Source organism: Oryza brachyantha, chromosome 4 (genome assembly GCF_000231095.2).
Source record: "Oryza brachyantha chromosome 4, ObraRS2, whole genome shotgun sequence".
NCBI lineage: Eukaryota > Viridiplantae > Streptophyta > Magnoliopsida > Poales > Poaceae > Oryza > Oryza brachyantha.
This window is the reverse complement of record NC_023166.2, coordinates 8,643,866-8,714,797: the sequence shown is the minus strand read 5'-3', so window position 1 is coordinate 8,714,797 and position 70,932 is coordinate 8,643,866. Positions and strand designations below refer to the sequence as shown.

At 38.8% G+C, this 70,932-nt stretch overlaps 6 protein-coding genes and 1 long non-coding RNA gene across 7 annotated transcripts; 3 read left to right on the top strand and 4 right to left on the bottom strand.

The window, feature by feature from the left end:
• Positions 1–23,494: 23,494 nt before the first annotated feature.
• On the bottom strand, positions 23,495–26,036 carry LOC107304111. Its single transcript, XR_001550106.2, has 4 exons — positions 25,862–26,036; positions 24,461–24,554; positions 23,935–23,990; positions 23,495–23,862 (listed from the first exon to the last, which is right to left on the bottom strand). It is a non-coding gene; the product is annotated as an uncharacterized LOC107304111 (long non-coding RNA).
• A 262-nt stretch (positions 26,037–26,298) lies between these two features.
• LOC102715852 (B3 domain-containing protein Os04g0386900-like) lies at positions 26,299–27,556 on the top strand. The gene is made up of 2 exons (XM_040523101.1): positions 26,299–26,568; positions 26,655–27,556. Exons 1-2 carry the CDS (start codon positions 26,299–26,301, stop codon positions 26,958–26,960), a joined length of 576 nt encoding a protein of 191 aa, XP_040379035.1. The 3' UTR covers positions 26,961–27,556.
• A 2,064-nt stretch (positions 27,557–29,620) lies between these two features.
• LOC102715576 lies at positions 29,621–30,574 on the bottom strand. The gene is made up of 2 exons (XM_006653266.2): positions 30,239–30,574; positions 29,621–30,137 (listed from the first exon to the last, which is right to left on the bottom strand). Exons 1-2 carry the CDS (start codon positions 30,544–30,546, stop codon positions 29,621–29,623), a joined length of 825 nt encoding a protein of 274 aa, XP_006653329.2. The 5' UTR covers positions 30,547–30,574.
• A 2,839-nt stretch (positions 30,575–33,413) lies between these two features.
• On the top strand, positions 33,414–37,530 carry LOC102710686 (2,3-dimethylmalate lyase-like). The gene is made up of 7 exons (XM_006652148.3): positions 33,414–33,698; positions 34,226–34,437; positions 34,903–35,184; positions 35,639–35,761; positions 36,624–36,836; positions 37,057–37,093; positions 37,187–37,530. Exons 1-7 carry the CDS (start codon positions 33,518–33,520, stop codon positions 37,303–37,305), a joined length of 1,167 nt encoding a protein of 388 aa, XP_006652211.3. The 5' UTR covers positions 33,414–33,517; the 3' UTR covers positions 37,306–37,530.
• A 433-nt stretch (positions 37,531–37,963) lies between these two features.
• Positions 37,964–41,318, bottom strand: LOC102715299. Its single transcript, XM_015835938.2, has 6 exons — positions 40,893–41,318; positions 40,209–40,312; positions 39,151–39,264; positions 38,669–38,752; positions 38,395–38,532; positions 37,964–38,287 (listed from the first exon to the last, which is right to left on the bottom strand). Exons 1-5 carry the CDS (start codon positions 41,080–41,082, stop codon positions 38,476–38,478), a joined length of 549 nt encoding a protein of 182 aa, XP_015691424.2. The 5' UTR covers positions 41,083–41,318; the 3' UTR covers positions 37,964–38,287; positions 38,395–38,475.
• An 11,800-nt stretch (positions 41,319–53,118) lies between these two features.
• LOC121054280 lies at positions 53,119–53,901 on the top strand. Its single transcript, XM_040523635.1, has one exon. The coding sequence runs from the start codon at positions 53,156–53,158 to the stop codon at positions 53,777–53,779; it is 624 nt and encodes a 207-aa protein (XP_040379569.1). The 5' UTR covers positions 53,119–53,155; the 3' UTR covers positions 53,780–53,901.
• A 10,945-nt stretch (positions 53,902–64,846) lies between these two features.
• Positions 64,847–65,864, bottom strand: LOC121054253. Its single transcript, XM_040523506.1, has one exon. The coding sequence runs from the start codon at positions 65,709–65,711 to the stop codon at positions 65,328–65,330; it is 384 nt and encodes a 127-aa protein (XP_040379440.1). The 5' UTR covers positions 65,712–65,864; the 3' UTR covers positions 64,847–65,327.
• Positions 65,865–70,932: the final 5,068 nt, after the last annotated feature.

The following is a 70,932-nucleotide window of genomic DNA, read 5'->3' as shown; positions in this document are numbered from 1 at the left end:
TACCCTCACATTATTTATTAAGGGGCATTCTAATGTTTTATTTTCAACCTTAATCTCTAATAAACAATCTTATACTAAGGGGGTGTTTGTTTCTAGAGACTAAAGTTTAGTCCCTAGTCACATTAGATGTTTGGACACTTATTATAAATAGTAAACAAAGTTTATAAATAAAACTCATGCATAATCTTAGACTAATTTGCGAGATGAATCTAATAAGCCTAATTAATCTATGATTAGCCTATGTGATGCTACAGTAAATATTTGCTAATTATGGATTAATTAGGCTCAAAAAATTCGTCTCGTGGATTAGCTCTTATTTATGAACTTAGTTTTTTGATTAGTCTATATTTAATACTTTAAATTAGTTCCAAACATCCGATATGACATGGACTAAAAAGTTTAGCCCCATCTAAACAACCCTTAAAACATATTTAAGCAACATACTGCAAATCATAAAAGCAGGTGTCGCATCGAGCCTGTTTTTTCTTTCTTCTTAAGGTAGTCCTCTTCTTCTGGGAGTGTGTTTTTTTATAGAAAAAATGATTACTGTTATTGTTTAATGTCAGTTAGTGGAACAAGTCTGCATCAACGGAGAAAATACGGGTCACTTTGACGCGGCATGGCCGTACGAGCGGACAATTTCTTTTGGTCTATTTTAATTTTTTTTCATTGTTTTTTTCTTTGGTCAAAATATTGTTTCTTTATTTATTTTTTAAAAACACATTATAATGCAGACACTCGTAACACACGAACACTCGTTTCTATAGACACAAGCACACAACCTAACTTTTATAAGGGCATCCATAATATGGTTCAAAAGTGGTTCATAAGCAATATAACATGTGATTCAGCCACCTACCAGTATTGTGAAACTAGTTCATAGCAAAGAAATAGCAAAAGCTACTCATAAGCATATGGGCTGCCTATAGAGAATAAAATATATGATTTATGTCTATCTCTTCTCTACTACTAATGCTATTTGCTATCTACATACATTGTGAATGTTATAATAGTTAAAATTTATATATGTGGATCCTATCTATATAGACTAATTTTGCCATATACATTGTCGTGCTCTAAGCATATTCAAAGATTGGGCCGATCACATCTTGGAATTGGACAAAGTTATCACATATGTCGCTCTATATACACGCCTACAATTAAAAGAATAATGAGTTTCTAAACTATTTTCCTTGATATAGTAAATTTCTTGTGTGCTTTCCAACTTTTTCTCTAAAATATGTCGATTATATTTTCCCTTTCTTTTTTTTTTACATTTTTCACCATTTCATTTTTGTCTTTTTTTTTCTGAGCTTTGAACCGTGGCAGTTGTCAAGGACTCAAGGTTCAGAAGCACGTGCCAGTGTGCAGCTGCAATTGCCAGTGTGATCGTTCTTCTTCTTCGTCTTATCACATGAAAAATGCACATTGTACACCAACCACGGTACACGCGCACCACACACTTTGTACACGTCTATGGATCCGTAAGTGCATCCTATTTTAATACACAGTAATGAAGAGACAGTCCATCGATGAATCTCCAAATCTTACTGAATTTCTCCTGAGTGGGGAGTCATTAGTCAAAGAAAACAGATAATTAATTCATCGCCATTTAATACTAAATTCCATACTCACATAGAATCTCCAATCATTTACACCTTTTGTATCCAAATACTTTGATGTTGTTAACTTTTATAAATCTATTTCGACATAGTCAAAATATTTATACAAATATGCAAAGTAATAAGTCACGCTTAAAGTATATTTACTAATAAATCAAATCATAAAAAAATAATTAATAATTATGTAAATTTTTATATAAGACAATTGTCAAATATAGTCCCAAAAGTAAACGGCGTTAAATAAAAAGCAGGTGAAGTATATGACACGGTTAACTTTATTTCAAACTTTTGAAACTTTGATCATATCAACAGCTCTCAAAATATTTAGTTCGAAAAATACAAAACTCACATCCATAGATTCTTTTTATGAGTACATTCACAATATTATTTTTTTATATATTATTGTTATATTATAGCTATGAAAGGTGGTCAACGTTATTCACAAAAGAGGGAATAAAGTCAACAACATCATTGTATAGTCTCACCATTACATATTTTTTTAGATATTATTGTTATATTATAGTAAAAATAGTTGTTAAATTATGTATGAAACATCAAATAAAAGTCAACAGTGTCCTCATGTAGTTTTTTCAATTCTGAGGTGTGTATTTGGCCCGTCTAATATTAACCACTCCGTTTTGACATCCAATGCTTAATTAGTCAACATACTGATCGAGAACTTGATTAGAATATTGCCTGTACTTATTTGTCAGTAGGGCGGCGTTCGGGCAGAGAACTAGTTAACTTCACAGACTACTAAACGTATATTTTGTTATAAAAATTTTCTATAAAAATATTGTTTTAAAAAAATCATATTAATCTATTTATATTTTTTATAATTAATAATTAATTAATCATGTAATAATCTATTACTAAGTTTTTTACGTCGGATAACTTTAACTTATCGTCTCCCACCAGCGAACGCGGCCTAGGATCCAATAATACTGGTAACAGTGCTACCGAAAATGAGAGGCGAATATTTCTTCGAGCTTGAGCGAATGTCATACTGTCGTATGGACCATGGTTGATGGGACTGGGCGTGTCGTCAATCTCTCTTGTACTGCAGCTAATCTGAATGCAAGTGTTTTTGTTAGATGTGGACAATATAGGGTTGTTTCGTGGTGTTTGTTTTATGGACGAACAATGGATATAGTTACCTACCATTAGATTATATCCAATGATTAATATATTTTGTTATTGGGTAATAATTTACCCTTTTTTTCATAAAAAAGTAGTTCCTCACATCGAGATAACCAAACAACCAACATAAATAATCATACTCTATCCAACCTTGCTATTGAACCAAATGCACCCAAGCCACTTGCTTTCCATCTTGTCGATGATTAGATGAGATCGATGGAAACTCCTCCAAAATTTCAGTGAAATTTCTTCAAACCAAATAGGCTCTAACACACGTAACACGTGGTAGTCTACGATGTACAAACGAACATTAGCCCTCCAATGGGTGGTGCAGAGTTTCATATTAACTAGATGATACATGTGCATTGCTGTGGGAATATGTACGAACATAACATAAGCAAATTACTTGTTTCTATAAATAGCACATTGATTGATGTTAATCGAATACAATTGTTATCAAATGTAAAAACATATGTACTTTTGAAACGCACGCATATTCAATAATGACTACAACAATTCCCTAGCTGACGTTTTGGAGCAGGTGCTACAATTAGTACGAGATAGGGAAAGTGCTTAAACCTTGTAACATTTTGTTGTATGGTCCTTAGGCTCGCGCTAAGGGGCCGGTGTAATAAACTCTCTTCTCTCTTTAATTGAATGGCAGAGCTCCTGTCGATTGCCTAAAAAAACACATGTACTTTTTATATTTTTATATGTATATAAAATTGAATTGGATGAACACAATGATAATTCTCATCAAGAATTAGGAGCAGTATTAACTAATTAACTATTAGATTAACTATACTAAGTAGATTCTTCGTGTATATGATATATGGATGATTATAATCAAAGCATGAGGACTATCTAAAAACTATTATTGTAGATGAAGTGGCTCACTACATGTTGAGCTTTTAGTGACAACTATATATGATATATAGGTAAAGCAGTAAAAAATTACGATCACAAGAATACATTAGTAGTAGCTTGCAATCAGGAGGAATTAATAATAATAATAATAATAATAATAATAATAATAATAATAATAATAATAATAATAATAATAATAATAATAATAATAACAACAACAACAATAACAACAACATACTATAGATGTCTCCAAATGCTTAAGTTGTAATCACACCGGCCAAAGACACTTTATAAGCGTAGAGTTAGTGTGTGTATACATCGAGAGACTCTTCCATTCATGTGTTTAAGTAATGTGCGTCTTCTTCTGATATGTCCCCAACAACAAACCTAGATACCACATGCAAATCAAAGAAAGAGATAAGAGACTTTAAGAAAAATAGCATGGCCAAAACGTGCTCATCTTCTTAGAGCCCCACCAAACCGGCTAATTTGGTCAAAAGAGCTTTTGTTTGGGCTAAAGTAGCAAAGTAGATGGATGATGGACCACATGAGGAATGCATGCACTGAGGTTTTTATGACATGGCTTCTTATTTCCTCTTTGCTGCTTTTTTTTTGTTATGTGGAACTAATTCATAAGGAAATCTTAAAAAGCCCACCTTATAGCGTATGAACATTAGTTTTACCTTGCTTATTCTATAACATGAGAACCTTCTTAAAAAGTATTATGCTCTTTTATCCATTTGAGTGATGGTATGAGATAGCTACATAAACATGTGCACGCTTTGCCTTGCTTGCCTTGGATAGGCTGGTGGGTTTTTTTGTGTTGGGGGGATGACATGTGCATGTAAGTGATTCTCATGCTTCCGATTTTGTTTTGGTGTAAATCTTATTGGATTTATCTAAGTTTAATTTTGGAATACTCGTTTATCCAGTCTGTGTGAAGTTTGAATAGGATACGCGTGACTTATCTAATTGTTACGAGTTACATAAATAACACAGGCTTCCTAATCACGCATCATGATATCTTTATAAATACTGAGTCACCGCCTCCACACAACACACGTGAAAAACAATGTAGGGTTTGCCTACTCCTTTTTACTACACCATCTCACATCATCTACTATGCCCCACTCACTAGCATGCACCAGCGGATCTAAAGAGCAGGTTTCCAGATCTGTCACCTTTGACATCCTAAAACAGGAGATGGTGAATAAGGTTTTTAAGAAGTGTTACATGCGCTACTCGTTGTTCGTCCACCATGACACGTCTTTTGTCTTTGGTTGCGACACGACATCGTCAACGTGTGCTGCTACACAATGCTCGTACGGTTATGCACTCTTGCTAACTCTTCGATTCAGAATCCGATATAGAACCATCCATGCATTGCAAGCATGTTTCATATTTTCAATCTGTTCATGTGCAATACTTTTATATACATGTCTAGATCATATTCATATGGGATGGTTTTCTTAGTTTATGTATTGAATGCCATTGTTTATTTATGGAATAAATTAAATCTATGTATGCTTATATTTCAATAGAGAAAAGGAGTTTTTTTCTGTAAGAACTAAAGTGTCATCATAATATAAAAAATTAAGAAGAACAAATAATACTTTTGCCACTAAACTATATCCGCCCCCAAATAAATTATGATACCAACACTACCATCGACAAGTTTGAGAATATTTTTGAAGGATAGGGTTCTCAGCGCACCTACCGGAAATTAAAACACACCTAGGCATTCCTTATAATGAAGGAATTTCAAAATGATTTGTACAAGATCAGCTAAATTCTGCGAAATTCTTGGACAGTTCATGCCTGGTAGGTTACAGACTTGATGACACCAAACGGCATAATGCATCCGTTGCCAAAAAAAAAACTCTTTCCCACATTTTACACATCACAATACAAAGCTAGAAAGATCATAATATCCTTCATATTTACAAAATCTAATGAACATATCCTACACTTTCATAAAACTCTAATGTATTTATTCTCCATTTTCACAAAATCTTTATGCGAAAGAGGGTAAAAACGAAGTCTTTGCATGATAGATGGACTCCTTGTTCTTCAAAAGAATGAATATCATGACTGATACTTGCTCACACACTTGCATGTGACAGGACCAATCAATGTTGGGACTTGTGAGGATGTCCAAGATCTGGAGTTTGTTCGTTCCACATTTTTTAGGTCAATAGCACGAGCTTGTTCGTTCCACGTTGATAGGTCCTTACATATGAATATCTTTGTCCAAACAGTACTCTTATAATTAATTTTCTTATTTAAATCTTTTCGAATGGATTAGTTTTCGAGGATTTTCATATGATTTGAACTATATCCTATAAAACCCTATCATATTTCTTGGTTGTAAAGAAGCACACCTGCTTTCATGAGAGGCTTTCATGAGAGTAGTAGAGTACCGGAATGCGTCTATGGAGTCTCAACCAGAGCCCAAAGGCTAGAGCCTTACAGAAGAGAGAAATGACATGTTTACTTATTATTGGATAAGGGCATATATTCTCATCCAAAAGTAACGTATTCTAGTATCACAGACATATCCTAATATTATAAATTAGATTTATAATATTATAATGTATCACACTCAGTACTAGTTTCTTTTATTTGGAACATAGGGAGTATTGGTTATAGGAGTTTTATAAATTTAAGGGTGGTGTGTATAACTTTTTTTATTCAAAATTTAAGAGCCGAGTTTAGAAAAGGACGTGCTAATTTTTATAAATTTTTAAGTTAAAAATATATAAGTGCTAAGTTATGTTGTGAAAGGACACGTGGGTCAAGGCTCATTACAACCCTTGTTTGTAAGGCCACCTCCAATGTAGAATAGAGATAGCCTCTTACACATATTTTAATGTCAAGTGAGAATGAATTGTAGGGTCATTTGTATTATGAGCTATTGGCTAAGAGTTAGACCATTGAAAAAGTTATTTTTTATAATGCTTAGAGATAATATGTTATCTCTATTATTGGAGATGACCTAACATATGACTTTTGGGAGCAGAAGGTTTATTTGATTTTTGTGATAGTTGTTTATAAACAACTAAATTAGCTAAAAATCTTACTTTAGAAAGGACGTACAAGAAATACTTATTTATACATACATACGTACGTGTATATATATATATATATATATATATATATATATATATATATATATATATATTATATAATGCCATTTAAAATGTTGAAAAACATGTCCAACAAAGAAATCCATGATTACTCATTGGCAAAGAACACAACCTAAATGAATTTGAAAGGTCGTAAGATTTGGTGGTTTATTCGTATCACACGTTTTGGTTACTAGCTTTCTAATTGACATAAGTATATTGTGGGGACATCTGCACGTCTTTTGATTTCTGAAGCGAAAAAAAATATTTGTGCTGAAACAGAGGCATACTATCGTTGGAGTAGGAAACTAGAAAACACAAAAACAATTACCGATGGTTAGAACAAAGGGAGGCAAAGAAGAGAGACATAATCTAACAAAAAGAACAGAAGGACGGTTTGTTACACAATAGACGTTCAGATACCAGATCACCTATACAACAGGTCTAAACAAACTTGCAGCATATATATACACACACAATGAGAGCATGTATAGTTTACAATTTTTTAATTGATACCATTAACTTTTAAACCTACGTATAAATTTATGTAAATATATAAAATTATAAATTTATTTAATTTTTTTAATAATAATTATATAAATTTTGAATAAGACGAACTTAGTTAACAGCACCGGTGTAGATGTGGAGCTTGCAGGCGACGACGACGATGGCGAAGAGGAGGAAGAAGAGGAGGGTGTGGATGAAGGCCGCCCTGCCGGTGACGCGGAGGCTGCCGAAGTCGACCCACCGGTGCGTCCCCGGCAGCTCGACGAGCAGCCCCGGCGAGAGCAGCACGAACAGCACCACCCCCACCACCACCGGCGCCCAGTCCTGCATCTCGATCGGCTAGATTATTCAATTCCCTGCAGCTCGCTTAGCTAGCTAGCCTTGGTAATGCCGGCCGGGAGAAGCTAGGGAAGATGAAAGGATCGATATTACGGAGGGAAAATTATGAGGAGAATGAGACGTGGGGTAGCTAGCTGCTCTGCTTTCATGGCCTGACGCTGAAAGAGATGAAAGGAGATCGATCATGAGGGGGAATAAAGATGGAGGAAGGTTGAAGACGATGGAATTTGCCGTCAGAGAGAAGAAAAAGAGAAAAAAATGTGTGATTGTTTGGTTTTTTTTTGCTAAACCGTATATTTGCAAACTATAAAATGATTTATAAATAAAAATTTTATATACGTATTATTATCGATCTAAAAGTTACGGCTGAAAAATAAATTTTGGTTAAAAAAAATCTGAAAATCAAGACGAAAAATTTAAATTTTAGCTTATAAGCATGGTTTAAGTACGCCGATAGAGGTTACTGTCGGATGAGGGCATTTGATTCATTGATGGTAAACTGTTCGATTACTTATTTGGAAGACAAAAGGGGGCATCTAGATAGTGCTTTCTTGTTAGCTGGACTAGATTATTTTGGGTTACTGTTAGGATTGTAGGGATGATCTCAGGTAAGAACTGCTAATCAAGTAATCAACTGTCAGCTGGTAACATAGAACTAATTACCTGAACAATATTACCTCACTGTAGTCTGCAGAGACTGTAATACGCAGTAGGCAGTACTTTTTCCTTACGCGACATTAAAATGTAATTAATGGATAGCCCTCCATTTGGACCAGACTAATAAGTTATAGCGAGTAAATTTCACAAGAACTATACATATTTTGATTAAACTATTAGAAAACTATAGATTTATAGTATTGTATCATAAAACCATAGACTTGACATCAAATTTATCATAAAAATTTAAAATTAAGTTGAATTATCACATAATTTTGCAATTACAAAATTATGCAATCAAACTATCAAAACTACCGCATCCTATCTATCCCATAATTTAAGAGATTATGTCTCTTTTTGCAAAAAATAAGAAGGTAGCATAAGTCATGTCATAAAAAACGGTAGGTCTGGAAATAAAATTATACAAAAATTGAATGATGTGAGATAAAGTGGTAAAAAAAATTAGTAGATAGATAATACAATAGTATAAAAATTGAATCATGAGTAATAAAATATTGTCTTAGGATCACAAAATCCATTATATTGTGAGACATGTTTAAATGATAAAATATCTTACATCATGAGACATATTTTTTTTTGAGAACACACTGCACGCACGCAAACCCTATCCTAGAGAAATGGACTGACCTTAAGTGTTACTAAGACCTTTGTAACCAGTAGACTACAGGCCCTTTAGTTATTCTTAACGCCAATTTAATCATAAAACTACAGTACTTATAACCTAACAAAAACAATGTTCGTAGGGATTTAAGCTGTAAAATATATAGTTTCTGGTAACATAATATTAAATCTGTAGGTTTAATATTTAAATCTATTGTTTCGTGCTACTTTGTCTTAGACTTGTAGTCTTGTGATATCAAGTTATCTATAGTTTTGCAAAATTTACTCTATAATAAAAGTTAAAATGGTAAAAAATAAGCACGATGGGTACTCTCCTTCCGTCATAAAACAGAGCTACTACCTAAGATTGTATTTGACGCTAGACGCATAACATAATTCCACTGATTCCCTTCTCTAAACCTTCGTTATTCACTCCCTTCCAATTTCAGCCAAGCTTAGGTAGCGTGTTTAAGATGGATTAGTAACCAATACGGAAAACATGGTAGCATATTAGCATAGCTATAACAAACTCAAAAATGTATTGATATAAACTTTTAAACAATTTTTTTATAAATATTTTTATAAAAAAATTCGCTGTTTAGCAGCTTGTAAAGTATATCGGTGCAAAAGAAGACAATATGGGCCAGTAAACATATCTAAAGAACGCGGCCTAATTAGGGGGTGTTTAGTTGGTGAAATGAAAATTTTTGCATGTCACATCAGACGTTTGACCGAACGTCAGAAGGAGTTTTTGGACAAGAATGAAAAAACGAATTTTACGGGACGAGACGAATCTTCTGAGCCTAATTAATCTGTCATTAGCGCATGTGGTTACTGTAGCATTTATGGCTAATCACGTACTAATTAGATTCAAAAGATTCGTTTCACTATTTCTCATATAACTGTGCAATTATTTTTTCGGTTTATCTATGTTTAATGCTCTATTTATGTGTCCAAAGATTTGATATGATGTTTTTGGATGAAAATTTTTGGAACTAAACTGGGCCTTAATTATCGACCCAGGCCCATGTTAAAATGGGCTGTCGGCCCACAACATCAGCCCAAAAGCAGCGGCCCCACCTGTCAGACGGTTCGTCCCCTCTCCCCGCGCCGCCGGACGGGAACGGGATGCTTCCAGGCTCCAGCGCATTTCCAGCCTCGCACACACGCAACGGAAAGGTAGAGACGCGCCGACCCCCCTACTCCCCAACGCCACTGGAACGTGGGCCCGCACACGCCGTGCGGCGGCGGATGGCCCACCTGTCATATGCACCGCGGGCGGAGCTGGTCTGACGTTGGTGGGCCCCACCTCCTTCGTCGTCACCCGTCAGTGGGGCAGTACTAGTAGTAGTACCGCTACCGCTGCTCCACTGCGGCCGCACGAACGCAAGCAGATTCGAATTCGAAGCGTGGAGAGAGAGAGAGAGAGAGAGAGAGAGGGGAATGGCGGACTGGGGGCCGGTGGTGGTGGCGACGGTGCTGTTCGTGCTGCTCACGCCGGGGCTGCTGTGCACGCTGCCCGGGAGGGGGCGGGTGGCGGAGTTCGGGAGCATGCACACCAGCGGCCTCGCCGTCCTCGTCCACGCCGTCCTCTACTTCGCCCTCCTCACCATCTTCCTCATCGCCGTCGGCGTCCACATCTACGCCGGCTAACTGGCTGGCTGGCTACGTCCTCCCCTCTACCTGCCGCACTCACTCTAGCGAGGCAGGCCGGCCGCCTCTCCTCGATGTAGTACGTACGCCGGCCCTCCTCCTCCCAGCCGATTTGCTTTTCAATTTGATGGATTGGGGATCTGTCAGCTCGCTCGCTCGCTTCTGCGTATGGCCACCGCGGATTCTCCTCGTTCTGTCAACTCATCAAGCCGTGTAATTGCTTCCTCTGCTAGCAATTACAACTAATTAGTGTTAATTTGGTGCTGCTACTGCTGTTGTTGTTGTGAGTGTGTCTCGGTGTTTGGCGGGGCTGATTTCTGCATCCATTTTGTGATCGATTGCCTTCCGTTTCTCTGGTTGCTTGATTCGTTCGCGTTTGATGCTTTGGATACGATCTGTTCGGCGCGCTTTTTTTATTCGGCACCGTTTTTTAATCTATACTTAACCATTTAAGATTTACTTTAGAAGTAAATTAAATCATAATAAAAATAGGTAATAATTATATAAATTTTACCAGGCAAATTATTTAACGCTATTGGCATTTAATCTATGTTTAATTGTGCCTTTTGAATCTAACCTTTTAGCTCCAAAATTTTACTCAGATAATAAATTAAATCATAGCAAAATAATTAATAATTATATATATTTTTACCAAGATAAACATTACATGTAAACACTTTCTGGTCTTTTGTAGATAAAGACCAGAAAGTGTTTATGTGTACTGTTTATCTTGGTAAATATATATATATATATATATATATATATATATATATATAATAAGACACAGATGAATCTAGGTAAATTTAGATTATCTAGAAAGTGTTATAACCAGAAACGGATGGAATACGTTAGATAAAAAAAAACAATAGAAGCAGCTCTAAAAATTAACCCCCTCTATTTATGCTTATCGCGTTTATGGTTATGTAGAGTAAAGAAAAAAATATGAATTATAGATATCTGGCTACATGGTTTGTATAACAGATTATGTGCGTGTTAAAGTGGATTATATATTAACAATGTATTGTATACGTTTACATGTATTGTATAAGGTTTATATTAGTTTTTTTGATGATGATCAAAAAACTGTGCTTAGCGTCCGCGGAATCGATTCACAAATCACAATGATGGCCGTCATCTGTGTTCCTAGCAAGCAAAGTGTGCTGCTATACCAAGTTGTTTGACTTTCGTATAACCAAAAAGCGTACAACTATCGATCAATTAAAAAAAGTAACCATTAATCAATTTAATCGTATAATCGTATGCAAGTAGTACCACTAGATCGTATGCATAGCAATTTTACAAAGGAAAAGCCTTTCTTTTGGCGTGTGTGTCGGTGGCACACTAGCACGGATGTAACATTAATCCAGCTTTGGCTACTCTCAAGTATCATGCCTAGCTAGCTGGTGCAATTTGTAGTTTATCACGGCTCGCACGATTAATTTGCTTAGCTTGTCTTTTTATTTTTCTCCTGCAGTCGTACTCCAGTTTCAAATTACATGACACAGCCCCATCGTTTACTTATGTGTATCTGTTTTGTTATCAAATACAGTAACAATAACAATTATTATTATTATTTATGATTTCGTAAGCAAAATATTGTGAAATAAACCATGATAAAAACATACAAACAACTTAAAAATTATACTTTGAAATTTAAGTTTCGTTAGTAAGCATGGGAAAAGATGGGATGACGGCCTAAAATAACTTTATTACTTTGCAGTTTCAGAAAGCTCTCGTGGGTTGTGGCAGAGCCCAGTGTTTCTGACCTTGGGCTGGAAGCCTGGAACCACCTTATATCCTGGGCCATATCATTTTTATCAGACCCAGAACTTTATCATCAAATGTCAGACAAACCAGACACTGACAGTTTTGTCTGTCTTTCTTTTTTTTCTTTCGAAAACGAGCCTTAAGACTCGTGTTCCTTTCGTTTATACTAAGACTCGTATAATTCATGATGCACTATACGAGCTTATAGAGAAAATAAACAATTTATTTAACTGCCCGCTTGATTTTCTTCTTGGTGCTTGTGGGAGAAATGATTTTTGCATAACCGAGGAGAATGTATAACTCCTGTTTTTGGTTTCAAAAGTACAACACAGAGATAAGAAAAGACATTTGAAAATACAAATGTTGATTACCGTGGGAGCAATGATTTTTTGGTTTCATAACCAATGATTCTTGGTGCTTGTGGGAGCAATGATTTTTTTTTTTTTTGATGAGAGTGGGAGCAATGATTTTTGGTTTCATAAGCAACAGAGATAAGAAAAGACATTTGAAAATACAAATGTTGATTACCGTTTTGGTTTCAAAAGTACAACACACAACTTGAATTGTGGGGGGGGGGGGCACCTGGAAATTTTGAAAAGTTTATAGTATGTATTTGTATGTTCAGCTTACAATATTAGAATCTACTGCTGAACAGAACGTACAATGTGAATATGACCAGGTTAAACCATTATAGACTTATACCCTCGTCTTTTCGCTTCTGATTATAAGTTAAAGTTTAAATTTTTAATTTTAACCTTGGATTTGTAATGGCCCGTTCTTCAAAACCGCGTAACCCAGCCTAACCAATGGACGGACTCGCTTACACTTTTATCATCGCTTCGTGTAAAAGGGTTAATGCGGGAGTGATATGGTTGGAGGGATGAGGTCTTAGTTGGTTCTACCCTAACTAAACTAGTAAGGTCATACTAAACATGCGTACATAACTCGCATGAGCCTTATAGGCCATACTGGCCAGAATGTCACAGCATCTATTTTTAAGAGTTTTTAATCATAGGTTGTTTTCTATCATTTACTTTTATATCACTATATATATATTAATTTATTTATAAATTATTTTTATTTATAAATACGTCATTTGTCTTTTTTTTATTTAACGATCACCCCTTGGCCACGCCGCAGCCTGCAGCCATTGGGTCACCACGTCAGCGACTACAAGGAGAAGCATCTGAGCCTGGATGTGGCGAAAAGACCAGATGCATAGCAGCTCACCAAGTAGTCTTTCACCCGTTTACAATTATACTGCCTTCGAAACTGTGATACTTTCTTTTAATAGTATTTTAAATTGAACCAATCAACTTAAAGCATTCCCAACAGCTCATTTATCCCATCCTCTATCATGAAAATAGAGGATGAAGACTATAAATTAAACTCCAATAGAACGACTATCCTATCATCTATTTTTAGAGGTCATCCATATTAGGATTTATGAGAGAGAACCTTCATATTTAGATGATATCTCTTCATCCTCCAATGAGATATAGAGGATGTTATATATGGATGATCTAGTGAAATACAAAGAGATATGAAGGATGAAACTAATTTAGATGATCATCCAAATGAAGATATGGATGACCAAATTTAGATGAGCTGTTGGGGATGCTCTTAGAACTTACAAGTATAGAGGAACATGGGCATCATTTCTTTCTTTTATCATGGCATCAAAGAATTCTGGTTCTCCATCACCTATGCAATATACAGTGTAACACCTAAGCTCCCATATCCGCACACTCTATACGGTGAGTGAATTCATATTCATATCTCACTCCACCTATATTTTTATTCTCGCTTCAAATAAAATATTTAGAGTATAAAGGTATATAAGCCAAATCTATCTACACTTTTTATATGAGACTAAATCCACTAACTAAACACTTGGACCTAACAGGCGAAACCGAAAGAAGAATATACCGGGCGAAACACTATCAATAAACTAGCGTATTACATCCAGTGATTCAAATTTCTATTGCACCGGGAAAATTCTAAAACGGGAGAGTAGAATGAGTTATTGTTGTATTGATGGTATTTTGCATTACATTTTGATAAATTATGACCTTAATTGTATTTATTAGACTTTGCTTTGCCTCTTGAAGTTTGCATGAGCGCACGGAGGATGGAAATATTAGGTCTGCCACTACGGTAGACTGCGATGCCGTTGATCAAATGAGACATTGTTGGAGAGTAAAAGAGTGGTTGATGATGAAATTAGATAAAAATTAAACCAGGGATAATTGCTGGTGTGGGAAAAGTAGTGGATGATTGTTTACATATTTACAAATAAAAAATAATTTATGGATAAAACTTTTTAATACAACAAAAAATAATTTATGGATAGAACTTTTTAATACATATGTTTAAAGTTAAAGCTGAAAAATAAGCTATAGGTTGAAAACTACGAAATCAACTTTAAATTGAAGGATGAAAATTAAAATTTTAGCTTATTAGCATAAAAAAGGTCCATAAATACTTATATCGTATAATAAATTTTAAACGCCTAATGTTAATATATTTTTAGACGGAGAGAACATGGAGAGACTAGCGCAGAGAAAGGAAAGTAACATTCAAAGCTATATGTCGTAGTTCGTGCAATCAGATGGGAGCTATTTTCTTAGAGCAAGTATAATAGCAGGCTAAGCCAGCTAAATGCTGATGTGGAGGAGAGGCAGTAGAAGTGGACTATAAGCTTATAGCCAATTCAAACGAAAGAACCAAGAAACTCTGTGAGAGAAACATGTGGATCATGTATTAATGATGAAGAGCTAACTAATATATGTCTGAGCTAAGAGAAGAGGACTCTTATAGCTAACTTATTATTAGCCTTGCTCTTGGTAAAATAGTTAATAAGATACGAGGAAATCAATACTCATTTATAGTTTGTAATAGTGATCAACATTAGCTGGGTCTTGGCTTTCTGAATAGTAATCGATACGAAGGAATAAAGGGGTATCTCAATGTTTTATCTTTTTCTTCATGCCACTGTCGTCTACTTGTCGTCTTGTCCACTGTTTTGCTCCCTTTTTTTATATGTTTGGACATGAAACAAGTGTGCCGTCCAAGGTGTTGCAAAATGGTGTGCGACATGCCAGGAAAGGCCAGACAGGTACTCAACCTTTTCTTTTATTTTGCTTATAAGTTAAAATTTAAATTTTAACCTTAAATATAGAGTTAATTTTAGAATTTTTTAATTATAGTTTATTTTTTATTATTGTCTTTTAAATTAAAAAACACACGTACATAAAAAATTTTATTCATAAATTATTTTTTAAAATATGCCCCTGTAAAAGGGTGGAATCAAAGCTCTTTCTTGGATCATGATACGTGCACCTTGTCATAAAGAGGAGATAGATAAGGAAGAAAGGGACCAGAAAGACGAACAAAGGACAATGAAACGAAGGGAAAAAATGAATGGCAAGTCGGACGACATGATGGGATTAGAATGACCCATTTACTTTTGACAACAAAGGAAGCATGTCCTTTGGAGTGGAAAATGGTCAATATCTGAAGACCTGATCGATCAGCTGTTGTAAATCCGAGTGACTCTCACAGTGCATCTAAACATGGCTATTCCTCGATGGCAATCGGTAGTGCATACCTGCAGCCATGGCCATGCCATGAGATAATTTTGTACCCATGGATATACTTATTACCTGTTACCTGTGATGGTATGAAATCTTACACACACCCATTACTGTTAGGTGCCACATACCATGGGTTTACCTATTTACATATTACTATATATACATGATCCAAACAATAGAAAATTTATAATAAATAATTTTTCTCATGTATTAACTATCAGCTATAATGTTTTTAAGCAACTTAAAATATCCATATTATAGTGCAAGATAGTAAATTAAAGTTTAACCATACCTTAAAATATTTACGTACTAATAAAACTCATATACCAATTAGATTTGACAGATAAATAGATGAACCATGCATGGGTAGTGGGCACCCATTTACCCATCGGACATAGGTTTTTGACCCAATAGCGTACCCATGGGTATAAAACAAAAAATATACTTGACTCTAGGACTCTTATAGGTTTTTACCCATGGCTAAATGGGCAATTGGTATATATTCCATACCTATTCCCATCATCAAGGAGGCCGAGCATATGTAAAAATCCAGTGTCTATACTCTTACTGTAGTCTGGGACATATCTTAGCACCAGCTGAATCTTATCTATTGACAAATTAAGCAACGGTATAGAAAAACAAGAGAAATGCATGCACCCCCACAGTGGGGAGAGGATGAATAAGCGTTTTAGGAAGCTCGTTATTCGTTCACCACTGTGTGCCTTTCTTGTCGCTCGGCTATGACAACATGGTTAGTAGCTTTCAAGTCTATTTGTTTTATTTACACGTTTGTAGGCCATATCCATATTAAATGATTATGTTAGTTTACATGTTTAATATTATGATTTATTTATAAATTATACTATAATTCACATTTCGAACAGGCACGGATACAAGAATAATCAAACTATTCCTTGCAGCAGTTTGGAGCATGCTCCCCATTTTCTTTAATGAGTTGATATTAATTGAATATGTTTTTTAAGATTTTTGCAGAGGTTTCATTTACCGCCTAATCCATATCGAGTAGACTCGACATAGTCTGTTCTGTTCGTCCTGAACTGATTTTGCAGTTATCTTCATATCTATATGTGTTTATATTTACAACAAAACTTATAACTACAATCTTTTGACTATATAATTCTCAATTTTCTCCTCAAGGAATTTCAAGACGTGGTTTTGACAGTTTCTTTCTATTCTTATAACAGGGCATAATACATTTATACTTAAAGTATCACAAAATAAAGTTATTTATAGGATTATCATTTGTCTTGAAATATAACTACTTCTATCTCTACCTTTTTTTATCCTAACCGATTACGACCATCTTATTTAATTTCTGGACCTACCTTTTCAATTGAATCAATCATAACTATCTCTTAACATATTACATACTCTCTGTATGCAAATGCATAAGGGCCTATATTTTTAGACAGATGGAATATTGCTCATTTAATATAATCTATCCTATTTTATGATCTCTTCGTCCCAAAATAAACGATGACTTTACGAAACAAGACAAATTATATATAGAGATAATTACCAAAATACCCATTACTAAATGGGTTACGACTATAAGTGCATGGTAGGGTGCCTAGCTGTATTTGGGCTAAGATTTGTGAAGCACTATTCTAAAGTACTAGGTTATTTTGTGATAAATTTTAAATATAAAGTATTCACTTATTTTAGGACGGTGGGAGTAAAAAAACCATCATTTTGTTAGGAATATTCTTAGAACACTAGCTGGGTAGGATATGCAACAGTTGCTTGCTCGTTCTTATTTTCAGATTCTGTGCTTTTTGCACACGAGGAAATGAAAGAGATCGAAACGATGTAGATGCTACGCTTGGTTGCGAATGATACTGTAGGTATATATATTGCTAGCTTTTTGCCAACCTTCCTTTAGGCAGAACGATAATCTACTCGAGGGCTTGTTCCTATCCATCTCCTCACTTTATTCTCTACAAGGACATCAATCCTATCCTCATGTTCCAGTTGATTAGCTCCCTGATTGTTTGGTTTTTTTATAAAAAAGCTAAACGAAATATTCGTAAATGAAAAATATTTTGTGAATAACATTTTTATTTACATATTTTTAGCGATCTAAAAGTTAAGGCTAAAAAATAAATTTTGGTGAAAAACTTCAAAGTCAACTCCAAATTTAAGGTTGAAAATTTAAATTTTGGTTGATAAGTAGAAGTAGAAGAAAAAGATGGAAGTGATAAACTATGGGATGCCTATAATTAAGCAGATAAGTTGGTTAGGATGCATTTATATGGATTATCACCTGAAGATAACACTTGTTTTGATTAGACAAATTAAACTCGCACCAAATCATCAGAATGGGGGTATATATGAAAAGGAGATTGTCAATCATGGAGGAATAAAGACGTGTATTGGAAACATTATTTTAGCTTTTCTAGCATTTCCTTAATATTTGGGCATGCACGGAAACATTATTAATTTTAGCTTGGCCTTCTCAGTCCTCAGAAGTGGAACTAAAAACTAGGGTTTAGTTTTAATTGTACTCTCAAAGATTCATATGCAATATCTCTCTATCTCTGGTGTCATATTAAGTTACGTGCACCAGAGTCTTCCACCAAAAAAACCCTGTGAGTGGGCAATTCAATTGTACTTCAGCTTTAACTCGGGCTAGACAAGAGTAGAATTGGATTTCGTATTTAACTCTTAAATTTTGACTCCATAAATATGACTACAATTTAGATACAATAGATTTCAAAAGTGAAGTGGATTTGATATACAACCTATTAGCATATATTTCTATAAATACAACTATATTTTCGGTACCACCAACAAAATACATGTGCGTTGGCCACAGAGTTAAAAAAGAGAGGCACATTGGCACATTGCAAAGATAAAATATAATTTAAATTTTATGGCTCATGTTTAGAATTGATTAGAGGTTTTTGATTGTCAAGTTATCACTCTTTCAAAAAAAAAAAGCTCTAGTTATCGTTAGCGTGCAGGGATAATCATGTTCGAGAACTCTACGATCTGTTTGTGATTTCTTTGGTGTACATCTAGGTGCAGGTAGATATCTGTGTCATCTATATGATTAGATTGAAATGGTACTTTAGACGCAATTATTAGGCAAAAAGGGATTATTTATGAAGAAATTACCTCCATGGTGTCCGTCCACTTCACAGTGCATGTGGTATATATGGATAGATATCGAAAACAACATGCACGTCTCTGTAAAGTAGATATTTCGTCCCAACCTAGATAGATGTACGAGATCTTGATGCAATAGCATTATTGCGATGCCAAGATATTTTCGAGTGTCACATAATTGCAATAAATATCCAACATGAAAGATCGAATGTAATTAAGAATTAATTCAAATATTTGTCCAGAAGAATAACTGTACCAGGAAATGTACCTTACACTTGCAATATCAGATCATGCAAGTGACCAATATATCATTATCTCAAAAATAAAAAGAGAAACAAACAAGTGGGCAATATGAAATAAACAAAACTGTATGTAAAAACACAATTAATTAGATAGTCATATATATAGAAATAAAAGAAAATCGCACATAATTAAGTTATATTACAGTATAATATATTTTGCAAATTTATGTGCCTAAAAATTTCATCATTGGCAAACATTCCCACCGGTCATAATTATACCCCTTCCGGTTATAAATATTTGATGGTGTTAACTTTGGACATAACATCTGAAAAATTATATTATTAAAATTTTTTTATCTCAAATATAAAGAATATAAGTCATATCTAAAGCACCTTTGATAATAAAAAAGTCAAAGCAAAATAAATGAATTTTCCCTAATTTTCTTAGATAAGACATGATCCAATATCGTGTCAACAACAATTTTTCTCGTTTTTGCGAAACAGGAAATATCATGTCAAACAAAAGTACTCCATCCATTCCATATAATAGAATATTTTAGTTATATCTATATTTATCCATGAATCAATAAATAATATGAATATGTGTCTAGATTTATAAGCATTCATATAAATATGGAGATGATCGAAATATCTTGTAATATAAAATTTTGGTAATAACGAGCCATGAAACAAACATATAAGAGCTACTAAAACAAAACGAAGATGCTCCAAATCTTAGAATGCTGCGTGTGAGAAGACTAGCGCAGTGCCGCAGCCACACTTGTTGTCACATTTTTATGACCGGATCGAGGAACTGTGATGCGTAGAAAAACATTTGATCAAATATTTGTAAAGTTGGACATCACCAATTTTTCTAACCCTAGTTTAAAAGGAAAAAACGTTATGCATAGTTTTTTTTTTACTATCAGTATCCTAAAAAAGATTTGACCGTAAACAGGTATAAAGCCGATCCCGTGTGTGCGTAATCTAGCAACAATAGGAAATTATATTTTATTTCACACCACACTATATTAGGTTCGAAAAGACAATAAGCTTTAAGGCAATCCATATTAGCACTACCATATTAGGACATCCAGTCATCTATCATGTCTAGACTAGCTGTAGCTATTCCCTTTATTTCCATGATACAGAAATAACTCCATAATTGTTTCTGCTCTCACCCAATAAAAAATATAGACATGGTTGAATCTCATATGAATAATACAAGATCTGAAGGCGGTAACTACACCTGATAGCAGGATAGAAGCTTTCTACGCACATATATATGGAATTTCAAACGATATTTGAATAATTTAAATTAAGTTATACAAAATTAATCTTAAATAGTTTCTACGTCCTTAAAAAAACCCATTTCAATTGTTCCTACATATGACAACCTCTAGCATTTAAAATAGGGAAATTTGCAAGGATGCTATTATAATTTTACAAAATTGGAGATATGCCATCCTGACCCATATGTCATTGACTGATGTGGGTCCTAGATATCAATGACATATCTCTAACTTTACAAAATTATAATGGCACGTTTAAAGATTTCTCTTTAAAATATGTCGTACAATATAATTAACTTATCAATATATTCTCTTATATCAACCAATCACGCACAACAACGCTTTATTTAACCTCTCTACCCATATACGTATTATTTTCGTACTAATCACAACATATTTCCTTATTTAGCTTCGTCTTTTTCTCCATAGATACACCAAACTCAGAACTTGTTATATTTTGGAAATTTGGAGTGCAATGAGTACACGTCATGGTGCAGGTGGCAACCATCGCACAAAAGCCATTTCTAAAACTGCAAATATGTATTATGCATATAATACAAAATAAACTACCCTCCATAAACAAAATAAAAACAACGAGCATTCACGAATACTGTAAAATTGCATAAACTAGTTTTAACTTTATATATTAAATTCAACATAAATTCAATATAATCTATCCATTGTAATCATCAATACTGTAATGTTTTTCAACTCAACTCACATCAACGATTTCAGGGTTCTAGTACTAGGGCTAGAGTTCTAGCGTTCATGTTCTAGGATTTAACCACATACAAATTGAACTAACTTTTTGTTTGTAGTCTTCATATGCATCTAAGTATTCCACCAGGGTACCACATCTAATTCAAATTTAAAGGAAAATAGACAAAAAAAAACTAGGGTTCGTTCTCCATATTTCATACACATACATCCAAAATCACAGCCAAAAAAACAAAAATAAAATACCTTGGCGAGGCCCTTGTGATTAATGGACTATTTCAAGGTTTTTAAGTTGGGAGGAGAAATAGAAAGGAGGCGGCCAGTTGAGGAAGAAAAGACCAGGTGCAGGGAGGTGCAGGGATAGAGCCGAGTGCAACCACTTGTCTCTCAAGCTCAGTGCTAGCAGCCAGTCCTGCTGGCGCTGAATTAGTAAACCTTAGCGCCGGACGATCTGCCGTTGACTTTGCCAGGTCAGCAACTCACGTCGCACCGCTCATCCATGGTGGCAGCATGTCAGCGTCACGTTCTTTAGCACTGAGCTACACACCTCCAGCACGCCAGATGGCCTGGCGCCGATATTTCGGTTCATTTTTAAAAATAGCTTTGGGTACGGTCCAGTTTTAAAATAACTATAAAAAAAGAGTCCGTTTATCAAATTTTCGAGGTAAGCCTATATATAGGATTAAGATCCCCTGCCGTTATTGCATCCTCCCTTTGTCATTGACATATAGGCCCAACGAATCCCGGGCTTACATATCAGTGGCAAAAGTACGATGACTTTAATTGCAGGAAAACCCGATCCGTATGTATATATGAGAGAAACCTGACCCGTATGTATATATGAGACCGATGCAAGGTAGAGAAACTACTATAAATAGTGGAGATCATTTCCTATACATCTCAAGCCTACAAACCCAAGAAGAGCAGCTCCCTCGATCGATCGCTCACCGGTGCAATATCAAATCATCATGGACATCGGTGTCTACAGCTACAGCTACAACTACAAGCAGCGGGGCAGCAGGCCGGCGGTGATCAAGCACCACCAGGCGGCGATGCCGGCCTTCTACGGCGCCGGTCGGCCGCCGGCGGCGGCGGTCATCCCGACCGTCGTCGTCGTCGCGCCTCCTGCCGCCGCCTCCGCATCGTGGCCGCCGGCGCCCGCCCCGCCTCCGTCGGCGGTCACCGTGGAGGTCGCCAGCGGCATGCGCGGCGGGCACGGGCACGGCGGCGGGGGCGCCGTCGACGGCGACGTGGACCGCCGCGCGGCCATGTACATATCGAGGGTGCAGGAGCGGCTCCGGCGCGAGCGCGTGGCGAGCGAGGAGTACTGGAGGAAGCGCTACTGATCGACGTCCACGCGCTAGCTACTGACCGGTGATTAAAAAGAGGTTGTAGTAATAAATTAGTACTACTAATTAGCCAGTAGTACGAGTTAAGATGGTGTTAATCTGTATAGTTCTGTGATTAGTTTATCACCAAAATATATGTGTGTGTGGTGAGTTAGCAAGAAATATGCAGAATGCTTGGAGAATAAAAATACAGATAAGCTGAATATATGTATATATCATCGATATGATCTTATCCGGGCATTGGGTGCATATATATCAAGGTTGTGTTATTTTTCTCGTAGTTTTCTTCAACTTTTACGCGCACGATTTTGAAATTGCTAAACAAGTTCTTTTTTTTAAAAAAAAAATGAAGTTCATCGTCTCACTTTTAAAGTAAAATTTTAAGTTTGCATCAGTTAATTTTATTGTTTATACTGTTAAATAGCTACCACAAATATCTAAAAGGTCTTTTATCTTGCATCTTTCTGTAAGAAAGAACGCAGGCTAACTCTCCAATTCTCTTTAAGAGCTGTAAAATTTCTCCAAACAAATTTAAGGAGTTAACTCTATATAACAAGCCCTATTATGATGGCGGGGAATTTGCAGAAATTTTATAGTAAAGATGTTAATCGATATGGAACTCTCGCTATTCTTTGATCGAGCCTTGCACCGGACTTTGTTCAGGAATGTTACTACTGAAAACTACAAACTTATTCCAAACTACATGTAAATTTATACTCGATTGCTTCAATATTCACTCTGTCTGCAAATTATTCGGATGCATAGAAGTTTGATGCCTGGGGCAGAACTTTTTCTAAAAGATAAACAATCATGCAGAGATCGAATATGATTTCATATATTCTTTTGATTTTTCAGCATAGAAACCCTGTTTTGATCATTCATGGTGTGCTAATGTTTGCAGGGGTTTTGGCATTTTCTGAGTGTGCAGCAGCCTGCAGCAAGTGGATACAAAAAAAAAAGGATATTCCTATCTTTCATTTACTTGGTAATTATTCCCTTTTGAACGAGAACGACTACATTCTTATCCTTGAGAAAAGACAACAGCAGAGAAAGGAGTACCTGGTAATTATTTTTCCAAATGGAACATTATTATTGTCAAGTAGTGTCAATGTCAGGTGTTTTCACCTTTGGGGAATCTGAAATGGATAAGTTCAATCGTGTGAAATTATCCAACTCGACTGGACAACCTTAGCAGCTGGAAATTTTGGAACTCCAGCAGCATCAGTGCCTCTGGGATCTCTGCAATATCCAGTTCTTTTAGCGGTAACCAGACACCCAGAATGATCAACAAAATACAGCTTGAATAATGACCTGTCAAATAAGTTCGCAATTATAGAAGCATTCCAGCAACTGATGGACCAGCATACCTGCAAAGATAATCACCGAACCAGAGTATTTATTTTCTGTCACATAAGTTCACAACTATAGAAACATTCCAGCAACTGATCTGTGGCTGCTCACAACTCACAGCTCCCAGCTGGCTACATTAACAAGTCAACAGGAAAAATAAATTAGGCTTGAGAATCACAGTTTCCTTTGGATTTGTCAAGTACTCTACATACTGAAACAGAATTCCCTCTAGGCATCAGAGTAAAGATTAGCATTTGTTGTTTTTTTTGTCCATTATCATTAGTAGTAAGGTTGAATCTTGATACTACTCCAAGTTCTGTACAGACATGAAATAAGACGGTACGAAGTAGTTGTCGTAGATGAAAAAAAATTGAACTTCTATGCTCAATATATGTGCAAGCTAGGTGTGCATTTCATATCTCAGATGATTGTAGTAGTCAAAGTTTAGAGGATTGCTTATAAAAGAAAGAACTGTGAGGGGTACTACCTGGTAGTGCCTGTTCTTCACTCTATCCATTATCTGTTACGATGGATGTCCACTGATTCCCATTTTATTGAGAGCTGTTCTCAATATCTCTTCTCTAGAAATAATGCACACAAGATCAAATAGACAACATATGCTAATCCTTAAACAGGTTACCTTTCTAGAGTTTACATAGGTTTCTTACAACACCACAACAAATACAGCAATTTCAAAGAGTTAGTGGAATATCAAAATGCATTATTAGCTGACAAGACTGTCCTTTTGATTACTTCACCTCCAGTATAAAATTAAACTCAGGTAAACTGGGTCAGTTTTTTGCCATCAGAAAATTGCAAATGGAAAACAATTGTTCGTGTTCCACCTGCATTTCTGGGCTTCAAGACTTCAAGTAGAATCAGATCCAGTCCTCAATGTTCACTTTGATATAGAATTTCCTAGTTTTCCTTGTATTCAACAGGTAGTTGTTATGGTCAGACCAATAGCTCAGCATATACAGTACCTTCATACCATCACAGGGATGCTCAATAAATTTCATCCCAACATTCTAGGTTTTACGACATGGAATCCAATGTATCCTGTGATATGCAGATCATGTGCATTTGCCGACAAAACAAAAGGGGCATGGCACCACATCCTAAAACTTGATGAACAGCATACCCATATTTTATAAACAGCAAACTGCAAACAAAAAATATATATATACTGTTTTGTTTTTCTTAAATTTATATAAATACTAATGATTCTGAACACAGATATATATATATATAGTCTATATACTCTTTTTCATGTTTAAGATGCAGAAACACATTCGTACATGTTTCTGCACTTATTCAGCGGAAAGAACATACTTCATATATAATTGCATTCAATCATATGAGATTTAATAGTTTATTAGATAAATTTAGATAAAAACAAAATGTTTTATAACCTGAATCTGTCAAATAGTTCCATATTGATTATGGAATAGTAAATGACCTAAAATATAAGTAGGGCAACCTCTCACCTAAATGGTTACCTTTTGGGGTAATAAAAACCTTTACTATCTTACAATTAGTATCATATTCTAGCTAGTTTAACATCTCTAGTTCAATGGATACAGAGTGTAAAAATCTGATAGACCATGGGTGCCTACAGGGTCTATATACCTGATAGACCATAGGCATATGAGGCCCGTACATGATGGAGTAGTGAATGGTCGAGCGATATTAATGTGTAAAGGGGAATAATCGCATATTGATTATGAAATGATAAAAGACTTCACCGTAATAGGTAATGGCTAGCTTTTAGGTAGAAAAGACCCTCACGATATCTGCTCTTCTAACGTGAACACGGAGCGCAAGGAGCGAGAGTGATGTTAACTCCATTTTGCGTACACGTAACAGAGAACAGAACAGGGGGGCTTACTGTTTGATTTTTCTTCTTCTCCACACTTCACCTCAACGGCATTCCCCGCGCCGCCGGTGGGTGACCTCACAGTCTCCAATGGCGGCTTAAGGCCTTTTTGGCCTCGAATCGCCCGCGGACCGACGCATTCCGCAACCTCTCTCCCCGCCCGCCTGGCCGGCCGGCCACTCTCGCGCGCGCGGGAGGGAGGGGATGGCGCGAAATCGGGTGGGGGATACTGGCGTTTTGGCGGGAAACGGCTGCGCTTTTCCCGCCCTCTTGTGGGGGGGACGGAGGAAGGCTGAACTGGGAAAAGGCAACCCGTACAGGTGGCGAACAGCTGCCACGTGGCGGCTTCGTCCCGCCCCGCGCAAAGCTAGCTGCCACTGCTCTTCCACCCTCCTCGTCGTCGTCGTCTTCGCCGCCGCGGTCTCGAGGCGGGCCGGCAGGGTTAGCCGATGGCGAGCGATCCCGCCGATCCGCGGCGCTGTTCCTCTCCGGAATCATGCCGCGTCGGCGGTGCTGGCGCCGAGGATCGTGCGGCGGCGGCGGTCGACGCTGCAGAGAAGAGCGGCGGCGACGGCGACATTGCTGCTGGCCCTGAGCCGTCGCCGGCGCCGGCGACGGCGACGGAGGAGGCACCCCGCCCCGGCGTGCTCCCGCTCCTCGGGAAGCCCTACTTCACCTGCATCATGTGCAAGTCCCATGTCCAGCCTCCCTTCCAAGTGGTAAAGAAGATAACCAGATCGAAGGCCACATCTTGCTCTTGATGGGTTTCGATTTGAGCTCAGAAAAAAAACTTTACGGCGAGCAGGTGGTTCCGCGGTCGTTCGCGCCGTTCCTCCCGTCCAAGACGGCGCCGGCGACGGTGACCTGGCGTGGCCGGTCGTGGGGGATGCGGTTCACCGGCGGCCGGCTGATCCAGCGCCTGGAGGCCGGGTGGCGGGGCTTCGCCGTCGACAACGACCTCAGGCTCGGCGACGGGTGCGTGTTCGAGCTGGTGGACGGCGGCGGCGACCGCGTCGAGTTCAGGGTGCAGGTGCTCCGCGCCGAGATCCCGGCGAGGATCACGGGCCGCGCCGGCGGCTGCACCTCGGCCACCCCCATCGTCATAGACTAGGGGCAATGCCACCGCCGGTGCCCCTCGCCGTTGACGCCATTTCGAGCAGCTCGTTAATCTGAATTTGGGGATATTTTCAGGTAATGCAACTGTTGGAAACAATTCAATCCCAGCATGCATGAATGGATTCTGAAATAACCACAAAATTCGGCACAACTCAGCTGCATTCATTGTGAATTTTGGAATGTGGATTACTTTACAAAAAGTAGATTCAGAGAATTTTATAGAATTAGAAAATATCAAATTTAAGACATAAGACATCCGTAACATTCTACATATATTGGAAGTCAATGCTATCCAAGTTCATTTTTGTGTTAGAGAAGGGTAATTTTATCCAACCTTTATATCCAACTAGATATATAAATACTTAGGCTCTCAAATAACTCAATCTAAAATTCATGTTTTTATGGAGATTTTAACCCAGAACCTTGGGTGCTTCTTAGATCACTGCAACCACTAATTCATATCGAAAAAAAGACATCACGAGATGAACTCAGATTTGGTTATATAAAGGCCCTAAAAAATTTCATGCTGACTTCAGCTTATAACGTGCCCTGTAGATAAATATCAAGAAAACAAGGAGCTCATATTTTATCTCTGTGAATTCTTCTAATTATGCATTGCAACGTAACTTGTGATTCTGAACATTCCTTTGTGAACATCACAACTGGTGTTCTCCAATTTCCTGTTCTTCATGCATATACACCGTAGCCATTTCGCTTTGTTCAATGCAAAAGGCCACAAGTTTGACTATGTTGAACGTTCGAGAAGAATGTTGATTCATTTTTGAATAGCTAATGCTCACTCAGGCAGTTTTGTCACCTTGACCTGAAACTGAAACCGAGTCTTTCGATAGTTAACATGGTTCATGGTTGTCATGAAGTCTCCCCAGAAAAAGGCATGTGTGTGCATGTAAGTTAAAATCAGACTATTGGAGATAAAAACTTCAGAAGATTATAATCTGCTTTGATGAACCAAAAATTTCAGACAGAGTGGAAATGTATGATTGTTAGAATCCCTCTGTTTTGTTTGGATCACAATGTTTTCTCCAACAGGGTATATATAGTTGTTCTCCGAAACAATCAAGCTGTTTTCTGCAAAGTATATAATCAGCTATATCTTGCATTGCATAAAATGGCGAAGGTGCTTTGTTCCAATTGTCCATCAAATACAGACTTGCAGTATTTGTAGCAGGCACCAGCTGGTAAAAACAACAACAAAAAAAAAAGAGCTTCCCAGTGTAAGAGAACATGGTCACACACACATAAAAACAGAGAGAAAGAGAAGGGTTTAGCTTGCGCATTGGATTCACAGAGCCAAATAAAAATCATGCAAACAATCAAACTACCAGTTAAATCATTACAATTTTTTTAATCAGTTTGTACCATATAGTAAGCAATTAGGTTCTGCGTGTTCAAATTGATCCATTTCTTGATATCAACACCACTTAACCAATGGGGGCTAATTGGGTGGGGTTCATAAACAAATCAACAAAAGCACGAAGCTGAATCGATCACGAACAACGTTGATAGGATTGATTAACTACGGATACAAACAGCTAGCATTGCCATCGCGCATTCATGTGGGCACTAGGAATTCGGCTTGGCCGTCGTCCATGGCGAGCTCCAGGATAGCCGTGGTCATGGCAGCGACGAGCACCACCACCACCACCACCGCAGCAATGGCGACGAACCGTCCAACGCTATCCGTCGCCGCCCACCTCGGTTCCTGTGTTTTGCTCGGCTTTCCACCCATGGCCTCCTCGTCCCCTAGCCAGAACAGGGGCGTGGCGCCGCCGGCGGAGGAGCAAGAGGAGTTGGACGAGTGGCCGCAGCCGGGGACGGCGCAGGCGCAGGAGCAGGAGCAGGAGCAGGAGCATGAGGCGGCGGCGGCCTTGGGGCCAGCTTCCACGGAGCTGACGATGGAGGCCGCGTCGACGTCGTCGTAGCGGCAGGTTTGGTTCTTGACTTGTTCGACGGTGGCGCCGGCGCTGGCCGTGCGGCTACCGCTGCTGCTCGTTCGCTGGAGGGACGAAACGAGATGCTTCGGTGAGCCGGGGAGAAGACGGAGACCGAGGAGCCCGCCCGGCGCGTCCAGGTGTTCGGCGGTGACGACAGCCGAGGACGGCGTGACGGTCGCCGAGGCCGAGCGGCTGCGGCGATGCCGGCGGGAGGTCTTGTAGGCGTCCCAGTCCAGCTCCAGCTCCCTCCACCGGCTCTCCAGGCCGCCGCCGGTGGCCACGCTACAGGCGCTCATGGCGGCTCGCCGTCGCCGGTGAACACACGTTGGCAGAATTCAGCAGAGAGCCGTTCTACAGAAGCGACGTTGCTGCTGAAATAGCGGCGTGAGGTTGCGCGAAACGGCAAACCTCAACCGCCGTTGCCGTGCATGGCGCCTCCACGTTCCCACGCGCGCGGCGGCGGCGGCCGTGCGTGTTCGGATTTCGAAATGCCCCAACGCGCGTAAATCGAGCGGTTTTTAAACAAGCAAACATTTTTAATCCAAATTAAGCTTAAACCTGTCAAATTCAGCGCGAAAATAATTCATCTCCAAAACCACGATGCAACAGCGTGTCGTCGTCCATGCACACGAAGAACAAACTTACTACGTGACAGTGTTGACACAAACACTATTACAAGAGTCTTGCATGCAGCAAGTTGCTAATCTGCTTTCTTCGATTCCGGCGTGGCGTCGGCGGCGGCGGCGTGGTGGTGGCGGCGCTCCGGGTGGTCCTCGGCGGTCTTGGCGTAGGCCTCGTCGCGCATGCGGAAGTACTTGTCGAAGGCGCGGGGGAGGAACTTGGGGATGAGGAAGACGAGGAGGTTGGTGGAGAAGTAGAGCAGGTTGGCGACGGCGAGGTACCGGCCGAACCACACCCAGGCGGCGTCCTGCACGGTGGCTCCGCGGCGGTTGGCCCACGCGTCGTAGACCCAGTCGACGATGATGAACACGCGGCGCACCGTGTAGAGCAGCGGCACCAGCGCCCTCACCGGCGGCGAGAACGCCCCCACCGCGCCGACCACGTTCTCCGTCAGGATCTGGCACGAGAGGAGGAAGAGGTGCGGCGTCGCCGACCTCACCGCGCCGTCGTCCCCGCGCGCGAACCCGCCCAGCACGTGCGCCAGCGGCAGGAACAGCCCCACCGTCGTCCCCAGCACCACGTACACCTGGAACAGCCTGCAGCAGAAAACCAACCAAGAAATCAAGTCGATCGCCATTGATTGGTCTGTCAAGGTCAGTGGTCAGATCGACGATGAGAGAGAAAGAGAGAGACGTACGAGTTGCCGCGGAAGATCTCGTGGGAGGAGGAGGCGGAGGAAGGAGGGAGCTTGGAGTGGAGCGCAGGGAAGGCGAGGCGGGAGAGGAGGAGGAGGTAGACGGTGGTGGCGACGGGGAAAGCAAGGTCGATGAGCGGGACGAGGCCGGAGGCCGAGAACACCATGATGAAGGCGACGAGCTGGAGCTCGATGACGCGGAGCGAGCCCATCACGCCGCCCAGCATCGTCGACGGCGGCTGCTGCTGCTGCCTCTCCGCCGCATGGTCCGGGTCCGACCGCGGCCCCACCGCCAGCGAGATCCCCGACATGGCCGCGCGCGCGCACTCCTCTCAACCACCCACCACCACCACCACCGTGGATTGTTGATCGATCGCCGAGCGCAACGGATCGGAGACGATGAACAGCAGAGCGAGCGAGGCAAGAAACGCAGGAGCGGAAATGATTCGAGCTAGGAGGAGCAGACGAGCGCCGGTATATGGCTGCGCCGTACAGGTGTTGGCGCGGAGGAGGAGGAGATGGGAAGCGAAGCGAGGTTGGCTTCTTCCCGGCGGCCGGCGGCGCGGGCGGGGACGTGTCCGCGAGCGCGGCGAGGCACGTGTGCAGGCGGAGGACACGCGGGCCGGCTCCGTGGCGCGTCGGGGTTTGCGCGCCTTTTTTATTCTTTTCTTTTCTTTTTTAAATGGATGCGAACTGCGAGAGGAGGGCGTGACAAGTAGGCTGAGTCACAGTGCACGCTGGCATCTTGATGGTTCCAAAGGAAAAAAAAAAGATAAAATAGTTGTGTTAGTTTAAATGGCATAAAAGTATAGTGGTTTTCGTATATGACAAATAATTTCAATTTCATGAGTTACTGTAGTTCCAGAGTTAAACAGCGCTATTCTAATTTAACTGGGTGCCAGGGCGGAAAAGAAATTAGAGTAGGCCTGAGCTAACTTAGTATTAATCGTTTTTAAATTTATATGTTAATTTTATATAATTTTAAAGGGATTATAGACCTAGATTTATGGCTTCAGCCATGACTGACCTAGGCATAGTTCCGTCCCTGTTTGGTACTAAAGTAAAATAAAAAACTACTGTTAAGTACCTACAACTTGTATATGATTCATTAAAAAATGTAACATATTCAATGTATATTTACGTGTAATTTTATAACTCATATTTAGTAAAAAGTGTAATATTATGAAACTGCATGTCCATAATGTCGTAGTTATTTGCCACGTCCAAAACCCATTAGTTTTTTATACTTGGTCCATAATGCACATGGTTATGTAAAGTTTCCCTAAAAATAGAAGTAAGTTGTCCGAGTTATATATTTATTCTGAAATTGTTTGATCATTCATTATTTATCACTTATTGTAGACTAATTTTGAAAATTTTGATATTTGCTGTCTATGGAAATATAAAGGATTGAAATACCGATACTTACAAAACCTTGGAATTTTGGAGGAAAATGGGAATTATCCAAATAAGTTGTTTACAATCACATTAGTGAGAGGACGTCAGAAAATGATATTACAATCATATTGGATCTCTTGTTAGAAGTCCTTCGAAATCCAGAATCGACATGAATTTTATACTAGGATTTAAGAGAATTCTATCCCTTTGACCCTTTCTCTCACAGACGAAAAGTTCCCACAGAATTTTAATCCTACAAAAAAATCCTTCAAATCTATCCTAGTGCATAAACTTATTTTACTCATTAGATAAATTGAACGACTCAAATCATCTACATCAAATTAGACATCCATGTTCCATCCATCCTCATTCCTTTTACCGGCTCCCCAAATCATACACACATTCCATATATCATGCCTAGATCAAATCTAATGCATTAAATCCAATGGACAACTATACTCCTCCCTTTTACCGGCTCCCAAAATCATGCACACATTTTATCTGATTTAATACAGCAAATCTAGCGATTTAAGTTATACCTGATCCAATTTTTATTTAACGCCGTTATTTTAGTTTATATTTGACCATTCGTGTTTAAACATATAAAATATTTATTATTCGTACTAGAGGTTCATGTTATACGTGTCAAAAAAAAACTTAGCTAAATGCAGTGCGCGTAGTCATACTCATATATTCAATTTTCTATCTACCCCTACAGTGCACGAACTACTTTTTTTATCATACGTATTTCATTTATCATTCTTCAAATTTAATGACTAAAATTATATTCGTAAGATTGGACGGCTAGGATAGACTCCATCTCCCTTTACATAGACTTTTCATATATCAGAGAATTTTTAAATTCGAAATACCTTACCAATTATATATTTTCCACGTGTTAGCAAAAATATTTCCAATTAGGAACACTTTTTGTATATTAGACTTTATATAAAGATAAATATATAAATTTTTTTGATCATAAATATATGTAAATATGTGATGTATATCTTTAGAATCAAAGTTCAATTATAATTTTTAACACACACCGTTAGAACACCGACAATGATACCTATACAACGAAGGTCATGATCAACACTATACCATAGCTTGCTAAACATCAATAACATTTTATTTATTATAAAAAGACATAAAGTTGTATGGGATAAATATTTGTATAAAGTGATTTTCATTAAATTTAGCTTTGTGAAGTTTGAATTTTATGTTAATACCGGATGATGTGAACAAGTTATTTTAAAATCATCCTTATAATATGTGAATTTGATAGTGTAGGGATTTTGAAATTAGTGAATCAATTTGTTGTTGCAATGTTTCTAAAATTAGCATATAAACACAACCTTACAAGTTTTATAATCATCGATCAAACTATAAAACTCTTAATTTATTACAATATGGTTCAACCTATAATTAATTATGCAAAGTTGATGTTAAGCGATGGTTTGTTGCCATTTTTTAGAGTTTATTTAAATAATCAAATTAATAAATATTTGAATGACAAATAAATTAAATTTTTTTAAATAATTACATTACAAATAATTTATAATATCTTAATTATATTATTAAATTAGGTTGTAGCGTTAGCATGAGTTGTCAGTGACCTTTGTTCTTCCGAAGAAGGCACTGCACATTTTCGTCAGTTCTGGGCCGGCCCAAGGCCGAGATGGGCCAAGGAGTGTCGCGCAAACGCGGGCGGACTTTTGCGGGGCCCACTTGCTGACTAGGTTGACCTTGACCAGCACCTCACCCGACGCCGCCAAGTCATCCGCTCCATCCACTCGCTCCGCTCTCTCCCATCTCCGGTCTCGCTTGCTCGCTCGCCGTCGCCGCCTCCTCCTCCGCAGCCGCCGCCGCCGCCGCCGCGCCGGGATGGCCGCGCGGAGCCCCTACTTCGTCCCCAAGAGCGAGGGGGTCCGCGCCGGGGAGTCGCCGGCCGCGGCGCTCCGCCGGATCCTCGCGTCGCCGGGGGCGCACCAGGCGCCCTGCTGCTTCGACGCGCTCGGCGCCCGCCTCGTCCAGCGCGCGGGGTTCCCGATCTGCTTCATGGGAGGTGCGCATCCCTCAGCCACCTCTCGTTTCTAGCGGTTTGTGAGCTCGTGATAGAAGACCCTCGCGGGGGGGTTTTAGCCTGGTTTTTTCTAATCACATTTTTACCAGATTCATGATCCAACTCAGGGAACTCGTGGTTGCCTAAACGAAAAACACAAGAAAACTAGTACAGTTCAATTGCATCTTTAGAATTATAGATGTAAAACCAACCAGTGGAATGATTATATGGAACACACTCCAGTACAGTCTCCAAAAGGAGGACAGAATGGTGTTTTTATGCATAAGAATTAAATTGTTTAAATGGTAGTACTATACAAAACGAAAGGAATACCAAATGCTTTTTTCTCCTTTGAATAATTGAATACAATGTTTAATCAGTGAAGATGAGACCCATAGTTCTACCAGGTAATTGGTCTTAGTAATAACATATTTTGCTCAATGAGCCTGTCCTGGGTTATCTAAAATAAGGTTTTGGTATATCTCAAGACAATTCATGCATTGGAGACTTAATATTTGTCACTGTTTCAGGTTTCTGTGTTTCTGCCGCCCGACTTGGTTTGCCAGATGTTGGTCTCATCTCATATGGGGAGATGGTAGAACAAGGGCGTCTGATCACTGAAGCAGTGTCAGTACCAGTGATTGGGGATGGAGATAATGGCTATGGAAATGCTATGAACATTAAGAGAACTGTGAAAGGGTATACCAATGCTGGTTTTGCTGGAATTATGCTTGAAGATCAGGTATGCTTCAACCTAACTATGTTGATTTGTCCAGTGAATGATACTTCGCCCAAATTGTTTTTTTAACTCTTAAATATACCCATCTTGATCAGTCCTGTGACTTATACACTGATTCTTAGTCCAAATTAATTGAGCCATCATGTTAATATCATGGCCTAAGTGTGTGTCCGCTATGCCCAAATGTTCAATCTGTTGAGCACCACTACTGCATTATTAATAAAAACATCGCTACAGTATATAAATTCTACTTAGTTCTTCCATGGATCTTTTGCTTTGGTACACCTTGAGTTATTTATCAACATAATACTGCTTATGGAATCTGCACTATTTAAATATCATTGACTGCAACTATTTTATCTTTCTGGCTTAAACAGTTATTGATCTATGTGTAGATGATTTGTAAGATTGATTTTTCTTTATCATTGTAGTTTCCCTTTTAAGGATATGTTATGTGACATTTTTAAGGTGGCGCCAAAAGCATGTGGACATACTGAAGGAAGGAAAGTTATCTCAAGGGAGGATGCAGTCATGCACATAAAGGCTGCCGTAGATGCTAGGAAGGAGAGTGGTTCTGACATTGTTATAATTGCAAGGACAGACTCTCGTCAAGCTGTCTCTCTTGATGAAGCATTATGGAGAGTACAAGCTTTTGCTGATGCTGGAGCAGATGTTCTGTTCATTGATGCCCTTGCTTCAGTAGAAGAGATGAAAGCCTTTTGTGCAGTTTCACCTAAAGTACCAAAGATGGTTAGATGCATTCTATATTCTTTTTCCTTATCTATATACTTCAAATTTTGAGATAATCATGCAAGAGTTTATAACTATTCCAAGATTATTTGAATGCCATTAACAAACCATGCAATACTCTTCCTTGATTGTATTTCGTATTCTTTTTTGTACAAGCTGTTCTGCATGTGAGCAGCATAAACTGTGAGAGTAAATCCACTTCTAATCTAAATTTTGACAAGTTTTACCATACCTTTCAAATTTTGTAGGTGTGCATAGTGAAATGGTTTGCTCAAATCTTCACTAGCTCATATTTCTGGGCACATGTGTAATTAGAAAGAGATGGGGATGTAACCCTAAACGTTGCTTGTTCATCAATAATATGGCTGCTTCAAAGTTACATTCATTGTTGAGCTGTTACTTTTCTCTAGCATTGAAATGAGGAAAGTTTATAACCCTGTACTTTGTTCTCCAGGCAAACATGTTAGAAGGTGGAGGTAAAACTCCCATATTGAGCCCTGCTGAACTTAAGGAGATTGGTTTTAGCCTTGTAGTCTACCCATTGTCCCTAATTGGGGTATCGATGCGTGCAATGGAGGTTTGTCCATTATGCTTTTACTGCTCTTATTATGTTTACCACTGTGTGCCCTGCAAATATTTACTTGCATGTCTAATTTGTTTGTACAAGAGAAGATGGGGGTAGTATTATTATCATTTTCTTTAATCCAATGGTAACTCTTTGTCCATGTGATCTTCCTCGATTGTTGTGATTCTTCCTTTATAGGTCTATGGTATTACGAGATGTAAAAGTTTGAAATTCTTAACCCTCAACCCATGTTACCATAGTATCTAGAGCTGGAGTTACCCCAATATTCTTCTGGTTCTGACTTAGAACCATGCTTTTTCAGAGGCTTAATGAACAAACAGCTAACCTTTAGTCCTGACATGGAATTTACTTCCGTATAGATTTTTTTTTTCGCTCTTCTGCTCACAGCCTTCTATGACTCATCAGTCACATTGAGCATGCATAAAAATCTTTAATAATGTTCTCCACATCTCCTTTTTCTTTTCAACTAAGTTTATTTGATGCCAATGTCTACTAACGTAATATTTCCTTATATAGATTTAATTGTTTACAATATATTCCGGTCCTATTCAGCAACCTAGAGATTTCTCATGAATAGGATGCTCCAAGATAAGTTGCTGGGCACCTAAGCCTTGTGTAAGCACGGGTGATAGATAAGCATGTACTTTCAAAGTGTTAAATCTTTACAAAGTTCTTAATCCTTCAAAATCTGCACATTTATAAGGCGAAAAAGCATCAATTTGGAACATAACATAACATTTCTCAATGCATGTAGATATTCAGATGACACTGCATGAGTACAGGACTAGTCTCTGGTCAGTTTGGTGTAAAATTACTATTTATATCTCATAGAACATGAATCTTTGGCCTGCAGGATGCTCTGATCGCAATAAAAAATGGTGGTGTACCCCCACCCAGTATCTTGCCATCTTTTGAGGAGATCAAAGATACTCTTGGTTTTAATCGCTATTACAAAGAGGAAAAACAATATGTTGTCCAGCAAGCCCAGTCACCCCCAAATGGTATAGTACTTCGATTAAAGATCACAGAAAAAAGTGGAGCGCAAAAGATAAATGAAGGGATACCTGTAAGAACCAATCTCCCTCTCTCTCTCTCTCCGAAATAATGAATTCATATCAGACAAACTTAACAATGTACAGTATGCCTGGACTATGGCAGTCATCAAACCTTTCAACTGGTGCAAATTTTGCTTGTGATCCATATCACATCTTCAACTTCTGTCAAGTGACGTTCTACTCCATTTACAACTTATTATTGTTTGCTTTATTCCCCTTTTTCTCCAACAGGCTGGAATCTTAGAAAAGATGTCAAAGGTTATTCCAGGTTTGTACTTCTACTCAAGAACCGTATGTAAACGGGCAAGTTCGCGGCCTGTGTTTTCAGAATGGCCAGCATCTTACCATCGACGTTTTGCAGGCTTGGCTGGCGTCAATTTCACGGAAATACTTCAAGGTGCAGATCAGTCCCAGAAAGGAAAAGTGCTGCTTGATCGTGAGGATGCAAGTGGCGACAGGATCCAGGTGTCCATCGAGTGATCAGTACCAAAATTGCCTAGAAGTATATGGACTGAGTTGAGCTTCCACCGGCCAGGAATGTTAGAGCAAATCGCCACTATATTGAAGCAGACGATTTTACAAGTTGTAAGGGTAGTTGCATAGCACAGTACTTTGAAGACTTTTGAGTTGCATTTTGTGGCGTCAATAATCCTGGATTCTTATGTTAATTCAAATAAAAGAAACCAATCGTCAGGGACTTCAGAATGTTCTTTTTCTGCAGAGCTCCGGCATCAAATGCCAGGGATCATGATAGTAAACATCAGAATCAGTTGGTGTACAAAGATCAAATAGCAATACCATGTTCCCCATAACATGAACCAACTGATCATAACTGACTGTAACCATGCATGTATCAAAACCCCAGCATAGAACAACTTTTGGGCATGTGTGACGTTTTGTGCACACATCACTCTATTGTAAAAAAATACTACCTCCGTCTCAAAATAAAATCATTTTTTAGTTTTTGATACAATGCTTTGCTTTGACTTTTTCTCTTATTTGAAATTTTTTTACGATTAATATTTTTATTTTACTAGATGATAAAACATGAATAGTACTTTATGCGTGACTAATTTTTTTATAAATTTTTCAAATAAGATGAATGGGCAAATGTTGGACACGGAAAAACGAAAAATAAAATAGTAGAGAATACCAGTATGACGGTCTGCAAATTTGTTTATCAGCAAGTGGCAGCAAGTTCCTGTTAAAAGAGACATGCATATTTCTTACACGTGCTTACACGGACAACCATGAAGTGCTAACATAGATCTTTGTTCTTTTTCTATTATTAGGTCGATAGATATGCAACTTCAAACATGCACTTAGCTAACCATGAACTCTATGCTACAGGCTATAATAGTTTTTTACATTGTAGTGCATGCTTTGGAGCCATTTCAGGTTGGGCTTGGATGTCACAAAAAGGGTCCTCCCTATTTCTCTTCAATTTACATAGTCCCCAAGCCTGCAAGTGCACAATTTTAAGTTATAATAACCCTGACAATCACTTCCAAAAAAAACCCCCTGACAATCTGGAATTCAGTAAAAACAAAAATTGATGTTCACACTTACAAGCATGGCAGAATGCATTGTCGGATGCTGACGGAACAAGATGGACAGAAATATGGAATATACAGGGCACATTATTTCAGTTCATAAGAAATACTTCATCCTGTTATCTCTTCTCATGGCTCGATACACGGCTTGGACCTTAAATGAAACAGCCAATTCCTCAATATATCAAATTGTACGCAGAATGAAATGAAAAAGAAGGTAAAAATGAACCCTGTAATGGACGTACAGTTTCCTATACTTGTATATGATGATAAGGTGGGACATCACGTACCTGCTCACTGGAAACAACACGAATTGGTCCAATTTTTACAGAGACATATTTTCCCCTAGAGGACAATTTATGAGACACTTGGCCCTGTACAAACCAATTTGGTATATAAATTAAAAGAATGTAATGAATAGAACAAGGAAAGGAATATAGTAGCAACTGCAAACTAGACAAAGTGTTTGGCAGATCTGACGATAATTCATTATAAACATTCTGTTTCCATGTCAGATGGGGAATAAAGTTTTCATGAAACTATAGTTGATTTTTCCGAGGGAACCATCAAAAGAAGTATGCAACCAATAAACATACCAAAACAGAACTAAACCATTAATCTGTAATACTACACAAACAAATCATGAACTAATATGCAACAACAGTGATCCTACACAAACAACTAGCAGTATTGTGTAGTTACCACATTTATTTCAACATTTAGAAACATGGACAACGCTAAAAGAATGTTTTCAACAATTGCAAATAGTAACCTTGGGAATGGGTTCTTGAAGAACAGATTCAACTGCAACGACCATTGACTGGACAAAATCATCACCTCCAGTACCAATTGCTGTAAATCCTCTAGCTGTAGGGTATGAATTTACCTGCAAAACAGGATAGGTGTTCTAAGCAGTGCCAGAGGCAAAAGGAATTACATCAAACACAGACGAGACTGACTGAACCAAACTCAAATATGAGGACTGATCAAAGCAATTAACTTCTTTGCACGGTTATAGATTACAATGATGAAATGAAAGCCTGGGATGATCATATTTAGGTGTTTCATGCATGGAATTATCTAGTTATGATATTTCTCAACAACTGCTTAACATAATCCTTTGAGTAAAATATCATACAAAATACATAGAACGATATATAAAATACATAATTGACTTTCATGCAGTGGCAACCAACAAGTCACCTGATTAAGCTACCTGTAATTCACCATTTCAATATGTCAAGAGCACAACCAATAATTCCAAAATTGATTGATGCAACATTCTGATTTCTGACATGTATTCTAAGGGGGTGTTTAGATTGAAAAATTTTTTAGAAGAAGTATCACATCAAATGTTTGACCGGATGTCGGAAGAGGTTTTTGGACACGAATGAAAAAACGAATTTCACAGCTAGCCTGGAAACCGCGAGACGAATCTTTTGAGCCTACTTAATCCGTCATTAGCACATGTTGGTTACTATAGCACTTATGGCTAATCATAGACTAATTAGGCTCAAAAGATTCGTCTTAAGATTTCTTCCTTAACTGTGTAATTAGTTTTTTGGTTTATCTATATTTAATGCTTTATTTATGTGTCCAAAAATTCGATGTGATGTTTTTGAAAAAAAAATTTGGGAACTAAACAAGGCCTAACTTTGAGTTCTTTAGGAATATTGGCACCAAATAACTATCCATATATCGGGGAACACGTTGATTTTTTTAAACCCTGTTTCACCTGCCCCTCTATGGTGATTCTACGCTTGATCCATCCTGCTGCATTGAAGCTCAAACAATAAAAAAAGAGAGGAAGTTTTGGATATTAAGACACACCTTCTGATCCAGAACAAGCCATTCATCACTTGCATCATCTGTCACGGTACCACCAAGGACCATATTTGTTGTGAGTGCAACCCTTCCTTTAGACCTGGCTACCTCTGTTTTTAGAAAAGACGAAATTAGCAAGAATTACCTCAGTGCAAACCATTCCTTTTAATGAAAGAAAATAACAGGAAAAATGTATATTCGCGATCATAGTATGCTACTGCAGACCAGTCCATTAATTATGTATTCTGAGAAACAACTGCTCATCACTATGTTCAGCAATTGATTACAATTCCAGTTCATGAATGTGCTACTGTTTACTTGTTCTGTTCTGCAATAGAGAAAAAACAAGATGGCTCTGCATTTTATTGACACTGTTGAATATATCACCTTTTAATTGGAATATTTGGAATTACAAAGTTAACATTTTGAAGTTAACCAACAGGATGTGACACATTACAGTTCTTATTTACCGCGGAGATTAAAAGACACCATATTAAAAACTAAAAATTTTCAACACGAGAGTACACCACATAACCTTAGATTGATTAGAATTAAGTATAAACCAATTCAGAAAGTCTTAAGCTTGCAAGATGAACCCAAGAACAGATTTTTTTTTCCCCATCACGAGCAGGCAACGCCTGAACAAAACGAAATGGGCCAGGGGCTTTGGGTGGGGGGAGAGCGTCTCACTGGAGATGGCCTCGAGCACGGCCTCCTGCGGGGGCTGTCCGGGGTCCCCACCGCCGGGGCAGCACCGGATGTGGCGGCGGGCCCCCCGGCGGCGCGCCGCGCCCCGCGCCGCCGGTGGCGGCGACGCCGCCGCGGCGGCGCGGCGGAGGAGGGGGCCCGGGACGAGGAGCGCGAGGGCCCGGCACGCCATCGTCGCGAGCTTCCGCTCCTCTCTTCTTCTTCTTGTTCTTCTTCCGGCCGCCGCGGCCAAGACAGACGGAGAGAGATACCTTCTCCTACTCGTCGTCGTCGACGGGATATTTTCCGTCTGGCTTCGCGCGCGGGGGGCTTTGGCTTGCCTCTGCTGACGGAGATGTCTTCTCTCCTCGCCTCGCTCGCTGCCGCTGATTTCGTGGAAGGGCGACGGCCGATGAGCCGCTAACGATTTTCCTTATTTATTTATTTATGATTTAGGTTCTCGATATTGTTTTTTTTTGGAAAGATAGTTTTTGTTGTAGCTCATCAGCTCATGCTTCTTTTTTTTTTAAGAGTGACGTATGTATTGTGCTACTCCCTCAAAAGAAAAAATTAAAACTTTTGGGCATGTATCTAGATAAGATGCATTCATTTGTTCAAATTTTTTGTTGGCTTTTACGAGCGCTTACCGAACTACCGTATTTTTTTTGCGAAAAGTTCCTATAGAGAATTTCGTCATTTTATATTTCTAAAATAGATTTTTAATTTTCTAAAAATTAATTACATCGTTTATATCATTATATAGGTATCACAACAGTTGAAAAAATCTTTCATCTTCATCTTCAACGCTAGCCAGTTGTCTCTCCAGGTTCAACTATTGAATATAGTGAAGCTTGAAAATTGTCTTTATGGTCAACGAGGTAGCCTTTTAATTTGATGAATACTCTTGTATTTCGTTTTGATAGAGTCGTGTGATATATAAGTAAATGCTGGTTTTAAGTATGTTGTTAACATACGGTGATAGAGGTCAAATGATCCGGATGTTGTTTATCAAAGGAACTTGGTTCCTTATGGACTTTGAATCAAGTATCCAGTAATCTAGCCTAAATTCGGATTTTAATTTAACTGTTGTACATGATTCTTCCTAAAAATGAATAAATCATTCCTCTCTCGACCACGAGTTAACTACTAGTTAAACAAATTGAAGTTAGGACCGGTTACTTCGTCGTTGCTATTGATCTTTGTCCATATAGATATTATCGCTATGATAACATAGATGACTAGGTGTGACCCCCGTCCCTATTGACTTTATTCCCCCTCTTTGCTCCTCTTTGCTCGTTGTTGGCCTACTCCATATCTCTACCACCTCTACTTGTTGCTAGCTTTATCGTAGCTTCCTGATTTACACACCTCTGGTATGGCTATCATTATATCCCTCTATCTTTCTATTGACACCTTACAAATATTAATCCTTCGCTCACTGCCATCTTAATCCCTACCTCCTTGGTTCACCATTAACCATGTCCTCGTAATCTCCTTCCGATACCAACTTTATGCATTAATTTCGTAACAAAATATCCCCATTCAATTCCTCCAACCAAGTTACTCAACCATTTTAAAATATAGAAGATTATTTATTTGCTCTAAAGTTGTTTAGTTCTCTCATTTTCCATCACGAAAATGTCTATGCCACCCTTTTATACCCTTCGTTATCAAATTTTATCTTTTATTGTCATCCTTTCTAGTACTCCTTCAGCATATCATTAGTATGTGGGTAAAAAAAAATGATTTTATCCTTGTGTATTATTTTAATGTACCAATAAAGCTTTGTTGATTGCTTATAAACTAAATTAGTTTTTCACGATAAATGTTCAGATGCATAGAAAATACATCAACCAAAATAGTTTTAGGGCAAGACTTTTGTACTTCTATTTCTTAGCTGTACAAAATACAAGGCTGGAAAAAATCCAACTCAAATAAAAGATCAAACACCAAAGTTCAAATTCTAGTCGTGGCTTATAAGCTAACTGGTAACCAATGACAATTAAATCCATGCCGTATACTAAATTTACATGATTTTGCATAACACCACATCACTAAATACACCCTCCGATAAAAATAAAAATTCATTTAAGACGAGATCTTCTAAAACTCTAATAAGCAATTTTGTATAAAAATAAATTTAGAAAACATACTCCTTCCAATTCTACAATCTTTTGGATAAGGGCGAGGTCAAGCTTTTAAAATTATATTATTAATAAATTTTAAAGTACTAGGACGAACAAGTGGACAACACACATATATATATATATATATATATCATAAAGAATACTTTAATAAAAGTAACTATCTATTTATTTTTGTATTTATTCTAGTAGAAAATTATAGTTAAAGATTCTTTTAGAAGATTATGTTGTTGTCCAAAACGATGAGAATTATTAAACTGGAGACGTAATAAGTTTATAATATTTCGATAGTACTTTTCGAGATGAACCTATGTGTATCATTTTGTCTTGTATTTAAACTAAGTATTGAAGAAATTATCAATGGTCGAAATTTTAGAAGTTTGACTAAATCGTATTCTAAATGATAAGAATTTTTGACCGGAGAGTAACAATTAGGTTAAGGAGAGATATCTAACAGTTAATGAATGATAAGCTAGTATAAACATTGCCGTAAAAAAAAGGAGAAAATTACTGACTATGCATAAAACAAGTTAAGGGCAGAACTGGTTTATCACTCACCTACTAATGGTATGTTCATGACAAACTAACGGAAAATGGAAACTAAATTATAATAATTAAGAATGGAAGAATACACATACACACATATATGTATACACATATACATATATATACACATGTACAGAGAGAGAGAGAGAGAGCCAATTTTGTAAGGGCAAATTAAATGAGGGAATTGATCAACTTTGAAGGGCGAATAAAGAATTTTCTAACAACAAAAAGAATTGGATTTGCGCAACACATACAAATTAAGAGGGCTCACTACGTTAAAATAATTTACTTGAACCTTTTTAGAGTACTAAACAACTTTCATGGCTTTAAGATTCCAAGAGCCCACAGCACAGCCCAAGGCCACAAATTAAAGCTAGGCTAGACTTGACAGTGTAAGCATGCAAGGTCAGCGACTCACCTAGCTACCATGACATTATTTTCCATTGATGCCTCCAAAGGTTGACAACTCACCACCCAAAACATGAATCCACACACAACAAATTTTACTGCTGTGATGTGCCAAAAGTAGTGGCTTTGGAGCATGAAAGGGCAAAAGCAAAGGGGGCTAGGTGAAGATAAAGGGAAAGGAAACAGTCCAAGATGGAAGTGGGCAAGACACCCTTTTGTCCTGAGGCTGTATGATCATGTCATGCATGGTGACCAAAGGCTCTCTTCTCTCTTTCTCTTCCATTGGGCTGCATGCTGCTGGCCAATAGTGGGAGACCATGATGCATAAATCATTTGTCCAAAAGGAGGGGGGTCTTTGTCCCAAACTCATACCAGATCCAGATGTATATATAAACATTAGTAACATTGATGAGATGTGTAAGAGATGAGTACATTATTCTACCTCCGTCCCTAAATATTTGACGTCTGTTGATTTTTTTTATATACATTTGACTATTTGTCTTATTCAATTTTTTTGTCAAATATGTAAATCTATATATATGCATAAAAGTATATTTAACAATAAATAAAATGGTATAAAAATAACTAATAATTATATACATTTTTGAATAAAACGAATAGTCAAACGTGTATAAAAAAGTCAATGGTGTCAAACATTTAGGGATGGAGGAAGTATCATGCAATAGACTTGTAGAATTGTTTGTTGTACCGGTAGATCAGTAGCATGCATGTAGTTAGTGGAGAGCACACAAGGACCAAAAAAGCTGATGGCCTAGGTAGAGTTTACATGGATGCAAGCATGCATGGAGGATGATGCATGGGTGCATACAAATGTACATGGTGGGCAGCCTCTGCCTCTGCCCTGACATGCTCCATTCCCCTTTGGTCCCAGCTTTTCTCACACACAAAGCAAAGCCCACAAACTCTCATGCAATGCACTTGTTGGATCTTGTGCAATTTTTTGAAAATCTTTTTACCCCTTGCCTAGGGCAGTCTCCTTTACCAATGTCCAGCAAAAAGCCACTGCACAAAAGTGTGATTTTTCATGCTCTTCTCAGTTATCCCTGCATGACTTTGGTTATCCCCTGCTTAGTTAGGGCCATTGGTTGTCAGGGCCATCACACATTTCACTCACACATTCATGTGACCATCAGAAATGTTGTGTGATATGCCAAAAGTAGGCTAGCTATGAGGTGAACTGTTCATCCATGCATAATTTGAATAAATTTGCAGTTCTCAACAAGTAATGACTACAAGATATATAGATATCCCATATATATGCTTAGTTGAATATAAGTAGGTAACTTTACATTAATTGTTTTGTGATTGCACATCTATATGTATAGTGTTGCTAAATGCTATATGCATGGTTTTCTCACTTGACTTTTAATTAGCCATTTCTCCCGGTCTGTTTGACAAAGATCCAATAGCCCATGTTTCTTCTTTTTCAACATATACTAGATAGAGCACCAGTTATGGTACCAAGCCACAAAGATGAAATGTGATAAGAAGGGGAGCATCAGGGACAAAATATAGAGGGGGCTTTGGATGATGGAAAACCGATAGCGAGAAATGATCCATTGGTGAATCATACCCCTTAGGATCTGCGGTAGATCTAGTGGTGAGAACCATTGGAGATGAGCATGGGCGTAGATAGGAGTAGTCTAGGTGAGCTTGTAACTACCCCTATTTTGATCCACGAAGACTCCCTGTATTTTTATTTTTATATTATCTTTTAACTAAAATTATACTTGTATTTATGATTTGCGGTGTTTAAAAATTTTGATATATGATATTACATGCGGCATAGGACTATTCAAACAAAATTTTGGGTAGGCGCCACCCGAAACGAGTGAGGTAGTCAAGGGGAGGTCATCTACAACATGAATCAAAGAACAAAGAAAAATTGTAAGGAGAAGCTAGATAGAAGTAAAAAAAATCTATCAATCATTGGATGAGCAACTAGAGATCTATTGGGCAATATTTATATTGATATTTTTGATAGAATAGTATGATTAATATACAAGACGTCGATCCTATATGTATATACATATTTTTATTATTAAAATTATATTTTCTTAAAAGTAAAAAGAACATATTATTTAATTATTCGGGATCGTGCATATAGTACACATACACACTACTCCCTCCATCCCGTTATGTTTGTCGTTTCCGACAGCCTTGTGAAAATTAAGGAACCTATGAAATGGTATTTTTGCCCCTGTGCCTTCTCCTCATCAACACAAAATCCCCAACACCGGCTGGAAGAAACGCCGGCCACCGCGCCAGCCACCGGGGCTCACCCCCAAGACACCGGCGAGGCCCTCCTCTTGGTCCAAGCACCCCGGAGAAGGGAGATCCCTCATCGGCTTCGTCATCGGAAGAAAACGGAAGTGCTACCGTCGCTGACATCCCAACTGATCGAAGCCGCCGGCGCTCTCCCCCAACACTGCTGCGGCGCCGGCGGCATTCCTCTCGAGCCGGTAAACGCCGTCGCCGCCACCCGTACTCACCGCAGCCATCACCGCCACCCCTTCTTGCCAGAGCCCTCGGCAGCTGCGCCATTCTCTTGAGCCGCCGACGCTATCCTTCGACGCCGCTGCAGCGCCGACAACGGTATTTGGGTAATGACTCGCTTTATAAGCCTTGCTCTCAGTGAAATACTCATAGGTTAACTTGCTAGATGTGTGTTGATTAGTGACATTTATATGACTTTCTTTCAGGACAATGGCAGATACCTGAAGATGCTCGTGGCGTTGCTGGTCTGAAATTTTTGGAAGCTGTTGCTGGAAGTGCTACTAACTGTTGCTAGCTACTGGAGGTTCACCTAGCTGCTGGAGGTTCACCTGCTTGTCTTTTTCTTAAGTAGCACCACTAAATTCATGTCTGCTGGAGTACATTTTTGAATTGAAGAAGCACAATTATGTACTTTTGAGTTTTTTTTGTGTGCTGGAGGAGAGACCAGATTATCTTTTTGGTGTTATCGTACCCTTTATGTTTGATATTGTGCTCCATCAGCTAAAAAACAAGTGATTGTTCAGACAATTTCCCTTTTAAGTAATTTCTGCTTGTGAGTTGTAAAATCAAGTGTTGTTCCTGTTGGAATCAGAACCCCGAAGAATTCATGGAGCTGGGAGTGAAGTTCTTTGGTTCATGTCTGCACTTAGCCAAGATTGCTAACTCTGATGATTGATGATTCTGTAGTGGAGTACTCTGATCAGATAACTGATCAGCTGGTGACATCCGGTCTCCATAGAAGTAGCAAGCTTGTAGGTTGGTTGCTCTGAATTTAGTTTGGGAATACATATAGCAATGTGTCTGATGTAAGTCACTATGTCTGAACTTAGTTTGAGAAGACATATAACAATATGTCTGAATTTAGTTTGGCTTTGAATTTGAGTTTCCGTGAGTAATCACGAATGTGGATGGAAAACCTGCTTCAGGCCGGCTGGTTTATTTGTTCATCAAGGTCACATTAATATGAATAGTATACTTATAGGACTGCAAATGAGAAACAGTACTCCCATTTGGTAATCTTTACATACACAGACAATAGTTTTAATTAACTGACAAAACAATGATGAACAAATGCAGTCTAAGCCAACAAGCCTCAGGAAGTCGTCGTGGTCCAACAGCCCATCATCATCGGTGTCTGCCCACGGCCTCCTCCTCGGAGACGTCCTCGCGGATCGCCTCCGCCATTCAGCCGCGTAGCTCGGCAGCCGAGTGCAGTAGAGGAGATGTTGTGAGGAGGGGCAAAAATGGAATCAACGCTGGAGATAACACTACGACGTCAAATAAAAAGGATGTTTCTAAACTGAAATAGAGCGTCAAACATAACGGGATGGAGGGAGTATATGACAGAGATAACCATGGTTTCCCTAGTATGCACCGATTACCATGGTTACCATGTTTACCTTCAGGATTGCGGTAACAAACTAACAATGCGATAGCCCACAGTAACCTCTCCAAGCTACATAAATAAATAATTTTCTTTGATATATTGCTTGTTATTTTTTCTATTTACCATGATAATCGTGCAGTTACCATGCTCTAATACACTTATCTTTTCATTTCTGCTTATACTTATAAGCTAAAATTTAAATTTTTAACCTTAAACTTAGAGTTGATTTGAGTTTTTTTTTATCGTAGTTTATTATTTAGCCTTTACTTAGATCATCAAGAGAACACAAACACACGCGCGCGCGCACACATATATATATATATAATATACATATATATATATATATAGTATTATAAATTATTTTTTATTTGTAAATATGTCGTTTAGTTTTTTCCTAAAAAGTCAAACAATCATCCCAAGTGTTAGATATGCTAACTCCTAAAAAGTTAAGAAAAACCCTCATATATCCTTAGGCTTAATTTCGAGGCACACATGTAATGCCATTCCCAATGTAAGTTTCATGGACACAATTATCTAGAGTGACATGTTATCTAAAAGTTTGAAACTAAGATAAAACTCTCCTCTCTCAATACATAGTTCCTAGATTACATGCAAGACACAAGCTAGGTAACCGTGCATAGAAGGTTTCATCTCCATGAAACTCATTTCATCTCTCTTCATTAATACTTTGCCATATAATTAAAAATGTCTACATGACACTCTATGTATTGCCCATAAAACTCCCACTACGATTGGCCTAATCATTGATCTGGCACTGGTACATACATCTTTGCCACGTGTACTACATGTATTGCTCCTAACATTAGGATCTTGCAAGAATCCGATCACTGACATTGTTATCCCTATGCCTACATATGTTGACGTCATGCATCTCCATGCATGGCCCGGCCGGCAGCTTTATCCCATGCAGCTGAGGCGATGCGATGATCATTTCATGCATAAATTTGCAGAGAGATGTTTTGTGCCAGTGATGCTCCGGCCGTTAGCTAGCTAGCTAGAGAGAGAGAGAGAGTACCTAGCTACTATAGTAGTGAATAATATTGGAGTCACCTCAACCGGCCAATCTTTTCTTGCCACTAAGGTATGTTTCTCTCTGGGAGAATGCAGTCCCCAGCTAGCAGTAGTTTAGTCCCGTTGGTCCACCACGAGAGACTCCCTCGATTTTAAGTTTACATAACTTTTCTTACTTTTATTATATGACTATTTTAACAATTTTTTTCATAATAGATTAGTGTGTCTGTCAGTACTGACTGGTCTTTCATAGGCCCATAGGCCCATTCACAGGCATCCATGGTTCATGGGCTCTGGGCCTATACCACACGAGTATGCACGAGCCAAGATTATGGACCAAACTCTGATATCACTTATTAGTCCAAACCCAAGAGACGTCGGTCCAACCGGAAGAAGCCTTTTTAAACCCCAAAAGCTAGCCTAAGAGATGAGTGACTTTCCCTTTTTAAGTTGGTGCAACTCCTCCTAAACTTTCAGTGCGGAACTATTTCAACACAATGCAACATCTATAGATGATAAGCTATATAAAGAATCAGAGATCCCAAGGGAGAAAAAAAGAACTGAAAATCATTCATGCAGAGGGCCGGGGGGGGGGGGGGTCAGTGATAGATCTTTGATTTTCGCCAACTTTGGTGATTTGATGCAAAGCTGATGACTGAGAGAGAGATCGACTGAGTTAACAGCTTGGGCAATGTAATATCTGCTAGTTTGGGTATACCATACCATGCACACACTTTCATCTTCCTAAGTACACACCTCTCAAAATATAGTGCTTCAAGAGCACTAAAACTATAGCTTTGGTGATTTGATGCAAAGCTGACTGGCTGAGTTAACAGCTTTGGCAACGTAATATCTACTAGTTTGGGCAACCATATATATGTACACTACATCTATCTCATAAGTTCATCAGTCCATATATAGCTCAAATGATTCAAAAACACACAAAAAAATCATATATTTCATATGAGCCCCTAGATGAAAAAGAAATAATTTCGGCACAACCCAACTTGTCTAAACCACGTTAGTAATTGAAGAGGGACATTACGTAAAATAAATCATACCAAGAAGTAGGTTTAATGCATGATAATAAGAAATTCAAGCAAAAATTAATGTGGCATGCAGCAGAACTTGCCAGAAAAAAAATGCAAATAACATATGATTTTGCCAGAAACTTGTAATGCATGTGGATTCTTAAATCTAAAATTGAGTTGTATCCATCAAATCCGATAAATTTTTTTTTATCATAGATCACCGATCAAATCTGATTTCTTATCTGAATAATTATAGCCTGGTCTCATAAAATCCCATATGATCAATCATCTTTGATAGCTCTAGGGTATCTAATTAACTGATGCTAACCTCAACATGATTAAGCAACAACAATCAAGAAGTCATCTCTCCCTTCGCTTACTACGTATATATGCGGTCCATGCATGCATTTGGCTGTGCTGCCCCTTCATTATCTCCCATGGCCCAGCACACCTGTCACACTGGATTCTGTTCAAGTAGGTGCTCACTGAATAGCGTGTACTTGACAATAGTTCTCTTACGAGCAATTTTACTATCCTTGAGAAGATACTAGGACTTCAGGAGGTATCACTGTTTCCTATGTAAAATTTGATACCTCTTGATACCTTTAGAAGGTGCTAAATTTTACATAAAAAATAATGGTAACTCATAGTACCTATTAAGAATGAGAAAAATGCTCTTATTTTATACTTTTTAATGTGATCCCATGCTTAGGGCTCCTTCACCGAACATATTGATTTTGTAGGATTCTCGTATAAAAACAGTTCAATTACTCCAAAACGAATGACTCTGAGTTACGTGATTATATACTAGTAGTAGGCTTATACACTTCAATATTTTTTTTAAAAAAATATCAATAGAAAACATGGTACTCCCTTTCTGTGGTTTTTTGGGGACGCTATTGACCTTTTATGGTCTCAAGGATACACCTAATATAATAACTATATATGTCCATTAGTTTATATCACTTGTTTTGTTAATATATATTGTTTGTGGTTAAATTCTGAAGTGTTGATGGATGATGAATGAAACCAAGTTTATGGTAATTATTTAAGAGAACAAACAAACGGATCGGATTAAATATTAGAACGATTAGAAGTGATTTAAAAGGTTTTCTAAGAAATACTAATAAATAGTAAGTCTTTACAACAATCATACTCCATCAGTCAAAAAAAAAGTTCAATTTTAAGCGTGATCAATTTGAACACTCAGTCATCCAAATTGGTTTCAAGAAAAGTCTAAGGGAGCAACGTTTAAGAATTATGACGTATGCTCAAGATAATTATCAGTCATTCGTTAGCTCAAAAGCACACACTCCTAGATATCTTCATATGGCGTAACGAGCTAGGATTAATCTAGGGTTTAATTAAAGAAAAGCATGACCAATATGCAGTATATATAATATATATAGTATACATAATGCAACAAGAGGTAACATAGGCATTGATTAACAATCCCAATACAAAAGAATGCATCTGCAGCTAGCAGAGCTGCAGAAAGAGAGGAGGGAGTGGAGATTAAACGAAGGTCCAAGGAAGAAGCCCGTTCACCCTGTAGCCGAATAGTCTCTCTCTCTCTCTCTCTCTCATCTTGATCTCTTCCTGATCGATCGATGGCCATGCATTTTCTTTTACAGAGTGGACAAAGCTAGGCCTACCAATAAAGCTCTCTCACTACCACACTCTCACACAGCCCATGAAACTTCTCTCTCTCTCTGATCAGCTCGAGAACACATGTGCGATCGAGCATGCCAAATAATAATTTGCGCCATTGCCAACCCGTAAAGCGGCGAGCGAGCAGCAGAGGCAGGCATGCAGCATGTGGAAGAAAAAGGCAGCCATGAAGAAAGAACATCCATCTTCAGCTCGCTCGCTCGCTCTATGCCCCATCGCGGATTTGGTCGGCAGATCCTCGATCTCCTCCGCCCTGCAGATCAGGCCGGCCGGCTAGCTCTGTCGAAGCCATGTATTAATTGGGATACTGATTTATCTTCTTTTTCTGCGGATTTTGTTCAGTGTAAAACTTCTATGTATGCCTGTATGGTACATGTATACCAATCAAATCCATAGTATAGATCCGAAGCGCCTCTGTTACGATGACTCGCTATATTCATATTGATAGTAATTAGTTTGAACGTATATATAAAGTATATTTATTGATCTATGGATAATTTAGATAAGACCAAAAATTTATAATATGGAAAAGGGGTAACTTTTTGTGCATGTTCTGCCAATCTAGTTTCTTTTTGTACGTCGATTGGACTCATTAGATATATTAGACACCGAAGGATCTAAAACCTTCTTATTTTTAGAGGCAAATTTGTCTTTTTTAACAAGATACTAGTAGGTGACATGTTTTCTAATCTAAAACTATTCGGTTTACTGATATATAAAGGTATCGAAATTTTATACTAAAAATACCGTACACGTTAGTGTACCGAATATGTAAAGGTATCAAAATTTTACTAAAATATCGTACAAGTACAATAAGGTAATTTGACTATAATATTTCTCTAGAGCCTAAGCCAACCTCATTATAGGCCCTGTTTAGTTATTAAAAATTTTTCCCAAAAACATCACATCGAATCTTTGGACACCTAAATAAAGCATTAAATATATATGAACATTGAAACTAATTACACAGTTACGAGGGAAAATCGCGAGACGGATCTTTTGAGCCTAATTAGCCATAAGTGCTACAGTAACCAACATGTGCTAATGGTGGATTAATTAGACTCAAAAGATTTGTCTCGCGGTTTTCAGTCGGAATCTGAAATTTGTTTTATAATTAGACTACGTTTAATACTTCAAATATGTAACCGTACATGTCGATTTAACTTCTCTCCTTAAAAATTTTTGGAAACTGGCCTATGTCGAGGATTTGACACCTCCACTCTACCCTAGGTAAATGTCAAAACTTCACCGGATGCAGGCAGGCAGCTGTTGCATCGGCAAGCTAGTGTGCGTGTCTGGAGATGCCTTTTGCTGTGGTCCACGCCATTTTTTTTTTTTGCAGCCTAAACCCAAGGGTGTCCCGTACGCTGAGCTCGCTCTCGTTTGCAGCCATGGCGTCCAGGCCATTTCGGTAACTTCCCACTCACTCACTCACCCATACGCTTAGTATAAACACCCATACGCTTCGCTTTGCTAGCTAGGCTTGAAGAAAGCATCACACGAGAGAGAAGCAGCAGCAAATACGTTCGTATGCCATTGCCAGCTTCCTCCATGGATCAGGAGCAAGGCGAGAGGGAGCTCCAGCTGCTGCTCCCGGCGGCTGCGGCGGCGGCGGCGGCGGCGCGTGTCCTGCGCGGCGGCGACGCGGCGGTGGCGGGGATGATGGTGATGGCCGCGGGCGGTGCGGTGGACAACAGCGCGGCGCTGGACCTCGACCTGTCGATGAGCATTGGGCCGAGGAGGCCGCAGCCGGTGCCGTCGTCGTCGCCCCCGGCGGCGAGCGAGGGTGGTACTGGTAGGAGGGGAGCTGCTGTGTCGGCCGCGGTGAGGCAGCAGCAGCAGCAGGTGGCGGCGGCGGTGGGGGTGGGGGTGGGGGTGGACGTGCGCGCGGTGAAGCAGCAGACGGCGGAGCAGATGCGGCAGGCGTCGGCGCACCGGGCGTACGCGGAGCGGGTGAGGGAGATGGCGAGGCTGGAGCTGGAGCTCGCCGAGAAGGAGTTCGCGCGCGCCAGGATGATCTGGGAGCGCGCCCGCGAGGAGGTGGAGCGCGTCGAGCGGATGAAGGAGATCGCCGCCCGCCGGCTCGGCTCCGCCGCCTCCGCCGCCGCGCTGGAGATCACCTGCCACGCCTGCATGCAGCGCTTCCACCCCTAGGTACAAAACCACCTAGCCTACCTAGCTCGCTCGCTCTCGCTTATGATGATGCACCGGCGGCCGCCTCGCGCCGCCGTACGTGCACGCCGCGCGCGCCGGCGGCACGGCGAGTGGCGGCGGCGACGTACGCACGCATGCACGTATATATACATGCATGGCTCGTCGTCTCGTACGTCGTCGTCGTCCCCGACGCGGCGGCCGGTCGCCATTGTTGCTGTAACAAAACTCTTCCGTAGCATCTTCCTAGCTAGTAGCTAGCTCCCGTGAGCGCCATGGCCGCGCCACCATGTCATGTTCAGTTTGGGTTTGGGATGGTGATCATCATCTGGTTGGATTGGATGCAATGCATCAACACAAAAAGGCTTCTTGTTCCTTTCATCACTCTTCCATGTTAGTGTAGTACATACTTGATTAATTTACAGGTTACAGCCTGCATTAAAGTAAATTAACTTAATTAACATGGGCAAAGACACAAAATAATTAATTTATAATTAATAATTTAATTTATCGAGCTGCTTGGCCATTGCAGCAAAGCTATGTACACGGCATATATAGTACCAGTGTTATAATATAATGCAGAGAGAATGGGCCTTCTTGATAAAAAAATTTCTACCGGTTTGTGGGGACCGAAATATATATCTTTTCATTGCCCTGCAAGTTTTAATGAAATTTAGTTTCAAACATCTAAATGAAGATTGATAACTGCTGAAAATCTCCAAATTTTGTAAGTAAAAACAATCTAGACTTTTCATCTTTGTAATTTATCCGAATGATCATATCTACCTTAAAATGTAATCATATCTATTTCTACTACAACTCAATCATTAAGGGGGTGATTGGAAAAATGCAAATAACGTATTTGCAAATGAAAAATAATTTATGAATAAAAATTTTATATACATGTTCTTAGTGATAAAAAACAAAGGCTGGAAAATAAACTACGATAAAAAAAACTTCATACTCAACTCCAAATTTAAGGTTAAAATTTAAAATTTGACTTATAGACATAAGCAGAAGCGAAAAGACGAGAGTAATAAAACAAACTAGTGGTATAACTGTCCAGTAGAGTGACATCCTCGTAGGTTCATATAATTTCTAGTACTACTATTTTTACTGGTGGTATTCTACCAAGAAGTACTAATATATAGTTTTTCCATTTTATTGTTCACATATATAACTCATCCACATACTATGGTTGTTTAGACCCAGGTCTGTCCATGTGAGTTGGAGATCCTAAAAGGTAGCAATGAGTATCCCGCTGGTGAGAATATAGTGAAGTTAGGTTACACTAACTTTTGACTACTACTAGTTCATTTAAAATTCTATAGCTATTTAGTTTTAGATAGTGTGTTGAATAGATTATTTACAGACGAAGAGGATGATGAATTATCTATTTGGCTATAGGGATAAGTTCATTATTATACACTATGAACCTAACAAATAGAACAAGTGATCTTATTAAGCAATGCAATATAAAAAAATGTTCTTTTTAGCATACATATTTTTAGCTGCATATGGAAAAAATAATCTGTGGAAATCAGCCAATGGATGAATTAAAAAGGGGCTATTTCGTTTATGCCCCACTTTCATGTTCTAATATTGATTTTGCCCTTTCTTTTTAGGGTTTTCGTTTTTACCCTTACTTTTTTGAATTGAACGAACCAATCGTCCCTCCTTTAGATGGAAGGACTAACGGTGTTAAATGACATGTTAAAGGACTATTTTACCTCTCATTTTCATATTTTTTTAGTCATTTGTGTTGTTACCTCTGTTCTAAATCATAGAAATATACAAAAGCAATATATTATTAATTCAAATGACATGTTTAAAAAATTGTTATTTTTTTAAATATTTGACAAAGTTTCAAAACTATGTCAATTTTTTTTTAAAAAAATATAAGTTTCATAGAAATATACAAAATCAATATATTATTAATTCAAATGACATGTTTAAAATTTATAATTTTTTAATAGGGGTAATTTTGTCATTAATTATTTTGGGAATTAAATATTTTATTTTTAAACTAAATACCATCCAAAATAGGGGTAAACGGTTCATTCAGTTCAAAAAAAGAGGGGCAAAAACGAAAACCCTAAAAAGGAGGGGTAAAATCAATATTAGACTTAAAAATCAGGACAGCAACGAAATTGTCCCAAATATAAAAAATCCCTGAAATGAGAATCTGAGCAGCTATACTTACTAGAAGCTCCCACAACAAAGCCTCAGCTAGTTTACATGATCTAGCTTCCCCATTTCCTTCCACAAGATATATTTTTTTAAGGGCATTCTTGAGAGGGATATATGGTCCATTAAGTTGTGGTTGAGGACATTGACATATATGCAAACATAGATGAGAGTGAGCAAATCAGAGAAGGCCAGATCACATTCTTTGCACAGTGGCAATGGCAGACGCCTTGAATTTTGCCATGTCTGGTTGGTGCCCTAAAGCCATGTGCCAGTGGTATCGACACCTGAAGGTTGCCTGCCGGCCTGAGCCACACAACATTGCATACATCATACATGGTGCCCAGTCACAATGCCACATACAGTGTCAGCTTGAGAGAGGAATTACACACACTGTTCATGTCAGCGTGCGCAACGATCGATGTCAAATCGTCGACAGCAAAAAAGAAAAACATACTCAGATTTCTGTAGTTGCACAGCTTCTTTGATACATACAGAGAAATTAGAAAAAAAACACACACACAAATTATGGAGACAGCAAGAACAAGCAACAAAATGCAGTGTAGGGTGATGGAGTAGACATCACATGAAGTGCAAATAAGAGAGCAATTACTACATAACAGTACAGTGGTACAATGGCGAAGGCCTATCTGTATCCATACAGAGAGAGAGAGAGATGTAGCTCAGTGCAGGTTGCACCTGCCTCTCCTGGCCTGAACAGTGCCAGGTAAAGGATGGTAGCTGCAGGAGGCTGCAGGGACTGTGCAGAAGACGACGGCGATGACGACGACGACGACGACGATGTTGATTCGACGACTGGGAATACGGTGGCAGCAGCGCAGTACCATGACTGCGACGCCATGATTTCAGTGAGCACAAAGCGCCGTAAGGTTTTGAAATCGCCTGCGTGCAGAAGAGAGAGAGAGGGGTGCTGCTCGTTCGTTCATGCGAGAGCTAGCGTCATTCAGATTCAGGCAGCAGTTGGTCAAATGATTGAGACTTGAGAGGCATGATTTATTGGTACAGCATTGGGTTAGGTTATTCAGGAAAATTTTTTTTTCCTCTTTTTGCAGCATCTCTCTTGCTGTTTGCTGCTTTGATTCGAGAGACCAAAACTGATGGCCAAAAGAACAATCAAATGTGCTACAGGGGATACCCATGTGCTCTTTACTTTCTGAAATTTCCAGCTCTGTTGTCACTCACCAGTTGGGTCGGTCAGTCAGTTTGCATTTCAGATTATGACCGACGCAACTGACTCCACTCACTCACTCTGACAATCTTGACTTGCATTATGTTACACCTGAAAAACTGCTAACTACACTGAATTATGAAAGAAATCAAAGAATGTGCCACAAATATCTTCAAAACAGAATTCAGCACCAGTGTCTCATTTTCAGTTAAAATTCAGAGATGGTACTAAGCTAGTTCAGGCACTTGACAACACAGTTCTGTCAATTGTCATCCATTGGCCATCTCATCTCCTAGGACCAGCAGCAAAGCTCCACAGGCATTTGCCACAAAAGGAGCTCCAGACAAAAGTTACCACCAGTGTCCTCATTGCAAAACTCTTCTTCCCCACATATGTATCCTATTCCTGCCTCCTGCTGCTGATGACCTTTTTTTTCAGAAGGTACATAGGAGGAGGTAACGTCAATGAGGACATGATGATGCTACTTACTGTTAAATCACATCCATTCAGTGTGTTTTTCTTGATCCCAGCCTCCTCCTCACCTTTTAACCCCCGTCCTCCATCTTTTTGATCCCTGCAAAGATTGCTGAATCATGCATATTGTAACAGAATTATTGCTCTTATCATTCATTTAAGATGGTTTGGCAACCACATTGTGGAACCAGATAACCTACTCTCTACCTAGTGAGCTTGAACTGTAGGGGCTTTTTGTTGGTTCATTGTACTGTATGGATAACTGAAGAGGAGATTATTGCAGCCATGTTCTTTTTAGCTTATTCACAGGATTATAGCAGCTGATTATTTGCTCCATGCTCATAGAAATACTATTTCTAAACAAAATAACCTTCTTCTGATGTATATGAGTAATCTATTTCAAACGCTAACAGTGCTCTATTTGAGTATTTTCTAGTGACACTAATGTTTGTTTTTCTCCGGTTGCAAAACTGATGCCAAAGGATGCAAACAGAAATCTCACAGTGTTGCAAGTTTGATCCACTGAAAAAAAAATTAAAAGGTAGTTCTAAACAAGGTAAATGTTGCAATCAGATGATTTGTCTCAGTTTGTTCCTTCTAACATTCAGAATTGGTGATCTTTCTCCCAAAAAGGGAATAGGCTTAAGGGAACATGACAACACACATGATCCAAAATAGGAGTTTCCTACACAGAAACTAAGAGATGATGATCAGTTCCTAGCATGTAGCTTTCCTATCAGAAGACAAGGGAAAGAAACAAAGGAGAAGCTGAGAGCCTAAACTCAGATTCTGAGTAGACAGATCCATTGCAATGTATATGCAGTGAAGTACCATCCTTCAATTCTTCACTACAATAAGGAAAGGAAGGTACTGAAACGGCATGCAAATGTGGTTTGCAACTTCTATTCACCCCGCAGGGAAAGGAGGTTTGACCAAAGTATGAACCTACTCTGGTAAAAAAAATAATATATTTGACTTTTAGTACAAGATTCGGTTGAAATTTTAGAACTCTCCGACAATCAATTTTGTGTTAAAATAAATTTATAAAATCTAATAAATGTATGGATTACGATAATACTTTTTCAGGCAAATCTCCATATATCATCTCTTTGTTGGGATGTCTATCAAAAGCACATATATTTCAGAACGACCATCGACATCTGATGACAGCAAAATATCAAGAAGAAAAGCTGAATCAGAAGCAAGATTGTAACAATCTGTCTTCCACCAATTGATCGAGAGAGCGAAGAAACTGCAAGGCACTGATCTTCTCGTGAGAGCGAAATATTGGGATGTGTAATTAAGCATGATGAGGCAGCACAGCACTGATCAGATCCCTGATGAGTGGTGTCCACACACATGAACAGAAGAACAGGCAGAGCAGCCTGCATGTGCAGCAGCAATTCGCAAGGCTTTGCACCAAACCATATGCCTGCTTTGTTGCCTGGGGGCCATGGCTGCATGTGCGATGCAGGAGGAGGTCACACAGCTAGATGTTCATGTTCTGTTCAATCTCTGAAAGGCTAACTACATGGAGACAAAGCAAACTCATGAGCTAGCCAAACACTGACATGATGTGAGATGTTAATGAGTGCCCAGCACGCACAGTGTGTCACAGTGTCATTGACTGGCGTAATTAATCATCTTTCAGAACCTTAAACATGCAGCATATATACAGGGAGTGGAAACTGGAAACAGCTTAATCACAGTGTCCATGATCAGCTGCTTAACTGAGGGTGATGGATCAGCTACTGGTGGTGGCAAAAGATGGTGACACAAGGGCTGATCTGATCTCTCTCTCTCTCTCTCACTGCAGCAAAGTGTGATGATAGATGGGGCCCTTAAAAGGCACAGGAACCTGTGATGATGTGTGCTGGTGTCATGCAAACTGCAGACCACAGCATAGTGGAAGCCACAGTGATGGGCTTCACTAAAGTGACTGGTCATCAACTAATCCCTGGTACTAGAAGTAAACAGCATTGGAGCATGATGTGTGCAGTGTATGTGGAAGGCAAGAGGAACTGTTGCCAACATCTCTGTAATCGATTGATTGGAGTAATTAATGAGAATATGTAAGTTTTAAAAATTGTGCATTAGTTTGTCAGGAAGCATTAGTAGGACATGTGCAGTGTGCAATGCTGTTCCAAAATAAGGAGCTAAGGGTTTGTTTGGGTGCTAGCCAAACTTATCACCATGAGCCAATAAAAATTATCACACTTGTCTAAGCTGAGATTATCAAACCCTTACCTACACCATAGCAAGCCTAAGAGGAGCTTGCCACACCTTTTCAAGTCAATGATATATAGGATCTAGTTTGGTGGAAGAAAATATTGTCACATGTATGACTGCAACTAAACAACTATTAATTTAGTCAAAGTTGTTTAAACTTAAGCATGGCAAACTATGACAAAGTGTATATAGTTAACAACAAAACACCATTTAAGACTTTTTAGGATCCGTTAACCAAAACACTTTGTCAACTTCTACACCCCTTCACACTCATGCTTTCTGAATTACTAAATGATATATCTTTTAAGATAAAATCTATAAAATTTGTTTTAAACATCCTATTAATCTATCTTTTAAGTTTTTAGCTACTACTTAATTAATCATACACCAACGAGTGACTTCATTTTGTGTGCTTGGAGGAGTTCTCACCCCTACATTCGAACATAGTCTTAGCCTCTCACCTAGAGCAATGACAAACAAGTACAAGAGGGTGAGGTAAAAACAGAATTAGATACAAAGAATATGGTTGTTGGTGCTACGGTGGGGAGAGGCAGTGTCCCTAGATCTTGTCGGCCACCACCCCTTTATCGCCACCAAATCGTTGCTGCTTCCCCTTGTCGTCCCGCCACCACTAGCGCTACGGAGAAGACGAGCCGGGGGCGGAGGGGGAAGATGAAGGAGAGAGACTGAGAGAGGTTACATGAAAAAAAGAAGAAGAGAGAGATGACATGTAGACCCCCTTGTTGACTCAACCAATTGACTAGGTCAACAAGCCAACTTAGTGAAAACCATCTTCAAAATCACTGAGGGAGTCATTTTACACAGGTTTTCATAGTTCGGAGAGTCAAGATATCTGACTTTACAGTTGAGAGATATGAATCGGATTGACCTATATATGAAGAAGTCAAAGTAAACTTATTCCTTACTTGATTGCTCTTGCATGTCGGCAGTCAACGATCACACGTGCCATATATTTCTTTACTAAGATAATAAACTTGTAATTTGTATCTAGCATATACAAATCTCTGTTACTAGAAGCAAACAACATTGGAACAGGATGTACGGAATATACGTGGAGGGCTAGAGAAATTATTGCCAATCAAACAAATGTTAGGTACGTTTGAGAAACTTAAGATTCTGATAAGCAACGGATGAGAAAGCAGCCAACGAGAAGTCAGTTTCTTATAATCTAGAAAAAAATGAATTTTCCAGTTTTTGGCTATTGGTTTATTTTCTAAAGTCTAAAGCTCTATATTCACAGAAAGGTACTATTTAGAAAAGTTTCTAATTTTGAAAATTCTGTAAAAAGCTATAGTGCCAAAACAAGCTGCCAGACCCGTCGTGTCATCTCTCATCGCCTGCAATTGATTAGAGTAATGATTATACAAAGTTTGTCAGGAAGCATTAGTAGGCATGTGCAATGTTGTTCCAAAAAGAGCGGCTAATAAGGCGGTTATCTTTTGGTTTGGCTGTTTAGAGGAAAAGCGAAGAAAATGTATTTTTAAAAAACAATTATAAATAAAATCTTTACAAACATGTTATTAATGATTAAAAAAATCTAGAAAACAAAATATGGTAAAAACTTAAAATCAATTCTAAATATAAAATTAAAATTTCAAATATTGGATTATAAGCATAAGTAGAAGTAGAAGACGAGGCTCTAAAATTAGACATAGGCTAAAAGAGGAAAAAATTACCTATCTTCCAATTATTAACTACTACCTTTGTCCTAAAGAAAAGAGCAAAAATTAGCTATGTATTTGTCTAAATACATAACCAAAAAATAATATATTTTAGACCGGAGATGCTAGCATTTTAGAAATTTGAAATTAAAGTGAATGGACAAATTAAATATATGGATTGAATTTTCGTTCATAGTTAAAATATGAACCACCAACTTATGTAAAAAATATACATAATTATTATATTATTAAATTAAAATGCACTGATATAATTATTTTGTTTTCTTTTTTGTGGGGTAGGAGGTATGTGGTGGGCTGTCATTCGGGGAGGCCAGGCCCGCGAGGCCCCTGGCTGCACCCGCGAACAAACCAGAACAACAGTGAGCTGCATAAATATGCTTTTCCCATGTAATAAAAACAAGAGAAATATGGCACAAGAACAATTAATAAATTAATTTTATTTTCAAAACAAAAGATAACAAACAACAATAACGGACACATAAATAAAATACAGTGGTCCGGCCTTAATTTGGGATTGGTGGGCCCAACATGAACGGTCTGCCCTGATGGAGGCCCATGTTTCAGATTACTTGCTCTTGCGTTGCAAACACAAGCCCTATGCCGTCCAACATTTCATTGCGAACTTTAATTTTTTCAAAAAAAATAATTACTATTTAAATAAAATTTGCGAAAAAATATGTCAGGTGAAAAAAATTTATGAAAATAGGCTCCTCTTGAACGTTCCACGGTCAACACCATTTGCTGCACGGGAGTGAATTAAGTCGTCGCCGCCGCTGCCCTGCCTTCAGGCGCTCGGTTTGTGGGTCGTCGGCTTTACTACTACATTTGAGAAGATGACTTGAGATATTATATTTTCTATGCAAAAACCTAATACCTTTAAGCCTTACATTAGTAATTTGTTATCTCTAGGTAGTTTCTCAAAGATAGTCCATTTGCTCCCACAACTTATAAAAATTTGCATATTATTTATGAAATTATTCAATCTGGTGATCACCAATGGAATGAACTATACTCCTTTAAATAAAAAAGTGGTGGTGATGAGTGTTGAATCTATCAATCAACACTCCCTTACCATCTCTCCAAAATTCTACCATGCCAGACCATTGTCAATCGCTCTCTAAAACAAACTTGGCAACCAAAAACATCTAATTAACTCTAAGTTAAGTTACAAAATACAAAATTTTATTTTTAAAATGTACCATATGTTTTTTAATTTCATAATAATGTACATGTATTTTGCAGGTATATAGAAACGATGAGAGAATGGAATATGAATGGCTGTGTTTTGTTTATATTAATGGCGACAGACAATGAGTGCTTTATGTGAATTAATTCCCAATTTCCCATAAAGTTAATCATTTTAGAATGACTGCCAAAACAAGAAAGAAAGAAAATCAAGCCTCTAGAAGCTAATGTGCGTATGCCTTTCACCATGACAAGGATATAGTATACACAGCTATATAAAAAGAGCTTTTTCATCATCATTGAAAAAGTATCTAAAGGTACCACCATTTTTAGTATAAAAAACATGATACCTTGAGCTATATTGTATCTTGAGGTACTAAAAATCTGTACTACCTAAAGGTACTTTTTAAGTACGATAAAAAAACCTATACAAGAACGCATGACAACACATGCTCATGCAAATTCCACACGTTGCCAAATGCCTTTCAGACTTCAGTGATAATTACCGGCTTTCGTCTCTGTCGCTAAGTGGTGACATATACGCTTGTTCTACCACCATAAGGGAATCAATCAACTCAATAATTAACGCCACATATGCATACATTGCCAAACTTCGTGGCAATGATCTGTCAGCCTCATATTTTCACTTTTACTTATGCTTATGCTTATAAGTCAAAATTTAAATTTTCAGTCATAAATTATAAAAGTTTTTTGATTTTTTTTTATTTTTATTTATAAATATACCATTTGACGATCAAACCTTGTATGTACAGCTCCTCTAATTTCTTTCGGCTCACATTAACTGAACACACGTGCGTTCAATTTGTTTCACAGCAGATGCATGCATATCTGTCATTGTTTCTCACACTTGTTGTATAATACCATAATTTTTCTACAGTTGCATCGTCAGTATGATCAATCTCGATCAACAATAAAGCAGTGTAATTGATCTTAATTTCCTGGCTTAATAAATGAAATGTAGGGAGCGCATACGTTCAGGCAGCCGGTTTCAATGCAGACTTGTATGACTCATATGACACTCTTGACACGATCAACCGATTCATTTCTTAGAATATAATTATTTTTATTATTCAAATTTTATATTATAATATTAATATTTCTATATTATTTTTAATAATTTCAATGATTGTATAACCAATAAGATTAAAAAGAAACTTTAGTCAATTCAAAATTTAAAAATTGACCACTGAAATAACCAAGAGGAAATCTTTTGATATCTGTTTAATCTATGTTAAAAGAATCTAAAAATACTTATATTTTACAACATATGTATTACTAAGTAGGAGCACGCATGGATGTATCGATCGACTTGATGATGTGGTTTGGTTGGTTGGTTGGTTGCAGGTCGGCTTCAGATTCAGCAGCAACTATTATAATCTCAGCACTGTTCAATGATGCGCCGCCTGAATTAATTCGGACGATGCGTCCGGGTGAACTGAACATTTTTGCGACCTGTTTATAGCTCACCTAATTCAGTGCGATATAAGATCCAGATTTATATATGTTTTTATCCTGTCCAGGTTTGTTCAGTGAAGAAATTGCCAGGACAGTTCCGGCGTCAGTGGACTCAAGAACTGTAGCCAGATCGACAAAAAGATTTCTCCTTTACCATTTTTATCATCTCTGGTGATTCCTCTCAAGGCACTAATTAAGTTGAGGCTAAGACATGGATCAACCACAAGATTAGTGTACTCTCCTAGATGATTGCATTGCAGCATCACCTTTTGAGAGTGGAAGGTTGCTAGGGTTCTTCTTCTTGTGCCACTAGTGGTGGTGGAACTGGACTATTTTGTGCACCGGAAGAAGAGGAAAAGATGAGCAAGTGGAATGTGATCCCGGCAGGCATACCATTCCAAGATCTCACAGGACCGGATGCCGTTTCTGCTGTTCCCCGCTTGTCGATCGATCCTGCTGGTGCTGGTGGCGTAGGACCTATTTAGGGGAGCTTCTGGCCGCTGCGGCTTCTTCTAGAATCTCTAGTTTCCAAACGGTTCAGATTTTTATTTGGATTTTCAGAACGTCTAGTTAAAAAATCTATAAAATAATTAAGCTTGAAGGCATGAGACGCTTGGAAAATAGTTTCCGTTTTCATCGGCTGTCTCCCGTAAACATGGGTAAGATTTGATTAGTCAGCTCAGTTCTTTGATCTGTGGAATATATATATGCAAGTGGTGTGTCTACTTGGTAAATTACTGAATAATTATTGTACAGATGAACACTGCAATTTCCGACGACATAGATATGCAATGTTTTTCCCCCATTTCTCCAATTCCGAAGAGTGCATACCAATTGACGCATGAACAGATCAGACACAGGCACAGGAGGCCTGATGAAAAATTGGTAATTAAGCTAAGTGCTACTTAATTACTAATCAGCTAGAGTAATTAACTAACTAACCCGCTAGCTAATCTAGTGCTCTCCTCTGAGTAGTATGTTACACGGTGATCATCTCCTTCGAATTTGCCGGCGGGAGAAATCAATCAAGAGCTTGCTAAGCCTAGCCATGGCGAGCTCGACCACGCGAGCGATCGACAGGTTGGATTGGATGGAAGCAGCGGTCGAGTCAGCGCTTGAGGTGCAGGCGGCCGGGCGGAGCGGAGGAGACGCGGACGGGGGCGCGGCGGCCGGTGCCGGAGCCGCCGCAGCTCCGGCAGGGCGCGCGGCGCGTGCCGGCGCAGGCGCAGCAGCCGGAGCAGTCCCCGTCGGACCACCGCGTGCAGAGGCGGCACTCCTCCCGCCCCGTCCCCCCGCACGCCGCGCACGGCGGAGGCGCCGTCCACCGCAGCGCCGCCGCCGCGGACGACGACGACATCGACCCGGAGCCGGAGGTCAGCCTCCTCCCCCCGCTCTCGCTGGCCCCTCCCATGGACCTGTTCGCCATCGCCACGCCGGCCAGCATCCCGAGGCCCGCAGACGCCACCGCGATCTGCGCCACCACCACCACCATCGTCGTCGTCGTCGATCGACGCGCCTGGCTGGCTAGCTAGCTAGCTACCTTGCTGGATCGTTCGCTCGTCGACGGTGAGAGAGAGAGAGGAAGGACGAGGAGAGAGAGACGGTCGCGTTCTTGGGCGAGACGAGGAGGGGGAGGCGGCGATATATAGCGGAGATGGAAGCTTGGGGTTGGGTGGGTCGTCGCGCGCGTCGCCGTCCGTCGTCATGGCGACCGTGGCACCGCACCCCCCATGGGCGGGTGGGTTTTGGAGGCTACCCAATGTTATTCCTTCGCTAATTTATTTTTATTCAATGCTCCATCCATCTCGAAATTTGATAAGTTTTATGCTTTCTTTATATTTTTTTATATGACGTCATTTGACTCTGGGATTTACGTTTGACAATTCGACTTATTTAAAAATTTTATCTAAATATATAAAACTATACGTTATACTTAAAGTTCTCATCATAATAAACTAAATTATAACAAAATAATTAATAATTATATATTTCTTTTGAATATGTTAAATGGTCAAACGTAAATATAAAAGTCAACGATATCATATAAAAATATAAAGAAAATGAAGAGAGTAATACTTTTTTTTCAGTGATACCTTTGGTACACGTCGAAGTAAAAAATAGAACATGGCTACGGTTGGTTGAGACATGAAGGTGTGGGGAAATTGGAATGTGGATGATTGTGAACGGGTTATATGAAAATGTGTGTGAAGAATTTGATGTATTTAATTTTATTTGGGGAAATTTATAATGTTAAAATTAATAGTTTGTTCTTCGGATGAAGAGAATATATATATATATATATATATATATATATATATATATATATATTGTAAAATGGTTGGAGTATTAATTAGCTACTAGGGACGAGGACATTAATTAGGCATTACGAAATGCGTGTGGAAATAATCGTTTTCTTTTCTTAATGACACTGAAATTGCATATCTTATTTTTTCCCCAAAAAATTATAGGATATATATACATTTGTAAAGAATTGTTTGGACACGTTACCATGGTGTGATCAATCCATTAGTACCACGCTACACACGGCACTGTAGCTTGGTCTTGCCGCATCACACTCAGTTACTGAACCAAAGTGTTCACATATTCAAAGTGTGTAATAGACTATTTTTTTTCTAAAAGAAAATGTTGAAGAGTACTTTCATTCGTTATTTTTATTTGACACCAAAAGAATTAAGATGGATGGAGTAGGAACTTCTCATAGAGTGACTCACTGGATAGCTCAATACTCGCTATGTTAAAAAAAAAGCTTTACGAAATACTAAAAAGAACGAAATTAACCATTATTAATAGAAAGATAATATCGGTGAGTGTGTAGGTGATGAGTATTGAAGAGATAAAATCGGCGGTAGATGTAGATGTACTGATTTATTTTAAGACGGAATTTAAACTCTTGGTAGTTGATTTATTCTGGGACGGAAGACTATATGTTAAATTTGTTTTATCATACTACACGTAGCTTATCTCCATGCTTGCATGTTTTGCTTTGATCGCTGGGGTTCTTTCATCGTAACCCCTGTTTAATGGATTTTTTTTTAAAGTGATGAGATTGATGGAATCTTTATTTACGTACAAAAGTAGCACAACATCCAAATTTCTGGAAATTTCCTAACACACCGATCGAGCATCTATCTGTTATATATATCAGTACTGGTGGTTTGCGAGTTACATATTTTTGTGAAAATTGACCGGGCGGTCAGACCGCAGGTATATGGGCGGTCAGACCTTTCAAATAACTGCGGTCGGACCGCAGATATCTGGGCGGTCAGACCGGCTGGTAAGCCCCGAAAGTTTCAGTTTTCGGTTTTCTTTTCAGTTTCGGATTTGTTCTTCGTGAATTCGACTTCTAGTTGGTTTCTATACGTATGGGTACTGTTGTTTTACTAATCATGAGTCAAGTTGGAGATAGCTTGGTCTCGAAGTATGGTTTCTTTGTTTGATTCATGTGTAGATGACTTGATGCCTCGGGAGAGTGTTGCCGGTGATGGATCGGGAGTCAACTTGGAGATAAGTTGACGTCCAGTGGTCAAGATATCATGCGGGATATTTAGGTTAGAGTTCAATGCACGTGGTGGTGAAGATTCCATGTGGCATACGATGGAGATATTGTGTGCGTATACGATATGGAAGTTGAGTTCGGATAGAGTCCGGATTTAAGAAGATTTGTTGTATTAGAGATAGAGATATGGTTAGTTACGGATAAAGATTGGTTTCCCACGAGATTGGGAGTCCTAATTCGTGCTAGATACGTGGTCCTTGTATACCCACGTCGAGGTTATAAATAGGTACCGAGGGGTATGCCCCCGGTGAGCTTTTTGTGCCGTTTGAGATCAAAAGTTAGGGTTTCGACTCTATTTCGATTTTAGATCGAAAGTTTTGGTTAGGAGTGCTTTCTATGCACTTTGTAAACACTGGTTGATCAATAAAAGTCGAGAGATTCAATCTACATCTTGAAACTTTATCGATCGGCGTTTTTCTAGGATCCCGACGGTCTAACCGCAGGTAGGCTGGCGGTCTAACCGGCCACGCAACGGTGGTCTGACCGAGGTTATGCGAGCAGTCTGACCGGCCACATAACGGCGGTCTGACCGGTGGTACATTCGCAGTGCGACCGAAGGCTTCGGTAAGGCTTTTGTGAAGGTAATTTTTTGTTTCCGCAAAAAGATTTGGTTTTTTGATCTAGCTACCATTCACCCCCCTCTGGTAGTTCTTTTACTTTGTTGCGATCCTACAATAGCAACTATGCAGTCACGAGATACATCTCCTCGCAGCAAAACATATATCTCTTCTTTCTCACTCCACGACACCAAATGAACAAAAATAAAACACAACCCGAGATACGAAAAATATTCTATTTTATATGGTACCAGCCGATTTAACATTAAGTTTAGATCCAGGATCCTTTTGTTTAACACCATCTATTGAACTATGAGTAAATTCTCGGTCTTTCTTCGTCGAAATTAGGTTTTCGTTGCACGAAAGATAGATCTCAGCCCAAGCTTTCAGCTAAACTGGCCGATGCACGCAACTCAATACTGTTCTGCAAGTTGCAAACCAATTAGATTAATTGGGGAAAGTGGTTTTCATCTTTAAAGTTGGCACGCTGAGGTGCCCTGATTTAGACAGGAAAATGACATGGACTACATGATTGGAACTGATGGTCCTCTTTTGGGTTAATTTTTTCCTAGAGATCAGATCAGATCAAAGAAGCTGCTGAGTTATCTTGCGGAAGGGCCGTGTAAAAGGGATGGGTTGCTTCCCATGGCAACTTCATAGTCAAAAAGTTGTGTTTTTTTACACCCTAGAAATGAGCCCAACATGTAGACAAGAACAAAATTCACTTTATTCCAACTTGTGCAAACACATATAACTTTCTTCTCTCTAGAAACCAAAACTAGGATAGTCAAGCGAAATGGTCTCATTTTCAAATCGCACGAAAGGCACACGACCACACTAGGCACGTCGAAGTACACCACACGCAAAAAAAAAAAAGAAAAAGAAGAGAAAATTCGATGACAAAATTACCATATATATGATTATATCGGAATTTAAACAACCCTAGTGAATAATGTTTGGCAAAATAGCACGTATGTACGGATCCAGTCAACAAAATTTCCCCATGTGAGATTGTGAGTTGCTCATATATACTAAGAATTCCAAGTGTCGGTCAAAGCAGGCAAGCTAATTTAAAATATGTGTGGTGATCGATCCGCTCACTGATCAAACTATATTAGACATAAACATGGTCAGCCGTCAGAGCTGGAGCACGCATACTGGTTAGTAATTTAATCACTAAGCTAACTACCACACAAGTTCCAAAATATAAACGTTTCATCATTTAACAAATATTAAATTTAGAACAAAAAGATACCATCTTAGTTACTTAAGCGATTAATTTTTAGTTTTAAATAAACAGTGTAGTTTCCTTCCCAAGCTTCTTATTGGCATGAGAACCATCATAAAAAAATAGCATATAATATATTATGATATATAGTTTAAATATCTAGGATAACTATATTTTAGAGATAATGCAGTACCCTGGAGATCAGTGGACTGGGCCTCCTGTCCTGGGCGTGGTGGAAAGGCAAGCAGAACGAAAGCGAATCAGGAGGTAAATTAGAATAAAATAAGCATTGGATCGATGGCGATAGCACCTCGTGCTCGATCCGTTGAACCGAGACCAGGACCAGGTGCTGCTGCTTGCTTAACAATTAATTAATTACTTGGAATTTGGACTCTATATATTGATCATATCTTCTCATCTCATGTTCATCACTATAGCTAGCTCCCTCTCTCCGTGCCATCGCCATCAGATCGAGATATCGTACATGGATCGCGATTGCATCACGCTTTAATTAATTACCTGGAATTAATTAACCTGGACGGACGGACGGACGTACGCATGAATTGTTTTGGGCTCACGGTTCGATCTTTTTCTGGATCTGATTACGCTCATTTTTTTTTGTATCGTTTATATATCGATTGTTTTGTTAATCGTCACCCGTGACAGCAGACTGGGTCGTCAGTTTGTCCCAAACTCCCAATCAAGCACTGATCGAATTGAAGTCCAAGATAACAGTTTTTAAGAGTTAAGTGCCCACCTGCGAAGATAGGTCGGGTCTGATTTGCACTTGTAAGAAATGATAGAAGAAACCCTAGATCAAGATCCGTCCATGAAAATTAACTTTTGAAGCGATTCTCTTAATGGGACTAGATGAAAGAAAAAACCTTATATATAAAGTGGACTTCAAAAAACCAATTGCATAAATTTTCATAGTTAGGCCTTGTTTAGTTCTCAAAAAGTTTTCCTAAAATATCACATCGAATTTTTGGACATTTAAATGAACCACTAAACATAGATGAATCAAAAAACTAATTGCACAGTTGTGGAAGAAATCTTGAGACGAATATTTTGAGCCTAATTAGGATGTGATTAGTCATAAGTACTACAGTAACCAACATATGTTAATGATGGATTAATTAGACTCAAAAGATTCGTCTCGCGGTTTTCAAACGAAATCTGAAATTTGTTTTGTAATTAAACTACGTTTAATACTTCAAATATATGTTTATTGTTTTGATGTGATATTTTTCAAAAAAATTTTGTAAACTAAACAATGCCTTAGGTCACGACTGCACCCTACGTCTCTCTTTTATCCTTCCATGGACACCCTATTTGTCCTTATCCTCTCATC

Excerpts from the sequence above, each read along its gene's own strand:
- LOC121054280 (XM_040523635.1), top strand. The coding sequence starts at position 53,156 with ATGCCATTGCCAGCTTCCTCCATGGATCAGGAGCAAGGCGAGAGGGAG.
- LOC102710686 (XM_006652148.3), top strand. The coding sequence starts at position 33,518 with ATGGCCGCGCGGAGCCCCTACTTCGTCCCCAAGAGCGAGGGGGTCCGC. Across the intron at positions 33,699-34,225 it reads CCCGATCTGCTTCATGGGAG|GTTTCTGTGTTTCTGCCGCC; the intron begins GTGCGCATCCCT and ends TCACTGTTTCAG. Across the intron at positions 36,837-37,056 it reads AGATAAATGAAGGGATACCT|GCTGGAATCTTAGAAAAGAT; the intron begins GTAAGAACCAAT and ends TTTCTCCAACAG.
- LOC121054253 (XM_040523506.1), bottom strand. The coding sequence starts at position 65,711 with ATGGTGGTGGTGGTGGCGCAGATCGCGGTGGCGTCTGCGGGCCTCGGG.
- LOC102715852 (XM_040523101.1), top strand. The coding sequence starts at position 26,299 with ATGGCGAGCGATCCCGCCGATCCGCGGCGCTGTTCCTCTCCGGAATCA. Across the intron at positions 26,569-26,654 it reads TCCAGCCTCCCTTCCAAGTG|GTGGTTCCGCGGTCGTTCGC; the intron begins GTAAAGAAGATA and ends TACGGCGAGCAG.
- LOC102715299 (XM_015835938.2), bottom strand. The coding sequence starts at position 41,082 with ATGGCGTGCCGGGCCCTCGCGCTCCTCGTCCCGGGCCCCCTCCTCCGC. Across the intron at positions 39,265-40,208 it reads GGCTTGTTCTGGATCAGAAG|GTAAATTCATACCCTACAGC; the intron begins GTGTGTCTTAAT and ends CCTGTTTTGCAG. Across the intron at positions 38,753-39,150 it reads TTCAAGAACCCATTCCCAAG|GGCCAAGTGTCTCATAAATT; the intron begins GTTACTATTTGC and ends TGGTTTGTACAG.
- LOC102715576 (XM_006653266.2), bottom strand. The coding sequence starts at position 30,546 with ATGTCGGGGATCTCGCTGGCGGTGGGGCCGCGGTCGGACCCGGACCAT. Across the intron at positions 30,138-30,238 it reads GAGATCTTCCGCGGCAACTC|GCTGTTCCAGGTGTACGTGG; the intron begins GTACGTCTCTCT and ends TTTCTGCTGCAG.